General features: G+C 43.5%; 1 long non-coding RNA gene across 3 annotated transcripts; it reads left to right on the top strand.

Moving 5' to 3' along the window:
* Positions 1 to 12759: 12759 nt before the first annotated feature.
* LOC132405959 (uncharacterized) lies at positions 12760 to 40461 on the top strand. Of its 3 annotated transcripts, none has more exons than XR_009516003.1 (4): positions 12760 to 12881; positions 34321 to 34398; positions 36284 to 36363; positions 39381 to 40461. It is a non-coding gene; the product is annotated as an uncharacterized LOC132405959 (long non-coding RNA). The 3 variants fall into 3 exon arrangements; XR_009516004.1 differs by lacking the exon at positions 39381 to 40461 and adding an exon at positions 38584 to 39372; XR_009516005.1 differs by lacking the exon at positions 12760 to 12881 and adding an exon at positions 25006 to 25133.
* Positions 40462 to 65321: the final 24860 nt, after the last annotated feature.

Below are 65321 nucleotides of genomic sequence, written 5' to 3'. Positions count from 1 at the left end.
GATCCAGAATTGGCTTGCCCACAGAAGGCAAAGAGTGGTTGTAGATGGGTCATATTCTGCATGCAGGCCGGTGACCAGTGGAGTTCCTCAGGGATCTGTTTTGGGACCCTTTTTCTTTGTGATTTTTATAAATGACCTGGATGAGGATGTAGAGGGATGGGTTAGTAAATTTACTGATGACATAAAGGTTGGGGGTGTTGTGGAGAGTGTGGAGTGCTGTCAGAGGTTACAGCGGGATATTGATAGGATGCAAAAGTGGGCAGAGAAGTGACAGATGGAGTTCAACCCAGATAAGTGTAAGGTGGTAGGTCAAATATGATGGCAGAGTAGCTGTGTGGAGGATCAGAGGGATCTTGGGGTCAGAGTCCATAGGACACTCGAAGCTGCTGCGCAGGTTGACTGTGTGGTTAAGAAGACATACGGTGCATTGACCTTCATCAATCGTGGGATTGAGTTTAGGAGACAAGAGGTAATGTTACAGCTACATAGGACCCTGGCCAGACCCCACTTGCAGTATTGTGCTGGATTCTGGTCACCTCACTACAGGAAAGATGTGGAAGCCATAGAAAGGGTGCAGAGGAGATTTACAAGGTTATTGCCTGGATTGGGGAGCATGCCTTATGAGGATAGGTTGAGTGAACTTGGCCTTTTCTCCTTGGAGCGACGGAGGATGAGAGGGGACCTGATAGAGGTGTATAAGATTATGAGAGGCATTGATTGCCCATGAGGCGGCACGGTAGCAGCAGCCTTTCAGACCTGGTGTTACTTTAATTTAATTTTCTAATTTAAGTTTGATACACAATTTTCGATTAGGGCACATGATAACAGAGCGGCTATCTACCATCGCCAGATACTACTACAATACAGAGATTGCCCAAAAACAAACCTCCACAAAGATCTGCTGGCTGAATTACGCAACGTTGGCTTGCTGAGGGGGACAGGCCTACAATCCTCGGACTTGCCTGATGTTGGGAGCCGGAGGTGCAGATGGAGACATCGAAAGCGATGTGCGAGGAAGCAGAAGCGAGGCAAACGGGCAGGGGTCTGAGCCATGCTAAAAGCAAACCCTAGCCGGCTGGCTCTCCCGTTCATTCTGCTCTCCAATGTCCACTCCTTGAACAATAAAATGGAATATTCGGCGGGAGTACAGAGTTTGCTCCGCGTTTGTCTTCACAGAGACATGGCTCACTGATGGGATTTCGGACGCTGCCATCCAACTAGACGGGCTAGCTTTGTTTCATTCAGACAGAGATGCAGCTGTCTCCAGTAAGGTCCGCGGTGGCAGTGACTGTGTTTATATCGACATGGAATGGTTTAAGAACACCGTGCTGGTTTCCAGACACTGCTCTTTGTTAGTGGAGTTTGTGGCAGTTCGATGCAGACCATTTTATTTGCCACGGGAATTCACCACTGTTTATATATTCGGTGTCTACATTCCCTCCAGCGCTAATGCTAAGGAGGCGCTCTGCGAACTGCAGAACGCACACCCTGATGGTCTGTTCATTGTTGCCGGTGATTTTAACCACGCGAACCTTAAGTCAATGTTCCCCAAATTCCATCAGTATGTGGACTTTGCAACGAGGGGAGAACGCGTTGGACCTGGTTTACACAAACATTCCCGACGCGTATGGGTGGAGCCCCGTTCGCACCTCGGATACTCAGACCACATCTCTGTTATGCTAATCCCAGCAGACAAACCGCTGGCCAGGTGCTCCAGACCAGTACAGAAGCAGGTGAAAACCTGGCCAGCAGGAGCCATCTCTGCTCTTCACGACTGCTTTGTGCACACTGACTGGCACATGTTCAGGGAGGCTACAACCGATGGCAACTCTACCAACTTAGAGGAGTCCACAGTATCAGTGACCAGCTACATCAGCAAGTGCATCGATGATGTTACCCTGTCCAAGACCATCACTATACGCGCTAACCAGAAACCATGGATGACCGCAGAGGTGCGTGCGCTGCTGAGGTCCTGCGACTCCACCTTCAGAGCAGGCGACAAGGCATCCCTAACAACAGCAAGGGCCAAACTGTCCCGGGCCATCGGAGGGGCAAAATGTGCACACGCCCAGCTAATCCACAGTTACCTCCAGGACAGCAGCGGCACGCGGCGCATGTGGAAGGGCATCCAGGACATCACCAATTACAAGACAACATCACCTGACTGTGATGCCTCCCTCCCAAATGCGCTGAATAACTTCTACGCCTGGTTTGAGGTGGAAAATGATGTGGCGGCGAGGAAGTCCACCCCTCCTGCGAATGACCAGGTGCTGTGTCTCTCCGTGGCCGACGTGAGAAGAACCCTGTGCAGGGTCAACCCACGGAAGGCTGCTGGACCAGACAATGTCCCTGGTAGAGTGCTCAGAGGATGTGCAGACCAGCTAGCAGATGTCCTCACTGACATCTTCAACATCTCCCTGAGAAGCACCACTATTCCAACGTGCTTCAAGGCTGCCACCATCGTCCCTGTGCCGAAGAAGTCTTCAGTGTCCCGCCTAAATGACTACCGTCCCATTGCACTCACATCCATCATCATGAAGTGTTTCGAGAGGCTCATCATGAAGCATATCAAGACTCTGCTGCCCCCCTCACTGGACCCCCTGCAGTTTGCGTACCGTCCCAACTGCTCAACAGATGACGCCATTGCCATCACCCTCCCCCTGGTCCTAACCAACCTGGACAAAAAAGACACATACGTTCGGATGCTGTTCTTAGACTTTAGTTCAGCATTCAATACAATCATCCCTCAGAAACTGACTGGAAAACTGAGCCTATTGGGCCTGAACACCTCCCTCTGCAACTGGATCCTAGACTTCCTGACTGGGAGACCTCAGTCAGTCCGGATCGGGAGCAGCATCTCCAACACCGTCACACTGAGCACGGGGGCCCCCCAGGGCTGCGTTCTCAGTCCACTGCTGTTCACTCTGCTGACCCACGACTGTGCTGCAACTCACAGCTCAAACCACATCATCAAGTTCGCCGATGACATGACCGTGGTGGGTCTCATCAGCAAGAACGACGAGTCAGCATACAGAGAGGAGGTGCAGTGGCTAACAGACTGGCGTGGAGCCAATAACCTGTCTCTTAATGTGAACAAAACAAAAGAGATGGTTGTTGACTTCAGGAGGGCACAGAGCGACCACTCCCCGCTGAACATCGATGGCTGCCCGGTAGAGATTGTAAAGAGCACCAAATTTCTTGGTGTTCACCTGATGGAGAATCTCACCTGGTCCCTCAACACCAGCTCCATAGCAAAGAAAGCCCAGCAGCGTCTCTGCTTTTTGCGAAGGCTGAGGAAAGTCCATCTCCCACCCCACATCCTCATCACATTCTACAGGGGGTGTATTGAGAGCATCCTGAGCAACTGCATCACTGCCTGGTTCGGAAATTGCACCATCTTGGATCGCAAGACCCTGCAGCAGATAGTGAGGTCAGCTGAGAAGATCATCGGGGTCTCTCTTCCCGCCATCACGGACATTTACACTACACGCTGCATTCGCAAAACAAACAGCATTATGAAGGACCCCATGCGCCCATCATACAATCTCTTCTCCCTCCTGCCATCTGGGAAAAGGCTCCAAAGCATTCAGGCTCTCATGACCAGACTATGTAACAGTTTCTTCCCCCAAGCTATCAGACTCCTCAATACCCGAAGCCTGGACTGACACCTTGCCCTATTGTCCTGTTTATTATTTATTGTAATGCCGGTACTGTTTTTGTGCACTTTAAGCAGTCCAGTGTAGGTCTGTAGTCTAGTATAGCTTTCTCTGTGTTTTTTTATTACTTAGTTCAGTCTAGTTTTTGTTCTGTGTCACGTGAACCCTGGCCCTGAAGAACATTGTCTCATTTTTACTATGCACTGTGCCAGCAGTTATGGTCAAAATGACAATAAAAGTTGACTTGACTTGACTTGACTTGATTGTTTGGATAGTCAGAGGCTTTTTCCCAGGCTAACATGAGAGGGCACAGTTTCAAGGTGCTTGGAAGTAGGTATACAGGAGATGCTGGGGTAAGTTTTTTATGCAGAGTGGTGAGTGCGTGGAATGGGCTGCTGGCGACCCTGGTGGAGGTGGATTCGATTGGGTCTTTTAAGAGTCTCCTGGATAGCTACATGGAGCTTTCAAACATTGAGGGCTATGGGTAACCCTAAGTAATTTCTGAAGTACGTACATGTTCGGCACAGTTTTGTGGGCCGAAGGGCCCATATTGTGCTGTAGGTTTTCTATGCTTCTATGACATGTCAGAATGTGAATTGGTTAAAATTATTGGCCATTGGAAGATCCTGTTTGTTCTGGCGTAGATGTTCAACAAATCCATCTCCCAATCTCCATCAGGACTCACCAATGTTCAGGAGGCCACACCGAGAGCACTGGATGCAGTAAATGACCCAATCAGACTCACAGGTGAAGTGTTGCCTCAACTGGACTGTTTGGGACCCTGATCGGTAGTGAGGAAGGAGTTGTAGGGTTAGGTTTTGCACTGCTCTGCTTTCATGGGTAAGTACCTGGAGGGAGATCAGTGTGAGGGAAGGGAATGAATGGACAAAGGAGTCGTATAGGGAGCAATCCTTCTGGAAAGCAGATAGTGGGGGCGCGGGAAAGACTTATGTACTGTACATGGTGGGGTGGTAGGTGAGGACAAGAGGAACACTATCCCTGGAGGCATGGCAGGAAGATGGGGTGAGGGCAGACGTGTGAAATGGAGGAGATGCGGTTGAGGACAGCGTTGCTGGTCGAGGAAGGGAAGCCACCTTCTTTGAAAAAGGAAGACATCTCTTTTGTTCTGGAATGAAAAGCCTCATCCTGTGAGCAGATGTGGCAGTGATGGAGGAATTGAAAGAAGGGGGATGGTGTTTTTACAAGTAGCGTGGGGGGAAGAGGTAGAGTCTGGGTAGCTGTGAGAGTCAGTGGGTTTATAGTAGTAGATAAGCTGTCTCTCCAGAGAAAGAGACAGAGAGATTGAGAAAGGGGAGGGAGGAGTCAGAAATGGACCAGATAAATTTGATGGCAGGGTGTGTTGGACTCAAAGTTGACGAAGTCTGCAAGCTCTACGTGGCTACAAGAAGCAGCACCAATGCAGCCATCAATGTCGCATTGGAAAAGTTGGGGAGTGACACCAGTGTAGGCCTGGAACATAGACTTGTCCACGTAGCCGACATGGATTAGGAGACTGCTTCACTGAACACATAAACTCCTTCTGCCAGAAAAAGCGGGATCTCCCAGTGGCCACCCATCTTACTTTCATTTCCCATTCCCATTCCCTTTCCAACATGTCAGTCCATGGCCTCCTTTACTTTTGCAATGAGACCACACTCAGATTGAAGGAGCAACAGCTTATATCGTGTCTGGGTAACCTCCAACCTGATGGCATGAACATCAATTTATTGAACTTCTGATCATAACGCGCTGTAAGGTTTCATTGTTGATGTGATGGCCTCTCTGTAATGTTTCACTGCTAATGTAATGGCTTCTCTGTAGCAGCAGTGTTTGGGTTGTGACTAGAGATAATGGGGGAATTGGAATGTGTGCCATCAAATGAGAGATGTGTTGTTGCTTTCTTGTGGATCTGAGAGAAGGTATTTTCAGCCTTTTGTCGGCGAGAGATGAAGAGAGAAGATGCAAATGGAAAGAGTTGGTAGACCACGGGACGGAGTAGTCTTGGAGTAAGGGTCTGAGGGTCAGAGATGCTTGGAGGAGGTCTATGGGGAACGAATGGCTGGAACCGTGAGCCGCAACGTTGTACATTAGACTGCTTCATGAGAATGGGCCCTTTTCCTTTATTTTGTTTCTTTACTAATCATATAGTCAAATTAAAAGCTCAATTGTTTAATTGCACATTATGCATTGTTAGTTATTTATTGGTACTGATTTGTAACAGGAGACACATCACACAGCATCTACCCAAACAAGGTTTCTTAAGTTTGGCTGGGCTGGGGGCTATCATCTCCTAGATTAAGCCACTAGCTGAACCTAGGGTTACATGATAATGCCCTGCCCCTCCTTCACCGTTCTCCATTCCCATTTCCCTCTCTCACCTTGTTTCCTTACCTGTCCATCTCCTCCCATTGTTGCTCCTTGCCCTTTTCTCTCTTCCATGGACTTCTGTCTTCTCCTATTACACTCCCTATTCTCCAGCCCTGGACCTGTTTCACCAATCAACTTCCCAGCTCTTTACCTCACCCCCCCACCCCCAGTTTCACCTACCACCTTGTGTTTCTTCCCCCCATCCCCCCACTTTCTTACTCTTACTCCTCATATTTTTCTCCAGTCTCGATGAAGGGCCTTGGCTTGAAACATTGACTGTACTGTCTACTCTTTTCCATAGATGCTGCCTGACCTGCTGAGTTCCTCCAGCATTTGTATGTGTTGCTTGGATTTCCAGTGTCTGCAAATTTTCTCTTGTTAATTCTACTCAGAGGATAGTTTCCTTGAGAAACACTGCCAGATACAGTAAGGTATTCCCATTGTGCTCCTTGAACAATTAAAGGTTAGTTTTATTTGTCACATGTACAGAATCAGAATGAGAATCAAGTTAAATATCACTGGCATATGTGGTGATGTTTTTTGTTATACAGCAACAGTACATTGCACTAATAATAAAAACTGTAAATTACTGTATATATATATATTTTAAGTTAAATTAAACAAGTGGTGCAGTCCAAAGAAAAAGTAGTGAAGTGGTGTTCATGGGTTCAACGTCCATTCAGAAATCTGATGGCAGAAGGGAAGAAGCTGTTCCTGAATCACTGAGTGTGTGCCTTCAGGCTCCTGTTCCTCCGCTGGGATGGTAGCGAGGAGAAGTGGGCATGTCCTGGGTGATGGGGGTCCTTAATGATGGAAGCCACCTTTTTGAGGCATCGCTCCCTGAAGATGTCTTAGATGCTGCGAAGGCTAGTGCCCATGATGGAGCTGACTGACTTTTACAATTTTCTGCAGCTTATTTTGATACTGCGTAGTGCCCCCCCCACCATATTAGATGGTAATGAAAGCAGTTAGAATGCTGTCTGTGGTACATCTGTAGACATTTGAAAGTTGTCTTTGGAGATGTACCAAATCTCCTCAAACTCCTAATGAGATATAGCTACTATTGTGCCTTTTTTGCAGCTGCATTAATATGTTGGGCCAAGGATAGATCCTCAGAGATGTTGACACCCAAGAACTTGAAATTACTCACCCTTTCCACCTGTGATCTCTCGATGAGGATTGACGAGCATTCCCTTGTCTTAACCTTACTGAAGTTCACAAACAATTCTTTGGTCATATTGACATTGAGTGAAAGGTTGTTGCTGCGACACCACTCATAGAGCAGATCTATCTTGCTCCTGTATGCCTCCTTGAAGGGTCTCGGCCTGAAGCGTTGACAACGCTTCTTCTTATAGACGCTGCCTGGCCTGCTGTGTTCCATCAGCTTTTTGTGTGTGTTGTTTGAATTTCCAGCATCTGCAGATTTCCTCGTGTTTGCTGCCAACAATAGTTGTGTCCTCAGCAAATTTATGGATGGCATTTGAGCTGTGCCCAGCCTTGCAGTAATGGACATAGAGAGTGGAGCAGTGGGCTAAGCATGCATCACTGAGGTGCACCAGTGTTGATTATCAGCGAGGTGGAGATGTTATTTCTGTTACATCAAAACATGCAGTGAAATGTATTGCTTGTGTCAATGACCAGCACAGTCCACAGATTTGCTCAGCAGCCTGTAAGTGTCTCCATGCTTCCATTGCCAACATAGCCTACCCATAACTCACTAACCCCTATCCCGTACAACTTTGGAATGTGGAGGAAACCAAAACACCAGAGGAGTCCCATGCCATCAGGGAGAGAACATACCAACTCCTTATAGACAGCATCAGGAATTGAACCGTGATCTCCCAATCACTCTCACTGTAAAGTGTTACTCTAACTACTACATTATTGTGTCATGAAACTGAGACAGGTGTGAAATTTATCAGGGATCTTCATACCTCCTGGAGGAGGAGCTAAAGATGGTGCCAACGGGAACTGCTTCCAGTCCATCTTTGAACCAGGTTAAATTTTTTCTCTCTAATGTCACCTCTTTCCTTTTCAAGGTGGTGGAAGTCCTGTCAGAGTCCATGATCTACAGCTGCACTCAAACTGCATTTCTTCACAGCTCTGGCTTCCTGCAGTCAGAGCATGCCAAGTGGCCTCGTGTTTTCAAAACCTCCAGGAGCAGCCTGGAAGACGTGCACCTTAGGGTGCAGCCTTGAGGCCCTATGGACGACTTGATTCCATGCCATGTCGCCAACTAAAATGTCATGGGGAATTGGAACGTGGAGACAATAGCGTATGCTGCTCTTGAAATAGGTGTCACTGCAGACTGTAAGACCAAAGCAGCAAGCTGTGATCTCCTTTCTCACTGTGGCAGGAGTGACCCCTCTCGTTCCCTTGTTAGTGAGAGAGAGAGAGAGAGAGAGAGAGAGAGAGAGAGAGCGCCTGTGGCATGTTGAACTGCTGGCGTGAACAGTGGTTTTTGATGCACTCTAGATCATGTTGGGGGGTTTTGCAATTGCTTGCACGCTGGATGGTGGGGGGGGGGAATGCTGATGTTTTTGTTGAGGCAGGTGGGGGGAGGGGCTTTGGGGGGGTTCTAATGTTTTCTTGTCCTTCATTCTTTGGGGTTTTTCTTGTGTTTTGTGGATGTCTGTGAAGAGTAAGAATATTAGGTTGGAAACTGTACACGTTCTCTGATATGAAATGGAACCATTGAAACATTGAACCTCCAGCAGATGTCCGTTGCTATTGTGCTTCCATTCCTGTCTTCCTCCAGAGAACCCGTCAGTCCTGTTTGTGGACAGAGTGCACAAAACTGCTTTGTCCATTCAACTACTCACAACAGGTAGGTGGGAGGGAAGGGTTGGGGACAGAGGATGTAGCTTTAGAAGCATAAGTGGGGATCTCATTGTAACCTATCAGATATTGAATGGCTTACATAGAGTAGATGTGGAGAGAATGGTTCCAGTGGGGGGGGGGGGAGAGTCTAGGACCAGAGGGCACGGCCTCAGAATAGAGGAACGTCCCTTTAGAAAAGAAATGAAGAGGAATTTCTTTACACAGAGGGTGGTAAATCATTAGAATCCATTGCCACAAATGGAGGTGGAGGATTATATTTTAAGCAGAGGTAGATAGGCTCTTTATTTGTCGGGGTGTCAAAGGTTATGGGAAGAAGGCAGGAAAATATGTTGAGGGGGATAATAAATCGGCCATGATGGAATGATAGAGCAGACTCAATGGGCTGAATGGCCTTTATCTGCTCCCATGTCTTGTGATCACATGAGTGCTCCTGTACAGTGATCCTAATAGCCTCTTCCTTTGTTCTTACTCTTCCTCAAAGAGTCACAAGCCTCTTGTCAGTCAATCAGGCTGTCTCTGCAGCTACAGTTTGTGAATGGTTTGAAACCAGTTGGATTTATGTGGCAGATTTCCTCAATAATGTTTGACGTGACTGGCAGCACCGTTCAACAGTGCAGATGTGATAAATGCTTCCTATCCTTGGCTGGGTGCTGCACTCTGTCATTACTTAGAGAACGTGGTATCAATTCCTGACACCTGCAAGTATCTCTCAGTTCAGTCCCTCAACTTGTCACAAATATGGACACTGCCACAGAGTCTGGGCGCTCTCACAGGCGAGCAGATGAAAGAAGGTGGTGATCACATTTGTGAGAAGTCACACATTCCAGCCGATCAGTTTCTTTGTAATTGTACTTAATTCTCTTCCTTTTGTTTCAGTCTTGTCAAGTTTTGATGGAAGCATTGTGACTGCAACACTCACTGTTTACTTTTGTCCACATTCTCGGGAAGAAGACAGGTGATTTAGATAGTTGCTCTTACAGGATTGGTATTAATTTAGTTTTAGGTTATTGCTCCCCAGTCGCAGTGACAGGGTTGGTTTTTAATTAGTTTGAGGGTTTTTAAGTTAGTGGCACTGTTGGCCTAGCGTTTATTATTTTCCGTTGCTGTGCATATTGAGGCCTCTGTCGGTCAACCATGGATGTTGTATCCTAGCTGTCTAAGTACGCAAGCCAGGGCAGTACAATGTGAAGATCAAGCTGATGCCCACACAGCAGCCTCCCCCACTTCATCTGATGAACACAAAGGAAGGGCAGAGACCAATACAATTTGGCGCCAGTGGCATTGCAGGAGATGCCAATCAGCACTGAACTCAATGTAGGACTATCTCAGGGATGCCAGCTCCAGATATTTCCCTTGGGGTTTACTCCCGAAGCCTTCACCTTGAGTAGGTATAGCCGCAAGGCAGAAGAGATTTGAGATCAGTTTGTCTCGGTGTGTACAGTTAATTAAAACTCAGTGAACTGTTTGCTCTGAGTCTGTGTCTCTCCCTCTTCTCTTGGGCATCTCTGAACTCTTGTCACAAGCAATGCTCTGCTTGCCCTTTGTAGATGTACCTTCATTGTCAGTCTTGATAAATCCCCACTTGGTAAAGTGAGTAAATAAATCCATTTCATTAGGATCAGCTTTATTTGTCACATGTAGTGTACTTTGGAACATCAGAACCTGCAATGAAGTGAATTACTTGCACAAAATCAGCAAGGACTGCGAAGACAACCAAATATCACTACACTTCTGGAGCCAACATAGCATGCCACAACTTACTAACCCTAACCCATACATCTTTGGAAAGTGGCAGAAACCCGGAGCACCCGAAGGAAACCCGCTCAGTCACGGGGACAACGTACAAACTCTTTACAGAGAGCGGTGGGATTTGAACCTCAATCATTGATTGCTGGAACTGTAAAGGGATTATGCTAACTGCTATGGAGCCATTCCATCCCTGTTATCCCACTCCAAAAGTATTTACTATCAGCGTAGCAGCACACACACAATATGCTGGAGGAACTCAGAATCTGTAGAAATTAACTAACAGTCGACATTTCAGGCCAAGACAATTCTTCAGGACTGAGAATGAAGGGGAAAGATACCAGAATAAAAAGGTGGGGTGAGTGGAGGGAGAACAAGCTAGGAGGTGATAGGTGGAGCCAGGAGGGGGGGAAAGGTAAAGAACTGGAGAGGAAGGAATCTGATAGGAGGAGAGGATCCAGGGCCCGGGGGTGGGGGGGGGGGGGGAATAGGCAGATGAGAAGAGGTATGAGGCCAGAGTGGGGAATAGAGGAAGTGGGGGAGGGGTGCGGTCGTTTTTTACCGGAAGGAGAAATTAGAATCCCTCTTTGCTTAACAAGTCATTTATCTGTTTATTATTACTCTGTCCTTTTATGGGCAACCTTTCTTTCCTCATTTGCATGAGTAACCATTCCATATATTTCCTGCTTTCCACATTGACCTGCTCATACACTTCAAGTTCACGTTCATGTTCAGTTTTTAATCGCCTGTTCATGAATACCAATGGATACAGAATTCCTCTGGGGCCAAGATGCAAAACACAGTACCAACAGTGTGAAGGTACACTTAGCACATATAATTATGACAGCAGTAAACATACAGTCACACAAAAAAATAATATAGCCCAAGTCCCTAAGGAGCATGTTCTATAGATGAATGGTTCCCATTCCAGGTGGTGATACAGCCAGTCAGTAAGCTCTCAATGGTTCCCCGAAGGTGTTGAGGATTTGAGGGCTCATGCTAAATTTCTTCAGCCGCCTGAGGTGAAAGTGATGCTGTTATGTGTTTTTTGCCACACAGCCGGTGTGTATAGTCCAGGTGAGATCTTTGGTAATGTGTATACCAGGAACTTGAAACTATTCACCTCTGAACTGCAATCTCATTGATGTTGATCGGGGTGAACCTGTCTCCATTCCTCCTGTAATCCATGATCAGCTCTTTTGTTGTTTGGACATTGAGGGAGAAGTTGTTATCTTGGCACCACTGTGCCAGGGTGGCAGCCTCTTCTCTGTCGGCTGACTTGTCACCACTAGAAATAAGGCCAATCAATGTTATGTATCTGCAAATTTGATCAGCGGACTGGAGCTGTGTGTGGCGGTACAGTCATGGGTGTAAAAGGAGTAGAGGAGGGGACTCAGGACACAACCCTGTGTTGAGCAGAGGGGGCCCATCCTTGCCACTTGTCGGCAATCTGATAGGAAGTCTAGGATCTAGCTCCATACATAGATAATAAATTGATAGCCCCTTCCAGCCCTTTGAGCTGCAGGGCCCAGCTATCCCCTGATTTAATCATTGCCTAATCACAAGACAATTTATAATGATCAACTAACCTACCAACCAGTATGCCTGTACTGTAAAGCATTGTGCTAACCACTATGCTATTGCACTACTGTGAACATTGAACTTTGAACTTGTATTGGCACTTTCAGGGACCTTTTGTTTTTGGACCACAGCATCCCTCTGTACATCTGAAGTTTAAGATGCATCCTATAGTTAAGATGTAATGATAGATTGGTTGTTATTCTAATTTCTAGGTCATGGTTTTGACATTGCAACGTCTTTGTATTTGACTAATTTTGAAGACAATGTCTTTTTTATGTCTCAGCTGCTTGCACGGCTGTTGATACGAGCTGCAGAATGAACGATGCTGGAAAGTTATGTAAATGGAAATTAAATATTCAGCCTGCAGCACAAAATTCCACATCTCACACAGAGCAGAACACATTTTGTGCTCTGCAGGATGGCAGTTCATTACCAGTGTCAGCACACACACCAACAATCACAGAAATTACCTTCCCCACTTATTCTATGAATATTTAACACATTCATGTCACATTACTGCCTTTGTTCTTTCACTGGAGCTATCAATCTGGTTAAATAAATGATGAGAGTTACCATTGGAACGGTGAGCCGCACTCGGCGGCCTGCCGCGGGTATGGAGGATGGTTCTGCAGTGGGCGGGGTTATGTTAGTTTGCTGTGGACGGAGGGTGGAAAAAGGGCCTCCGATGAGGTAAGAGTAAAGATGAGCTTTATTTATCATGCGTACATCGAAAATGCAGAGAAATGTGTTGTTTTATGTCGAATCAAATCAGCAAGGATTGTGATGGGCAATAGCCATCTAGGAGTGGAGCCTGTCGTGGGCAGGCAGTGGTGAAGGTAGAAATGGAAGGAACGTAGATTCCAAAAATAAATAAATACTCTTCCTCAACGTTAGAATCAGAATCAGGTTTATTATCACCAGCATGTGACATGATATTTGTTAACTTAGCAGCAGCAGTTCAATGCAAAGCACAATATAGAAGGAAAAACAAATAAAGTAATAATAATAATAAATAACTACATAAATCAATTTCCAGTATTATGTATATTGAATAGATTAAAATCATGCAAGCAACAGAAACAATGTGTTTTAAAAAGTGAGGTAGTGTTCATGGGTTCAATGTCCATTTAGGATTCAGGTGACAGAGTGGAAGAAACTGTTCCTCAGTCACTGAGTGTGTGCCTTCAGGCTTCTGTACCTCCTACCTGATGGTAACAGTGAGAAAAGGGTATGCCCTGGGTGCTGGGGGTCCTTAATAATGGACACTGCCTTTCTGAGACACCACTCCTTGAAGATGTCCTGGGTACTTTGTAGGCTACTACCCAAGATGGAGCAGACTAAATTCACACCTTCTGCAGCTTCTATCAGTCCTGTGCAGTAGCCACCCCCCCCCCCCATACTAGACAGTGATGCAGCCTGTCAGAATGCTTTTCATGGTACAACTATAGAAGTTTTTGAGTGTATTTGTTGACATACTAAATCCCTTCAAACTCCTAATGAAGTATAGCCACTGTCTTGCCTTCTTTATAACTGCATCGATATGTTGGGACCAGGTTAGGACCTCAGAGATCTTGAAACTGCTCACGCTCTCCACTTCTATTACCTCTATGAGAATGGTGTGCGTTCCTTTGTCTTAGTCTTCCTGAAGTCCACAATCAGCTCCTCTGTCTTACTGATGTTGAGTGCAAGGTTGTTGCTGTGACACCACTCAGCTAGTTGGCCTATCTCACTCCTGTACGCCCTCTCTTCACCATCTGAGATTCTACCAACAATAATTGTATCGTCAGCAAATTTATAGATGGTATTTGAGCTATGCCTTGCCACACAGTCATGTGTGTATAGAGTACAGCAGTGGGCTAAGCACACACCCCTGAGGTGCACCAGTGTTGATCGTCAGCGAGGAGGAGATGTTATCACCAATCCGTACAGATTGCAGTCAAGGATCCAATTGGAGAGGGAGGTACTGAGGGCCAGGTCCTACAACTTCTCAATCAGGATTGTGGGAATGATGGTACTAAATAGTCAATGAACAGCATCCTGACGTAGGTGTTTGTGTTGTCCAGGTGGTCTAAAGCCATGTGGAGAGCCATTGAGATTTCATCTGCCGTTGACCTATTGTGGTGATAGGCAAATTGCAATGGGTTCAAGTCCTTGCTGAGGCAGGAGTTCAGTTGACTTCCCTCTCAAAGCATTTTATCACTGTAGACGTGTGCTATCAGGCGATAGTCATTAAGGCAGCTCACATTATTCTTCTTAGGCACTGGTATAATTGTTGCTTTTTGAAGCAAGTAGGAACTTCTGCCCATAGCAGTGAGAGGTTCAAAGTGTCATTGAATACTCCGGCTATTTGGTCAGCACAGGTTTTCAGAGCCTTACCAGGTACTCCATCGGGACCTACTGCCTTGCAAGGGTTCACTCTCTTTAAAGACGGCCTAACATCGGCCTCTGAGACAGAGATCACAGGGTCACCAGGTGCAGCAGGGATCTTCACAGCTGTAGTTGTGTTCTCCCTTTCAAAGCAGGCATAGAAGGTGTTGAGTTCCTCTGGTAATGAAATATCACTGCCATTCATGCTATTGGGTTTCGCTTTGTAGGAAGTAACGTCTTGTAGACCCCGCCAGAGTTGTCGTGCATCCGATGTCACCTCCAACCTCATTTGAAATTGTCTCTTCACCCTTGAAATAGCCCTCCGCAAATCATACCTGGTTTTCTAGTACAGACCTGGGTTGCTAGACTTGACTGTCACAGATCTAGCCTTCAGCGGATGACATACCACCCAGTTAAACCACAACTTTTGGTTTGGGAACGTACAGCAAGTTTTCATAGGCACACACTCATCCACACAGGTTTTAATGAAGTTGGTAACAACTATGGCATACTCATCCAGGTTTGAAGCTGAATCCCTGAGTACAGTCCAGTCCACCGATTCAAAGCAGTCCTGTAGCTGCTCCTGTGCTTCTCTTGTCCAAACCTTCTTGGTCCTCTTTACTGGTTCTGCAGTCTTCAGACTCTGCCTATACTCAGGGAGTAGAAATACAGCTGGACTTCCCGAAGTGAGGGCGTGGAATAGCACGGTAGGCATCCTTGATGGTGATGTAACAGTGGTTCAGTGGTCAATTGATTTGTTGACGCTAATTGATTAGTGATTTTTTTTACATTAATATTTTTATTTTCTGCATTGAATATTTAGAAAACAAGTTCCTATCATAATTTCAGTACTGAGAATCACAATCCTGATCTATGTATGATAAGGAGCCAATGTCCATTTGCATTTGTGACCAGGATGACAGAAAGAGTTGAGGGGGGTCTGTGGCTGGTAGAAATTGAATCAATTTTGATTGGTCTCCCAAAGCTTCGATTTTACATCTCACAATCATGGTCTAATGTAAAACTACAGTCTCAGAATGGAGCTGAAACAATGGGGGCAATCAGCAGGTGTAAATGAGAAAAGGACTTGTAATGAACGTAAGAATGTGTTTTACATATTAAAAAATCTATACACACAAGATGAAAAACAAGTAAATATTTGGCAATTTCCCCACCAGAGTTCCAAGAGCAAATACAGAGAGCACGGCCAAAGGTGTAGCAGCTGATGTAATTAGTCCAAAGTAATTAGTTCAGAGATGTAACAAAACACATCGAAGGTGAGCTACCAAATCAAATTAATGTAATGGAAATATTAACAGAGTAATAAAGAAAAGAGATGAATGATGTGCAATTTAAAATAGATGACCTTCAGATAATAACAGAGGTCTAATAGAAGGAAGTGGTTCTTGATTAAGTTAATTAGAGACAGTAACACAATTGCAGCGAATGGGAGGATACCGCAATGTAATAGCTTCCTTCAGCCAGGGCACACCGGGAGATGTGTGGGTATTAACAACAAATGCATGCATTTGAGATGCTGGAGCAATTACCATGAAATGACTGATGTAATGATTCTGATTCATTCTGATGTGCCTTATTGAAAGATGGTAAGCCAATACCGGCTTTCAATAATGTAAGTTAAAATCAAAATCAGAATCAGGTTTGATATGTTGTGCAATTCTTTGTTTTGTGGCAGCAGTACATTGCAATGCATAATAATAAAAACTGTAAATTACAGTAGGTATATATTTGAAAAGTTAAATAAGTGGCACAAACAGAGAAAACAAGGAGTAAGGTACTGTTCATTGTTCAAAAGCCAACAGATTTTTGAATGGACATTGAACCCATGAACACTACCTCACTTTTTTGCAATACTTATTTAATTTACTTTGTTGTATATACTTATTATAACTAACAGTTTTTATTGAAATGTACTGCTGCTGCATAACAGCAAATTTCACAATTTATGCCAGTGATATTAAACCTGATTCTGATTCTAATGTACATTATTGAAAGGTCATGTTGGCTTACTTCAGTGTATATGAAGGGCCTGAAGCTCTGTTGAGGATCTCTACCATCCATCTCTGTGACTCACTACTGTCAGGAAGGAGGTACAGGAGCATCAGGACTAGGACTGCCAGACTGGGTAACAGCTTCTTCCCTCGGGCTGTGAGACTAATGAATACCCTGCCACCACCGAGGTCTCGTCACTAGGACAACGAGCTATTTACTGTTTACTATTTACCTGTGCTGTGCACTACATGCATTTCAAATTATATTTTAATAACTTATTTATGGTAATATCGTGTTTAATATGCTGTGTGTGATATATACCTTGTGAAATTTTTTGCTGATGGATACAACTTTTGCACATTGAATTTAGCTATTGGACACGTGTAAATTTGGAGACTGGCATTCAGTCAAATGCTTTGCTACGTGAGTATGTTTGGAGTGGGTTTTTATGACAAGCATTCAGCTGGAGGGGAAATTATGGAAGGGATGCAGTCATTTCTCTGAGAAGGTTTACATTAGTGCTTTCAAAGTACTTGAAAACAATGAATACCAGAACGATGAACTAGCCTGCATATAACTGCTGTTCTGTAAATTAACATAGCCATTGTACAATGAACGGGAAGCTCTAGTTATTGAGAATAAATGTCATTACAGAGATAGGTGTGGAGCTGCTACAAGCAGGAATGTAAATAATTCCACTACAGAACTGGCTGCATATTTCAACATAATGTTACTGCTCAATATGTAATCCTCTGTCATAGGGACACATATACTCTCAAACCCATTGAGTTGACACCAATCATCCTTTTTGCTGAGATTCATCTTTATTTTATAATTCTCTTCCTTTATCCTACACTAGGGGCAACCCTATTAGTGACAGATTAATCCAGTAACTTGTCTATTTTTCCAGTGTGGGAGGAAACATCCAGCCACTGGGATAACAGGTGAACTCCACACAGACAGCACCGGAGGTCAGAATTGAACTTCGACCACCGGAGATGTGAGACAGCAGATGCCAATAATCATCGGCTGTTACAACATGCACCCAGTTTCCAGGGTTTCGGCACTCTTAACTCCTCAGACTGTGGATAGCTGTCGCAGCTCCTTTACAGATTTAGTTTAGTCCCACCAATTAGCAATCATGTTTTGGGTGCCAAGAATTGAGTATTTAAGGAGCACTTGAACTGAGGTTCATGCTCAATTGTAAGCCCTACTTGTGATTCTGTCTAGTGTTTGTTCTGTGCCCAGTTCTCAGTCCGGCTTGATACCGTGTCTCAGTCCCAGCCTCAGACACTCCAGCATTTGGGTCCAAGCCATTCTCGTGAAGGACTCTCATCATGGTACAATTGACCAGCAGGGCTTTCAGAACCTTTCATCAGCTGCGGCCAGCCAGGGCGAGTCGGGAGATGCATGACCTCCAAGTCACTGTGTGCCAACTATTGCAGGAGGGAAGCCAAGGTCACTTGCGTGAGTCTGTCAGGTGCTCTGGAGCGTGAGTCCATCTTCCGACCCCGGAGATGTCTGATCGTGACCCGGGCACTTGCTGCGGCTCCCTCATCCAGTGCTCATTATTGATTGAACTTCAGCCGTCCCAGCTCCCCTTTGGAATGTGGAATGGTGGCCATCATTATTGCTCTTCTGACTGGAAGAGCCCTGGCCTGGGCCACCACGGGTTGGGAACAGATTTGCTCAGATTCAGAGGAGTTCATGGCCGCCACTAGAAAGGTGTTCCGTTATTCCACCGGAATTGGACCACCTGATGAAGAGTCGACAGGTGAAAGGTCAGCAGCTGACTATGCGATTGAATTTCGGACCTTGGCCCAGGGGAGTGGCTGGAACCTTGACCAGGCTATACATCCACACATTCCAAGATGAAATGCCTTGCCTTGGGAGATCCAGCCAAACACTTAGAGGTTCTGATTGACCAATCCTTTTGTCTCGATAATCATTTGACAATGCATAAGTGCAACTACATCTAAAAGTTGAAGAGGGCTAGTCCGAGCCTGGACTCAACATCCTATTGTGCCATTTCTTGATCTTGGACCATGACCAGCCCATCTCCTGCTTAGGATACTGTCCAGCCCATACATATCAGCTGTGAGAATAATTCTGGATCCACAAATCATTCGGGGTGTTCAGCAGTTCTTGGTGGACTGGGAGGATTTCGGACCTGAGGATCAGTGTTGGGTTACTGAACGGGATGTCTCGGAACCGACTCTCATCCATGACTAGAATCATTGTCTCTCCGAGTGGTCAGGGCTGCCAGGAGTCAGCCACAGAGGAGGGGTCCTGTTACAACATGCACCCATCCACACCAGCTTACTGGAACTAGACACTCCAACTGTCTGGAGTGTGGGTAGATGGCCTGGTTTCTTTAAAGATTCAGGAGCATCTGGCTAATCTACAAATATGTTTTTGGCACCAAGAATTGAGGTTCATTGCTCAATCATAAGGCTTACAAGTGATTTTGTCTAGTGTTTGTTTTGTGCTCCGTTCTCGATCCAGCTTGATAGCCTGCCTCGATTCTTGCTTCGAACACTCCAGCATTGGGGTCCGATGCATCCTTGTCCAGGAGTTGTGATATCAGAAGATCAGAGGTGGAGAGGGTCAGTAACTTTAAATTCCTGGACGCTGCTCATTCAGAGGACCTGTCCTGGACCCATCATATAAATGTTATTCTGAAGAAAGCAACACAGAACTTCTACTTCCTCAGGAGTCTGTGGAGGTTTAGCATGTTGTCAAAAACGTTGGCAAACTTCGATAGATGTGTGGTGGAAAATGTGTTGATTGGCAGCATCACGGCCTGGTATGGAAACACCAATGCCTTTAAGTGAGAAATCCTGCAGAAGGTAGTGGATTGGCCCAGTACATCACAGGTAAAACCCTCCCAACCACTGAGCACATCTACGTGAAATGTTGCTGTAGGAAACCAGCATCCATCATCAAAGATCCTCACCACCCAGGCCATACTCTTCTCAGTACTTCCATCAGCAGAAGGTACAGGTGCCTCAGGACTCACACCACCAGGTTTAAGAACAGTTACTACCCCTCAACCAAAAGGCTCTTGAACAAAAGGGGATAACTACACTCACTTAAAGACTCTGTTATATTGTTATTTCATGCTCATTATTTATTGATATGTATTTATATCTGCATTTTGCACAGTTTATTTACAGCTAACAGTTCCTGATGCTTACAGTTTGCAGTTACTGGTCTGTAGATTTGTCAAGTATGCCCACAGAAAAATAACCTCAAGGCTGTGTGTGGTGATATGTATGTACTCTGATAATAAATTTTACCTTGAACTTGCTGCACCATTGTGCCTTTCTTCTTCGTAAGCCCATTACCCCTTCTGGGGCAGAGGCCACGGTCAGCAGCTTGCCAGAGTCCTCAGTCCTGGGCCAAACGTTCATCAGCCTTCACCGCACCACTTCATACGTCCTCTCCCAGGCACGAAGTCTTTGGGGCTTCTGTTGGTGTTCCTGCAGCTGTGGAATTTTACAGACTGGGGTTGCTAACCCCATGCCCAACCCTCCTCCTTTCACAGCCGTGTTTGAGATTGTCCATGGCGGGGTCCGTTGTGCCTTTCATACATCTAATTTATCATGGGTGATGTGATCTCTTGTCCGGACATTGAGATGTAAGGCTGACAACACGTGTTGGTTGTGCACTATGAACGGTTGGCAACATTCTGACAGGGTGCAGTACTGTTTGGTGTGGAGGCTCCAATGCACAGGATTGAAGGAAGTTGCACAGGGTCGTAGACTCAACCAGCCGCACCACAGGAGCAGGGCATCCTCAAGAGGCACTTGCTCAAGAAGGCAGTGACCCTTAACATCCGGGATATGCCCTCTTCTCATAACTACCATCAGGGAGGAGGTGGAAGGAGCCCAAGCACCCACACTCAACGTTTTAGGAACAGCTTCTTCCCCTTAAGGTGGCTGGTGGTGCAGTGACATCAGCGCCGGACTCTGGAACGGAGGTTCCCCGGTTCGAATCCAGTCAGGCCGTTCTTGAGTACGCTTTCCATCCGTTCCCGGTTGAGTGCTGAGCTCGCAACTCGACCTCATAAAATAAAGAAAATACTGTGTGAGGAGTGGCGCGCCACACAGTCTTTCATTCTGTGCCTTGTAAAGAATGAAAATGCCCAACGCTGGCCTCTCAGGCCTGAGCTGACGTTCCCTCATCACCCCTCCCTGCTTCCCCTCTGCCATCAGATTTACGATTGGTCCATGAACAGTACCTCATTACTTCCCTTTTGCGATATCTATCTATCTATACAATATATATTTCCTCGCAGCTTATAATATACTTTATGTTTCTCACTGTTCTGAGGCCCTCTGTTGGTCGGGATGTTGCGTCCTAGCTACTGTATGTTGGTGCAATCTAGCTAGTGCACTAGTCAGGGCAGTACGAAAGGGAGAGCATTCTATTGCCAGGGCAGCAGGCTCCCCTCTCCACGCAGCTGACAAATCCAGAGGAACATCAGAGACTGACACAGTTGTGAATTTTTCTCGGAGGTTTATTCTGAAGCCTTTCTGCATGAGTGGGCATAGCTGCACGACAGAAGAGGTTTGAGATCAGAGTTAAGATGATAAGCTGCTAACCATTGCAAATGAGCCTCATCTCACAGTGTACTGCTGCCACAAAACACAAATTTCACAATAGATGTCAGGGATATTAAACTTCATTCTGATTCTGGGTCTCATCAGCTCCAGGACATGCTGCATGATTGTGATGAATCATTGTGGCTGAGAAGCCCACAAACGTCATTCTCTGACCTTGCAGTTTGCCCAAGCCCCGAAGAACTCATCAGCAATGTTCAGAAATCCCTCAGAGACAAACTGAATGTTCTTGGCTTATGTGTGATTATAGATTCCACAGTAGATACTTCCAAAGTTGTTGAAAAATTTTTTTGGTGGAATGTCATTATGAGAAATCAAACTATATGAACGCAGCTGAAAATTCCAATTGCATTTGGTACACTATTCTATTTTCCTCTCCTCAGGCCATATTTGAGTATAAAATTTACACTTCTGCATCATAATGCAGAATAAGTATTCTAAAAGAAAGATGACACAACCATGGCTAATAAGAGAAGTCAAAACCAACACAAAAGCCAAAGAGAGGGCTTATAATAGAGCAAAAGATTAGTGGGAAGTTTGAGAGAACTGGGAACCGCACAGACTGGTCTCCCAGTGAGGGAGTCAAGGATACAGTTGCAGAGTGAGTTACACAGGCCCAGTTTTGGAGCTTGTTGATTAGCACAGGGGTATGATTGTGTTGAACACTGAGCTGCAGCCAATAAACAACAGCCTGAAGTAGGTATTGCTATTGTCCAGGTGATCCAAGGCCAAGTGCAGAGCCAGTGAGAATAGATCCAGTGTAGACCTACTGCAGCGATACACTAATTGCAGTGAGTCCAGCTCCTTGCTTAGGCAGGAGTCGATTTGAGCCGTGACCAACCTTTCAAAGCGCCTCATCTTAGTAGATGTGAGTGCAACTGGGTAACAGTCGTTGAGGCCATTCACCCTGCTCAGGGGTGATCATAACTTCCTCTGTGCCTCGTCATGCCCTTCACTCTCCACGCGGCATTACAGAACTGCCTTTCTGACATTGGATCTCACTGTAGATCTCATCTGCCCAGTCTGCCAGAGCTGACTGTGCATGCTCAGACAGGTACGTCCCTATGTCACCAGGTTTAGCCCACCTGTTAAAGTGGTGTGGCTGCTGTCATATGCTACTGGAGCCATAGGTAAGAGCTGAGTGTCCAGTGGGGACCAAAGGGAATGGACGTGATAAGCCCCTTCTCCAGAGGTGCCACCCCTCTCTGGACTCCCATGACACAACAGTAGCAATTTGCTAGTCTTTGTATCAGTCTAGTCTCAGAAATGCCTTGGTTCTGATATCAAAGTTCAAAGTAAATTTTATATGGTGCGTGGAATGGGCTACTAGTGGTGGAAACGATAGGGACTTTTAAGAGATTCCTGGATGGCTACATGGACCTTAGAAGAATAGAGGGCTATGGGTAAAGCCTAGGGAGTTCTAAGGTAGGTTCAGCACAGCTTTGTGGGTCGAAGGGCCTGTGTTGTGCTGTATGTTTTCAATGTTTCTATATATTCACCATATACAATTCAGATTCATTTTCTCATTGACATACTCAACAAATCTATGGAATAGTAACTATAACGGGATTACTGAAAAAGTTCGAAGCATGTTATCATTTGTTAACAAAGCATGTGTCTATATGCAACTCTGGAATTCGTCTTCTCCAGATAGCCACGAAGCAAAGAAGGAGCATGAAGGACAGTCGGAGAGAAGCATCAAACCCAAACCCCTACACAAAAAGGAACAGCCACCAGATCAAGACACCCCTCCCCCGTACACGAGGAACATCGACCCCACAAAAAAAACCCTCCCCCCACACAAAAATAAACTAACAGAACATCCACCCACAAACACTCTCCTGCTAAAAGACACAGAATATAAAAACCATTAAGTCTGGAAAAAGTCCATGGTCTATAAACACAATAGTTAAATTTATAAATGCAGAACCACGATACCATCCACTGATAACATCAAAGAGTGGGATCCACACAACAAGGAGAGGCTTACTCACCTACCACAGCAACAGGCCGCTCACAGACTCTTCCAGCTGCCATCAAAAGGAAAGAGCAACAGACAACAAATTCTACAAAGGCAAATATAAATAAATAGCAATAAATAATGAGGACATGAAATGAAGAAATAACGTCCTTAAATTGAGATCGCTGGTTGTAGGAATATTTCAATGATTGGGCAATTGAGTGCAGTTATTCTCTTTTGTTCAGGAGCCTGATGATTGAGGGGTAGTAACTATTCTTGAACCTGGTGGTGCAAGTCCTGAGGCTCCTGTACCTTCTACCTGATAGCAGCAGCGAGAGGAGAGGATGACCTGGGCAGTGAAGATTTCTGATGATGGATTCTGCATTCCTACAACAGTGTTTCATATAGATGTATTCAATAATTGGGAGGGCTTTACTCATAATGTACTGGACCATGCAAAGTGTTGGAGAAACTCAGCAAGCTATTCCCATTCCACTATATCTATTCATGGCCTCCTGCACTGCCGGGGACAAGTGGGATCTCCCAGTGGCCATTCATTTCAATTCCACTTCCCATTTCCATTCTGATATGTCCATCCATGGCCTCTTCCACTGTTGGGATAAGGCCACATTCAGGTTGGAGGAACAACATCTTATATTCTGTTTGGGTAGCCTCCAACCTGATGGCATGAACACCGATTTTTCAGACTTCCAGTAATGCCTTCCCCCCACCCCTTCACCATTTCCCCTCTTTCATGTAATCTCCTTGCCTGCCCATCCTCTCCCTTTGGTGCCCCCTTTTTTTACTTACTTCCATGGCTTTCTGTCTCTTTCACCAATCAACTTCCCAGCTCTTTACTTCATCCCTCCTCCTCCAAGTTTCACCTGTCACCTGGTGTTTCTCTCTCCTCTTCCCCCACCTTTCAAATCTACTCCTCAGCTTTTTTTCTCCAGTCCTGCAGAAAGATTTTGGCCCGAAACGTCGACTGTACTTTTTTTCCATAGATACAGCTTAGCCTGCTGAGTTCCTCCAGCATTTTGTGTGTGTTGCACAAATCCCAGTGATACAATGCTTTGGAATACCACTCAAAAACATCAATTTGAAATTCAGCTCATATAACAATATAAGTCTTTATTCCCTGCCTGATAATGATCAGGGATCAGAAGTGAGGGCTGATATTCATATTTCAATTCCCCGCACTCAAGTCAACATCCTTAAAAAAAATGAATTGGCAGCTTAAGACAGAAATCCACAATTAAGATGCCTGATAATGTGGTGTCATTTGAAAGCCAAAGTGAAAAAGTTTACTTTCATCATCTGTTCATGCAACAAAAATAACATTAAAGTAACGAATCAATTACAGGGAGGTTAGAGAAAGCCACCCTCTATGCAGTGACTACAGTCATTAACAACAATCATGCTGTTTACACAGAAGAGTTTTATCACAGACAATTCAGAGTGCACAATTGTGAGGTGTTGGTTCCTTATAAAATACTTTTAACCTGTGATTTTCTGCCTCTCCCTTTGTTGAAGCACTTATCTCATTAAAGAGGTGAGCTGGTGATATGAGTGATTATCTGATTGATGAACTGCAGAGAACAAACCAAGGTTACAGGCCAGTTCTTCTAATTGAGCAAATTTGACGTCAAAAGCTCACATACGAACTATGAGTCACAGTATGATATTGCCTGCTGGCAGTGTCTCAGTGCAGCACTCTCCAATGGGTGGCATCGTAAACGTTCACCAGCACACTCAAAAACATAAACACAACACTTACAGGTTAGTGTTACGAGTTGTGGACGTACTGGAATGTGGAATGTATTGGCCCCCCACATATCCTCAGACTGATGAAAAAGACACATTTCCTGTTTCAATTTTGAAAAAGAGCTTTGAGCAGTGGCAAGTCCAGACATCGGAAGATTTGGGAGGAAGGGATCTCAATCAGGTCCACTGCCTGACAATAAAAGGCAGCAGCAGGTCAGTACAGTGAAAAAGAGCTTTGACCAGCAACTGATCAGCATTTGGGATTGATTAGCAAAAGCAAATTAAAGAAGGCAGGGAAGCTCAACAGCCATCGTCAGAGCAGACATTGTCAGATTGGTGATCTAGATGGTCGGCTCTCTGGAGCTTTATAGAAGACAGGCTTCAGTCTGAGAAAACAAAGGAAAGAAAAGCTTTCATTCTCTTCTTTATACCTGCTCAGCTGGGACAGCAGGGATGAAAGGCAGGATAGTGGAATGCCCCCCTGCGAGATGTGGAAAGACAGTGTCCCTGACCACTACAACTACGAGAGGTGCATCCAGTTGCAGCTTCTAACAAACAGCATTAAGGAGTTGGAGCTGGAACTGGTTTAATTCTGGATCATTCGGGAGGCTGAAGGGATGATAGCTAGGACATATAGAGAGGTAGTTATACCTAAGGTACAGGACACAGGAGACTGGGTGAGAGTCAGGAAGGGCAAAGGGGTAAGGAACCAGTGCAGAGTACCCCGTGACCATCCCCCACAAAAAGCAGGTTTACCATTTTGGATACTGAAGGGGGTCGGGGGAATAACCTAACAGAAGAAAGTTGCAGTGGCCAAGTTTCTGGCACTGAGTTTTCCTCTGTGACTCAGAAAGGAAGTTGGGGGAGAAGAGGATTTAATAGTTAGTCAAGTCAAGTCACATTTTATTATCATTTCGACCATAACTGCTGGTACAGTACACAGTAAAAATGAGACAAAGTTTTTCAGGACCATGGTGCTACATGAAACAGTACAAAAACTAGACTGAACTACGTAAACCAACACAAAAACTACACTAGACTACAGACCTACCCAGGACTGCATAAAGTACACAGAACAGTGCAGGCATTACAATAAATAATAAACAAGACAATAGGCATAACAGAGGGCAGTAGGTTGGTAGTCCGATGGCTTGGGGGAAACTCTGTTACATAAATAAAGAGCTGAATGGTGGCATCCGGGATTCTGTCCGTTTCTGTACTCCCGCCGAGTATTTCGTTGCCACAGATGTAGTCAATTTAATGTCCATTGGAGAGCAGAATGGATGGGAGAGCCGGTCGGCTAGACATGGACTCCAGGGGAGTAGATAGGAGATTCTGTGGGTGAGAATGAGATTCCTGGATGGTATGTTGTCTCCTGGGTGCCAAGGTCCAGGGTATCTCGGATTGAGTTGTTAGCATTCTTATGTGGGAGGGTGAAGAGCCAGAGGTCATGGCCCATGTAGGTATCAATGATATGGATAGGACAAATGATGAGGTTCTGTGTAGGGAGTTAGGTGCTAAGTTAAAAGGCAGGAGCTCAGGGTTGTGATCTGGGGATTGCTGTCCATGCCACAAGCTAGTGAGGCCAGAACTAGGAAATATATACATTTTAATATGTGGCTGAGGAGTTGATGTAGGAAGGAGGGCATAAGATTTTTGGATCAGTGAACTCTCTTGCAGGGAAGATCAAACTTGTACAGTAGGGACAGCTTGCATATGATCTGGAGAAGGACTGATATCTTAATGTGAAAGTTTGTTAATGCTGCATGGTGGGGTTTAAACTAGAGTTGCAGGGAAATGGGAACCAGAGTGCCAGAAATTGTGGAAGCAGATGTTGGGAAGACCTCAGAGAAAGTTAGGAATCAAAAGGTTGACCATGGTGCGACTAGAGTCCTGTATGGCCTAAATTTCAATGCAAGAAGTATCACAGGAAAGGCAGATAATAGTGCTGAAGATAAGGTAGTGGTTTACAAACAGAGGCAATGTGTAGTGAGGAAAGGCTGTTGATGGGGTAAAATTGCAGTCAACAGGGTGAGTTTCAATGGTAAAGGTGGGCAAAAATCGAAAAGGATGAATATGGGACTGAAGGTGCTGTATTTGAAAGCATGTAGTATATGGAATAAAGTAGATGAACTTGCAGCACAGTTGCAGATTGCAGGCATGATGTTGTAGGCATCACTGAATCATGGCTGGAAGAAGATTATAGCTGGGAACTTAATGTCCAAGAACACACATTGTATCGAAAGGATAGGCAGAAAAGCGAAGGGGGTGGCGTACTCTGTTATCAAAAAATGAAATAAAATCACTAGAAAGAGGTGACATGGGGTTGGAAGATGTTGAAACATTGTGGATAGAGCTAAGGAACTGCAAGGATAAAAAGACCTTGAAAGGGAATTGTATACAGACCCCCAAATAGTTGTAAGGATGTGAGCTACAAATTATAACTTACAACTGGAGATCGAAAAATGCATGTCAAAGGGGCAATGTTACAATAGTCATGGAGGACGTCAATATGCAGGTAGATTGGGATAAACAGGTTGGTGCTGCATTACACAAGGGGACTTTCTTCAGTGTCCATGAGATGGCTGAGGTTGAGTATACCAGGGGATCAGCTATTTGGGATTGAGTGTCATGCAGTGAACCAGAATTGATTAGAGAGCTTAAGGTAAAAGAACCCTTAAGGGAAAGTGATCATAATATGATCAAATTCACCCTGAAATTTGAGAAGGAGAAGCTAAAGTCAGATGTATCAGTATTACAGTGGAGTAAAGGGAATTACAGAGGCATGAGAGAGGAGTTGGCCAGAATTGATTGGAAAAGAACACTGGCAGGGATGATGGCAGAACAGCAATGGCTGGAATTTCTGGAAGCAATTCAGAAGGCACAGGATATATACATCCCAAAGAGGAAGCAGTATTCTAAAGGCAAGATGATGCAACCATGGCTAACAAAAGAAGTCAAAGCCAAAGATAGGGCATATAATAGAGCAAAAATTAGAGGGAAGTTAAAGGATTGGGAAGCTTTTAAAAACCAATAGAAGGCAACTAAAAAAAAATAATTATGAAGGTGAAGATGGAATATGAAAGTGAGCTAGCCAATAATATTAAAGAGAATACCAATAGTTTCTTCAGATACATGAAGTGTAAAAGAGAGGTGAGAGTGGATATCAGACTGATGGAAAATGATGGTGGAGAGGTAGTAATGGGGGACAAGGAAATGGCAGACAAATTGAATAAGTTTTTTGCACCAGTCTTCACTGTGGAAGACACTAGCAGTACGGTGGAAGTTCCAGGGGTCGGGGTCATGAAGTGTGCGATGTTACCATACCTAGACAGAAAGTTCTTGGGAAACTGGAAGTTCTGAAGGTAGATAAGTCACCTGGACTAGTTGACATTCACCCCAGACTTCTGATAGAGGTGGTTGAAGGGATCATGGAGGCATTAGTAATTATTTTTCAAGAATCACTAGATTCTGGAATGGTTTTGGAACACTCTTCAAGAAGGGAGAGAGGCAGAAGAAAGAAAACTATAGGCCAGTCAGTCTGACCTCAATGGTTGGAAAGATGTTGGAATGAATTATTAAGGATGAGGTCTTAGGGTATTTCGAGGTATGTGATAAAATAAGTTGCAGTCAGCATGGTTTCCTCAAGGGAATATCTTACCTGACAAGGCCTTTGAGAAGGTGCCATACATGACAATGCTTAGCAAGCTGAGCTGATGGTATTAAAGGAAAGATTTGAACAGAAAATAAAGCAGTAGCAGTAGGAAACGAAACATGGGAATAAAGGGAGCCTTTTCTGGTTGGCTGGTGTTTTCTGGTGTTGGGACTAAGTCTTTTTTTACATTTTATGTCAAAGATTTGGAAGGTTTTGATGGTTTTGTTGCAAAGTTTGCAGATGATATGAAGATAGGTGGAGGGGCAGGTAAGTTTGAGGAAATTGAATGGCTACGAAGGACTTAGACAGGTTAGAAGAATGGGCAAAGACATGGCAGATGGAGTACACTGTTGGGAAGTGTACAGTCATGCACTTTGGTAGAAGAAATGAAAAGGTTGACTATTTTCTAAATGGAGAGAAAATACAAAAAATACTGAGGTGCAAAGGGATTGAGAGTCCTTGTGCAGGATTCCCAAAAGGTTAATTTGCAGGTTGAGTCTGTGGTGAGGAAGGTAAATGCAATGTTAGTATTCATTTCAAGAGGACTCGAATATAAAAGCAAGGATGGAATGTTGAGACTTTATAAAGCACTGGTGAGACCTCACTTACAGTATAGTGAGCAGTTTTGGGCTGCTTATCTTAGAAAGGATGTGATGAAACTGGAGAGGGTTCAAAGGAGCTTCACAAAAATCATTCCAGGATTGAAAGGCTTGTCGTATAAAGTGTGTTTGTTGGCTCTGAGCTTGTATTCACTAGAATTCAGAAAACTGAGGGGTGATCTAATTGAAACCTACAGGTATCAAATGGTGAAAGGCCTTGATAGAATGGCTATGGAGAGGATATTTTTTATGGTGGGAGAGTCTAAGACTAGAAGACAAAGCCTCAGAATAGAGGGGCGTCCTTTTAGAGTGGAGATGAGGAGCAATTTCTTTAGCCAGGGAGTGGTGTATCTTGGAATTCTCAGTCACAAGGCAACTATGGAGGCTAAGTCTTTGTTGTATTTTTAAAGCAGATTCTTGATTGGACATGAAGGGATACAGAGATAGAGGTTGAGAGGAAAATTGCAGAAATAGCAGAGCAGACACGATGGGTCAAAGAAGGGTCTTTTATGACAAAGCTAATCTTTCAAATAAACCTAATCTTTTCGACACATATACACTGACTTGTAGCACACAATTCCACTTGGACACACACACAGACACAAACACACTCACAGACAAACAGACACACACTTCTGCATACACAGACCCTCCCATGTGTGCATACAGATATGTACACACATGAGACCATAAGAAACAGGAGTAGAATTAGCCCATTTGGCTTTTCCATCATGGCTGATTTATTATCCCTCTCAACCCACTGAAAGCTCAGCCACCAGTACTTTTGTGTCCACTCTAGCCACAGCTGAGGTCCCTGATGATTGGCGAGTGGTTAATGTCCCTCTATTTAAGACGGGAACAAGGGAAAATGCATGGACTGATGAGTCTCTTGTCAGTTTTAGGGAAATACAACACTTTTAATTATAGCTAATTTTAGTTAAAGTCTTATTGAATGCCTGTCGTGTCCGTACAACAACCTCTGTCATTGCTCCTTTGTCTCCTACTCACTTCGGCTCATTAAACATGAAACCAGAAAGCACTCAGGCTTGTCACCAGTCTACAAAGGAGCTAACCAAAATATCAAAGTGTGACTACATAGCCATTTTCTTTTTCACAATTAACAACTCCCCTAATTGTAAAAACAGAATGTATGAAGAAAAAGATATTGAAATAAAGACTGTATAAATACATTAGAATGTTTAGTGATCAAGGAGGAGGAAGTATTAGGTCTCCTAAAGAGAACTAAGGTGGATGAATCCCGAGGGCCTCATGAGATTTGCCACAGGTTATTGAAGGAGGCAAGAGATGAGATTGCTGTGGTCATGTTCTGGAGGACTGGAGGACTTATGTTTAAAGAAGGAAACAAGGAAAAATCCTGGGAATTACAGACCAGTGAGTCTCACATCAGTTGTAGGGAAATTATTGGAGAAAATTCTTAGGAATAATGTATATCAGTATTTGAAAACCCAAGGCCTAATTAGGGAGAGCCAGAATGGCTTTCTGTGTGGCAGGTCGCGCCTTACCATCTCAATTGTGTTTTTTGGATAAGGGGACAAGAGAGATTGATCAGGATAGGGCAGTGGATGTTATCTACATGGGTGCTTGACACAATCCCTAATGGGAGGCTAATCCAGAAGATTAACATGTGATGAATTGGCTGTCTGGATTCAGAACTGGTTTGTGCATAGGAGACAAAGGGTAGTGGTTGAAGGGAGTTATTTGAGCTGGAGGTCTGTAATTAGTGGAGCTCCGCAGGAATACGTGCTGGGACCTTTGCTGTGAAGTGGTGTGATTTCCCAATCTCCGTGGGGTCTCACCGATATACAAGAGACCACACCAAGAGCACCGGATGCAGTCGGGGACCCCAACAGACTCACAGGTGAAGTGTTGCCTCACCTGGAAGGACTACTTGGGGCCCTGAATGGTAGTGAAGGAGGAGATGTAGGGGCTGGTGGAGCACCTGTTCTGCTTGCAAGGATAAGTGCCAGGAAGGATGAATGGACAAAGGAATCGTGTCGGGAGCGATTCCCGTGGAAAGCAGAAAGTTGGGGGGGGAGGGAAAGATGTGCTTGGTGGTGAGATTCCATTAGGAGACCGCTTCACTGAGCACCTACCCTCTGTCCACCAGAAAAAGTGGGATCTCCCAGTGGCTACCCATTTTAATTCCACTTCTTGTTCCCATTCTGAGATGTCTGTCTATGGCCTCAACAGTCACAATGAGGCTACACTCAGGATGGAGGAGCAACACCTTATATTTCATTTGGGTAGCCTCCTATCTGATGGCATGAACATCAATTTCTTGAACTTCTGGTAATTACCCCCATACTTCACCTTTCCCCATTCCATTCTCCCTAGCTCATCTTATGTCCTTACCTGCCCATCACCTCTCTGTGGCGCTTCTCCCCCTTTTCTTCCTTCTATGGCCTTCTGTCCTCTCCTATCAGGTTCCCTCTTCTCCAGCCCTGTATTTTTTTCACCAATCAACTGCCCAGCTCTTTACTTCATCCCTCCCCCCTTGCTATTTCACCTCTCACCTTGTGTTTCTTCCCCCCCTTCTTACTATGACTGCTCATCTTTTTTTCTCTAGTCTTGATGAAGGGTCTTAACCTGAAACACCAACTATACTCTTTTCCCTAGATGCTGATGAGTTCCTCCGGCATTTTGTGTGTGGTGCTTGGATTTCCAGCATCTGCAGATTTTCTCTTGTTTGTGAGTAGACAGAAAGTATCTGTTTCCTGGGTCTAATACCAGAGTGCATGCATTGAAGGTGAGAAGGAGTAGCTTCCAAGGGGATGTGAGGGGAAATTCTTTTACTAGGAGAGTCACTAATGCCTGGAATGCACTGCCTGGTATGGTGGTGGAGGCAAATACATTGGAGGCTTTTAATAGACATTTGGATAGGCACATGGATGTAGTAAGGAAGGAGGAGGGATAGAGACATGGTGAAGGTAGGAGGGATCAGTGTTTGGGTGTTTTTGATTTGCTTTTTAGCTGGTACAGCACAACATTGTGGGCAGAATGGCCTGCTCAAGGGCTGTATTGTTCTATGTGCTATGTTCTCACTCCCATTCTCCTGCCTTGTCCCTGTAACCTTTGCATTAATTAAGACCCAATCATTTTCCACTTTAAATATACCCATTGACTTGGCCTCCACTGCTGAATGTGACAATGAATTCCACAGATTCACCACTCTCTTTCTGAAGAAATTCTTATTCATCTCTGTTTTAAAGGGATGTCTTTCTACTCTGAAGCTGTTCCCTCTGGCCCTAGGCTCCGACACTTTTTGAAACATCCTCTTCACATCTACTCTTTCCAGGACTTTCATTATCTGATGGGTTTCAAGGAGATCCAACTCTCATTCTTCTAAACTCAAGTAAGCACAGGCCCAAAGTCATCAAATGCTCTGACGTGTTATCCCTTTCATTCCAGGAATCATCCTCATGAACCTCCTCCCGGACCTCCTCCAATGCCAGCACATCCATTCTAAGATAAGGGGCCCAAAACTCCGAGTACGGGTTGACCAATGCTTTATAAAGCCTCAGCATCACATCCTTGCTTTTATGTTCTAGTCCTCTTGAAATGATGCTAACATCGTATTTGCCTCCCTTTCCACCGACTCAATCTGCAAGCTTATCTTTAGGGAATCCTGCAAGATGACTCCCAAATCCCTCTGTACCTCTGATTTCTGAATTTTCTCCCCACTTAGAAAATAGTCTATATGTTTATTTCTTCTATCAAAGTGCATGACCATACGCTTACCTATGTTATATTCCATCTGTTACTTCATTGCCCATTCTCCTAATATGTCTAAGTCCTTATGCAGACTCTCTACTTCCTCAACACTGCTTGCCCCACCAGCTATCTTTGTATCATCCACAAATTTGGCCATGAAGCCATCAATTTTGTCACTCAAATCATTGATATGTAACTGATGCACCATCAATAACTCACTCTGAGACGTAAGGTGAGATATCGGCTTTTATTGACTGGAAGAAGGAACCAGGAGTGAGTGACCATCGTACTACATCCTGGAGACTGAGAGGCCGAGCATAGGCCTCAGATCGCCTTTATACAGGGGTCTGTGGGAGGAGCCACAGGAGCAGTCAGCAGGGGGCGTGTCCAGACAGGCACACGTAGTTCACCACAGTAACATAAAAAGAAGTTGTACCAACTCTGACCCCTGTGAAATACCACTAGTCAATAGCAGCTAATCAGAAAAGGCCCCTTTATTCCCACTCTTTGCCTCCTGTCAGTCAGCCAATCTTCTATCCACGTTAGTATCTTTCCTGTAATACCATGGACCCTTATCTTGTTAAGCAGCCAAATGTGTGGTACCTTGTCAAAGGCCTTCCAAAAATCCATGGATATAACATCCTCTGACTCTCCTTCGTCTACTATCCTGCTAGTTATTTCCTCAAAGAATTCCAACAGATTTGTCAGACAAGTTTTCCCCTTAAGACCATGGCAGAGTTTGTAGGAAGTACGTTACACTAAATTTTCAATAGCTCAAGGTTCAAAGTAAATTTATTATCAAAGTACATACAGTATATGTCACCATATACCACCCTGAGATTCGTTTTTGTGCAGACATTCTCAGCAAATCCAATAAGCAGAATAAAATCAATGGAAGACTGCACCCACCAGGCTGGATAACTGGTGTGCAAAAGACAATAAATAAGCAATAAATATTGAAAATGATATGAGGAGTCCTTGACAGTTGGTCAATAGTGTGTGGGAATGGTTCAATGATACAGCAAGAGAAGTTGAGTGAAGTTATCACCATTAGTTCAAGAACCTGATGGTTGAGGGGTAACAACTGTTGCTGAACCTGGTGGTGTGGAACCTGAGGCTCCTGTACCTCCAGCAAGGAGAGAGCATGTCCTGGGTGGTGGGGGTCCCTGATGATGGATGCCGGTTTCTTGCAACAATGCATCATGTAGATGTGCTCAGTAGTGGAGACTGCCTTAGAGACTCTAGCTCTGGATTTTTCCTCGGGATTTAAATCTGAAGCCTTCCCCATGAGTGGGTGCAACCACAAGACAGCACAGGTTTGAGATAACCAACCATGGCTGACAAGCCCCATCTACACAAAGAGAGTGGTTTTAAGTCACTGGTAACCCATCTTTGCCTCTTCTCCTCTCAACAGAAACATTTCCACTGGGCTTAGTATCTAAGTCACATGTGAAGGCCAGGAGCTGTCCTTGAATGTCAGAAGCTATTTGAGGTACATGTCATCAGGAGCATTTAATAGTTAGTGGGAGTTTATCCCCAATATCTCGCACAGATGTAACAACTTTAAGAAAACTAAACATGTATGATGTAATGAAGTCTTAGTTGTTGAAATCATACTTTCATTTCAAGTGTGTTTTATGGAATCTAAACCATAGATATATGATCATATATAATTTGTGCAGAGGAAACCCATGTGGTCACAGGGAGAACATACAAACTCCTTACAGACAGCATTGGAATTAATCCTGGGTCACCGCCATTCTAATAATGTTACATTGCCACCATGGTTAAAGTAGCAGTGTAGAAATAATGGTTAAGTCTTTCCAGGCAAATGCTCAATGTGTCCAAATGATATTCCTCCCCAGAATGTCAGAAAAATAAGCAACTTAAAACAAACAAGAAAATAACATTCTGTTTATTTGCTAAAATCAATAGAATTGTGTCTAGGCTACTGTCTAATTTAGTCTCAGAAAGACAGACTAAAACTGGTTGTCCTACGCGATCAAATGTATACTTTCAATGTGAACTCTGTCACTCCTGCGGTAAAGCAGATTTAAATAGACCCCCCCGCCCCTTCTCCCCTTACACAACCTCTGCGTCATGAAATCCTGAAAGAGAAAGGTGTGTAGAAGATTGATTGCTATTTCCGTTCCATAAAAAATTATTTTGGTATTACAGCTCCCAACAGAGTCACAGATTAGATTATTAGAAATGAGATCTACTTTTGCCTCTTGAAAGGAGGTCACTGGAATTGGGTTAAAGCTTGAAATTCAGTGTTTCTTAAATATAGTAATGAACAATGCAGATGAGAGATTTGTCCATTTTACCACTTTCTCAGAACTGGATTAAAATGACATTCACCACTGTGCTTTGCGTTTTAGTCCCAAAATCAAGATTACAGTGAGGATGGAAGAGTTCCTTTTATAGAAAAGATTCTGCAGATGCTGGAAATCCAGAGCAACACACACAAAATGCTGGAGGAACTCAGCAGGTTGGGCGGTGTCTGTGGAGATGAATAAAGAATTGATATTTTGGGCCGAGATCACCAGGACTGGAAAGAAAGGGGGAAAATACCGGAATAAAAAGGGGGTGAGGGGAAGGAATAAATGCTGACAGGCTTGTGCAGGAGGGGCGATGAATAAGAAGCTGGAAGGTGGAAAAGATAAAGGGCTGAAGAGGAAGGGATCTGACAGGAGAGGAGAGGAGAATGGATCATTCTTTTTAGAATTTGTTTTCTAGGAATATATATGAACCATGGTGAACACTTAGCACTTAATGCACAAACCTTGTCTAATCACTTGGGGAGTGAGATGTGAAAAATACCCATTCCATTGTGGTGGATTGTGGAAGTGGCACAGTGATAGGGAAGTGCAGAGACTCTAGTTTTATCCTGATCTCTGCAGCTACCTGTACGGAGTTTTGACAGTGATCTTCTCTGTAACTAGATGGGTTCTGCTGGCTTCCACCCTCATCTGAAAGAAATGCTGGTAAGTTAACAGCCTATCGTAAATTATCTTTTACAGTAGATGGGTTACTGTGGATGGTATGGTAGTGTAAGGACGAACATAACACGTTACAGCACCAGCGAGCTGGGTTCAATTCCCAGCGCCGTCTATCAGGAGTTTGTACATTCTCCCTGTGACCGTGTGGGTTTTAGGGTATTTCAGTTTTCTCACACGTCCTGAAGATGTATGGTTAAGGTTAAGGTTAGTAAGTTGTGGGCATGCTATGTTGATGTAAGAAGTGTGGCTGTTCCCTGTACATCCTCAGACTGTTGACGTGAATGATGCATTTTGCCGTGTGCGCATTGATTTACATTTCACTGTATGTTTTGATGTAATGTGACAAATAAAGCTGATCTTTTTGTTACTCTATAGGTGTGTGGCAAAATAACCTTGGAAGAGATGCTGGGCATGTGGAAGAGGATAAATTGCATGGCAAAAAGATAACAAAAGTTGTGAGTTTGATCTGTTGGAAACTGTGTGTAAAATGGCAAAGGGAACACAAATTTAGATTTTAGCAGCTGATATCAGTGAATAAGTACCTAATGAATTTATATGATATACTTTGAACCTTGTGGTCACCCATTAAAATGTTTGTGTCCAATACGCTTAGGAATGATAAATTGTGATACTTTTGTTTTTGGAATAATACCAGCTCACTTCTTTTATTATTTGGGAAGATTAATTATTTGGGGATGTACTGGACTGCGAGGCAGGCTGTCAGAGCTTGCAGTGTACCAGCTAAAAATTGCAGATGGAATTTAATGCAGACAGGTATGAAGTGTTGCACTTCAGCAGGACAAGGGTAAGAGTTGCATAGTGAATGGTAGGCTATGGGCACTAAGGAGGGATCTGGGAGTACAGATCCATAATTCCTTGAAAGTGGTGCCACAGCTAGATAGGGTCATAAAATTAACTACTGGATTTCCTAAATCAGAGCATTGTGTACAGGAGCTATGATGCTGCTTAAGTTGTGAGATCAAACTTGGAGTATTGTGTTCTGTTTTGTCACAGGAAAGATATCAATAAGATTGAGGGAGTACCGAGAATATTTATAAGGGTCTGAGGATCTTGAGGCTCTAAGCTATAGGGGAAGGCTGAATAGGTTACAGCTTTATTCCCTGGAGCGTAGGAGAATGAGGGAGATCTTATCAAGGTATAGAGCACTACGAGGGGTTTAGATCAGGTGAATGCTTGCAGGCTTTTTTCCCCACAGGTGGGCTGAGACTAGAATTGGGGGTCATTGACTTAGGGTGAAAGCTGAAATATTTAAGGGGAATCGGGAAGAGGAACTTCCCTCAGAGGGTGGTGAGAGTGTGAGATGAGGTTGCAGATTCAATAACTATTGAATAGGCCCATGGCTGGGAGGGGATAGTGTCATAAGGTGGGCATTGGGAACGGACCCAAATGCAAGACACAGACACTGAAGTACTAGGGAAAGTGGGACCTGGTGTGTCAGAAAGCTAGGGAAGTGGGGGAGAAACGACGCTGGACAAGACTAGGATACAGGGCCTGGGCTAGGACCAGACTAGGAAAGTGGGACCTGGACAAGAACTCCGAGCCAGAGACTGGACAGGGACCTGGAATCTGGGTCTTGACTTGGGCTCGGACTCCAGATCCAGGCGAGGACCAGATGTATGGACTGAATGTGGGGGCAGGACACGAGACTCCAGGGCTGGATGAAGACATGAAGCTCAGACTAGGTCTTGGTCAAGGGAGAGCAAAGCAGAAGTGGGGAGAGGTGTAGCTGGACACAGACACTGGCCCTGGACAAGACCAGGACTCAGGGCCTGGACTACGACTTGGACACAGACTGAAAATCTCCTCGGAGCCTTGGACACAGACTGGACTTGGACATGGAACGACAAACAACGACAGTCCATTCGAGTAGCAGCAAATGGCCTGCCTACTGAGCCTTGGACTTGAGCACGGGAACACTGAACACAGAGCCGGGACCCCTCCTTGGGAACAGGACAGAGGACCGGGGCTTACACAGAGTCAGGACCCCCCCCTTGGGGACAGGACATAGGGCCGGGACTCATACACGGACACTAAACACAGGGACACAAAGAGACAGTTCCAAGCTCAACGATAGATAGTTCCTTCTGTTGGCGTGGCAAAGCTCTAGTCTCAATACAGCAATTAAACCTGACGGTGATACAGGCGAGGACGCAGGCAATGCTTCAGGCACGGGTTGCTGAAAGAAGGGGAAGGGAAGGCAACAGTCTTGCCTCAGGGTAACAGCAAAGACAGCCTGACTTACCCCCCCAGAGGCAAGGACAGGATACTGACAAGACAAACCAGCACCTACATTCAAAGCCAGGGCCACTTCTATTCCCGGCGTCAAGACAAGAATCAGGTGCTTATGATTAAGCCCAAATGAAACAGGGGACAGCCTGAAGACCCAGAGTCTGGAGTCCACGAACTGGACCGTGAACCAGAACGTGGACTTCACGGACCAGACCATGACAGATAGAAGGGTGGGTCAATGGGATGGGATTAGGGAGAAAAACAGATCAGCACAGATTGGATAGACTGTAGTGCTATAGTATTCTATGACTCTAAGATTCAATTTCAAATACTTATCCAACAAAACAAGCTCAAAACAACAAATTATTTACAAAGTATATAATAAGTGAAACAATTTAATTCTATACTTTTTTTGTACATCTCAGAATCTTCCCCGATTGCAGAAGAACTAACATACAGAAATGCAACTTTACTCAAATTCTCTTCAAAACGCTTAGAGAACTTTTCAAGATAGTTGGTTACAGAAAAGTAATCATATTTAGGAGTTATGAAACTGGCATAGCAGGTAGCTAATTCAAAAGACAACAGATCTTCCAAAAAAAATGTCTATTGTAGCCTCCCCTCAGTAATTAAACAGCCACCACTGATTCAAAACGGGAGGCCACTTAAGAGACTTGACTTGGAACCTGATAAGGTAATTTCTTGTATTGACATCTGTAAAATAAATTAACAAATATTGTAATATCCATTGATACTTTAAGACCATGAAGAATATAATTGTTGGATTTGAAACGTTCTTATTCTGTTCTGTTGTAACTACAGTAACCATAGAGCAATATATTAGGGTTTACACTGCTCGGCTGCTGTAAGACAAACAAATATCATGTCAGTGATAATAAACTTGATTCTGATTCTAACAGTGGAAGAAGATGAACAAATTTTGATACTAATTGATCGTCATGGAAATTATTGGTTTATGGATCAACCTGAGGATTGGACCCTTTACCTAAGCTGTGGACAGCTTGTCTTTGTAGAAATATTTTCTTTGGAAAGGAAGAAATAAAATAATTTTTAAAAACTTTATTAGATATAATAACTGCAGGAAACTTCAGATCAGGATTATTGTAGAGACAGTTTAATCTTCCATCCCAAAGGTTTCAAAGTATATTTATTATCGAAGTATGTATGCAGTATACAACTCTGCAATTTGTCTTCCCCACAGACAATGACGAAACAAAGAAGAACCATGGAATATAGAAAAACTACAGCACAATACAGGCCCTTCGGCCCACAATGCTATGTCAAACATGTACTTACTGTGACGAACATGTTTAATGAAACAAAAACTTTATCCCTCTTCCCCTGTGCAAAAAAAAGCAAATCATGCAAATGGCAACAGAAGATAACAAACAAAAACACAGGACATAAAATAATATTAATAAATACTTTATTGATCTTGAGTGGGAAATTTTTTTGTTCCAGCAGCAGCATTTAAAAATACACTTAGTAACGTGCAGACTTAACTAATAATAAAGTACAGAATAATAATATTCACAATAATAATTCACCAATGTGCAATAAAAATATACAAAATAATAAAGTACTGTACTATGATGTGTGTTTTTCTGTCACAGAGATGAAATGTTGCATTTGCTTATTGCAGTTAGTAGGAACTATTTTCTGTAATGATCCTGGTGACAGATGAATGAGTCTGTTCAAAAAGATGCTCCACTGCTTATTCAGTCGGTCATGGAGAGGATGTGTCTATTTGTCCATAATAGATAACGGTTTGTTTAGTGACCTCCTCTCCACCACTAACACAAGAGTCCGGGTTGCAGCCAAGGATGGATCCAGCCCTTTTGATGAGTCTATTTATAGTCTTTTTGCATCACCAGCACCGACCCTGCTCCCCCAACATAAAGCCACAAAGGAGACTACACTCGCTACACCAGACTGGTAAAAGATCTCCAACGTCCTGCTGCACACATTGAAGGATCTCAGCTTCCTTAGAAAACTCAAAATCAAAAGTCATATTTCAGTTCAGCTCAGTGTTCATTATCTGCAGGAGCCCCGATTCAAAATTGCTCAAACTAGCAACAAAAAAAGGAGCAGCAGAAACTAAAACACATCATAAACATAAATTACAGTCCACAATCCACAAACTGCACTGAGTAAATCTTGTTCCAACACCATCCTCCAACAGCATTGAGGGAGAGGGAGAGATCATTTAAATTCAAAGGCCGTTCTCCAGCAGCAGTAAGCAAGAGGCCGGCAGATGGCGCTGAACACTCGCTTACCCTCTGTAACCCCTCTTAATGACTTCAGTCTTCCTTTGCATTTTAAGCAGCAAGATCAGCAAACAGTGGAGTCGATGATGAGGCATGCCTCACCTCCAGGCTTCCTGGTCTCCAAGCCACCCTCTCGGAGACAGCAAAGCGCCAGATCACCCAAATGTGAATAACAGGCTCCAACCGTAGCAGAAGCAAATCTGAAATAAAAAGAAGATGTAAAAGAAGTGACCAAACTTGAGGATGTCGCCCTCACCTGCAACAACTTCAACAGTACAATTAAAGTTGATTCTTACTGCACAGATACTGATTGGACTGCTGCGAATATCCAACGTCCACCAAAATTTATCCTGATTTCAGTGACTGCTTCATTGCATTAAGTTTGATAAGTCACTGGGACTGGTGGAGATGTACCTCAGGCTACTGTGAGAGGCTCCGGAGGATTGGAGGGTTGCAGATGTCCTTCCCTTATTCAAGAAAGGGAGTAGAGATAGCCCAGGGAATTATAGACCAGCGAGTCTTACTTCAGTGGTTGGAAAGTTGATGGAGAAGATCCTGAGAGCAGGATTTATGAACATTTAGAGGCATAATATGATTAGGAATAGTCAGCATGGCTTTGTCAAAGGCAGGTCGTGCCTTATGAGCCTGATGGAATTTTTTGAGAATGTGGCTAAAATCATTGATGAAGGTAGAGCAGTAGATGTAGTGTATATGGATTTCAGCAAGGCATTTGATAAGTTACCTTATGCAAGGCTGACTGAGAAAGTAAGGAGGCATGGGATCCAAGGATCCAGAACTGGCTTGCCCACAGAAGGCAAAGAGTGGTTGTAGATGGGTCATGTTCTGTATGGAGGTCAGTGACCAGTGGTGTGTCTCAGGGATCTGTTCTGGGACCCCTTCTCTTCGTGATTTTTATAAATGACCTGGATGAGGATGTAGAGGGATGGGTTAGTAAATTTGCTGATGACACAAAGGTTGGGGGTGCTGTGGATAGTGTGGATGGCTGTCAGAGGTTACAGAGGGACATCGATAGGATGCAAAACTGGGCTGAGAAGTGGCAAATGGAGTTCAATGCAGATAAGTGTGAGGTGGTTAATTTTGGTAGCTCAAATATTATGGCAGCATATAGTATTAATGGTAAGACTCTTGGCAGTGTGGAGGATCAGTGGGATCTTGGGTTCTGAGTCCATAGGACAATCAAAGCTGCTGCGGAGGTTGTCTGTGTGGTTAAGAAGGTATATGGTGTATTGGCCTTCATCAACCGTGGAATTGAGTTCAAGACCCAAGATGTAATTGTACAGCTATATAGGACCCTGGTCAGACCCCACTTGGAGTACTGTGCTCAGTTCTGGTCACCTCACTACAGGAAGGATGTGGAAACTATAGAAAGGGTGCAGGGGAGATTTACAAGGATGTTTCCTGGATTTGCAAGCATGCCTTATGAGACTAGGTTGAGTGAACTTGGCTTCTTCTCCTTGGAGCAATGGAGGATGAGAGGCGTATACAATAGGTATACGGAGCTTAGAAAAATAGAAAACTGTGGGTAACCCCAGGTAATTTCTAAAGTAAGTACCTGTTCGGCAAAGCTTTGTGAACCAAAGGGCCTGTATTATGTTGTAAGTTTTCTGTGCTTCTATGTTTTACCTGAACTCACCTGTCTCCTCCCATCTTGTGCTCCTCCCTCTCCTGCACACTCTTATTCCAACTTCTTCTCATGTCATTTCCAATCTTGGAGGGTCTTGGCTCATAGTCTGAACTGTTCATTTCCCTCCATGGATGCTGCCTGACCTGCTGGGCTCTTCCAGCATTTTGTGTGGGTTGTGTCTCCACTATTTTTCCTTATTTGGGTTTTCCTCATTTTTCTATGCTACGTTTTGTTCAAATAAATTAATAAGTGATATTGATGATCGTGGATGATTCCCATCAGGAGAAATCAGCAAGATAAACTATCGTTTTACTTTACAGTGTCTATACACTCCATGGTCATTTTATTGTGCTCCTCCTGTACGTAATCAAGTGACCTCTGAGTGGATGTTGACAAACAAGAGAAAATCTGCAGATGCTGGAAACTCATGCAGCTCACACAAAAAGCTGGAGCAACTCAGCAGGTCAAGCAGCATCTATGGAGAAGTGTACAGTTGACGTTCCAGGTTGTGAAATGCTAACTGTATGCTTTTCCATAGATACTGCCTGATCGGCTGAGTTCCTCCAGCATTTTGTGTGTGTTGACTGAGTGCATGTTCAAGGCTTTCTGCTGCTGCAGACAATCCAGGTCACGATTTGATGTGTTGTGCATTCAGATGTACTCTTCTGCACATCACTGTAGTAATGTGGAGTTATTTGTGTTACTGTCACCTTGGACCAGTCTGGCCATTCTCCTCCGGCCTCTCCCATTAACAAGGCATTTTCACCCACCCAACTGCCGTTTGCTGGATGTTTTTTTTGTGTTTCGCACCATTCTCTATAAACTCTGGTGATTGACATACATGAAAATCCCAGGACATTAGCAGTTTCTGAAATACTCAGACCACCTCTTCTGGCACCAACAATCATTTCAGGGTCAAAATCAACTAGATCTTCCCCTTTTTGATATTTGGTATGAACAGGACCTGAAATTCTTGACCAAGTCTGCATGCTTTTATGCATTGAGCTGCTGCCACATGATTGGCTGCATTAATGAGCAGTTTACAGGTGTACCGAATAAAGTGGCCACCAAGTGTAGATTTTGACCGATATCCACATTGCCCTTAATTTGAGGCTCCCAAGTATTTAACAGAGCCTGCTGTTAGTTAGATTTGACCTTAGACATTGAGGTTTCTGCATTCCTCGTGTGCCTTGTGTAAGTTAATAACATTGCTTCGAGGGAAACAAGACATCTGGGACTTCATCGTACAGAAAAACTAACTGTATCTACCAAATGAACCGAAAAGTTGTGAAATTAGCAGTCCCAGATCTGAGAGAGAAGAATGAATTGTGTTGAGCAAATTCAGAATCAAAACCAGGTTTATTATCACTGATATGTGTCATGAAAATTGTTGATTCTGTAGCAGTACACTGCGTAACATAAGTTACATGCTATAAGTTACAAATACAAATAAATAGTACCAAAGATGAAAAATAATGTCCTGATGAAGGGTCTCGGCTGGAAACGTTAACTGTTTATTCCCCTTCATAGATGCTGCCTGACTAGCTGGGATCCTGCAGCATTTTATGTGTGTTGCTCTGGATTTCCAGCATCTGAAGAATCTCTTGTGTTAATGAAGTGATGTTCATGGGTTCTTGGACCAATCGGAAATCTGATGATGGAGGGAAAAAGTTGTTCATAAGGCTTTGAGTGTGAGTCTTCAGGCTCTTGTACCTTCTTCCTGATGGTACAATTGGAAGAAAGCAGGTCCTGGCTGGTGAGAGTCCTTAATGATGGATGGAACCAGACCAACAAATTATACAGAGAGAAAGAGTAACACTTTGAAAAAGTAAGTATCAAACTTTCCATAAGCTTGCTGCAGATGCTGGAAAACCAGAGCAACACACATAAAATGCTGGAGAAACTCAGCAGATCAGGCAACATCTGTGGGGATGAATAAATAGATGACATTTTGGGCCAAGCAGTCCTGATGATGGGTCTCGCCCCGAAACATTGACTGGTTATTCCTCTCCATAGGTGCTGCCTGTGGGTGGTGGGGTGGAGGTATGTTTGTTCCAAATGGGGTGTAAGGTGCTCCATCCCTCCGCTAGCCTGCAGGCCACCCTTGGAAAAGTGTAGCCCCAATCAGGGTCATGTGAAATCATGAGAGCAGGTGGTGATTGGTCATATGAGCAGCTGGTGCATATCACAAATCCTGGATTTGTGACCACTGACGCCAGGCAGACAACCTTTGAAGAGTATTGATAACGGCTGGGGTCACCTGTCTTGTAAAGGCACAGGACAGAACAAGGGAATGGCAAACCACTTCTGCAGAAAAATTTGCCAAGAACGATCATGGTCACGGACAGATGGAAGACAACATAGCACATAATGATGATGAAGATGAGATGCTGCCTGACCTGCCCAGTCCCTCCAGCATTTTGTGTGTGTTGATTCTACTCGTCATAGTCAACTTTCAAAGGGTACTTGCTGGAAACTTGCAGTCTCCCTGTGTTGAATTCAGCAACTGAGAGGCAGTTCAGTTGTGGAGAAGGATAACGAGGTATTGCTTCTGTAAACCTGACGGTAGAGCAGAGAATCTTGGCGAGCAACCCCTGGTTTTCAGCATAACTGCACCAGTCACCTCCTGTGTGAAGTTTGCACATTCTCATAACGATTAGCTGGATTTCTCTTGCATATTCTGGCCTCCCCCACATCCCAGGAATGTAGATTAATTCATAAAGTCAAGCGATCCTGCAGGTGCTGGAACTCCAGAGCAACACACACAAAATGGTGGATGAACTCAGCAGGTCGGGCAGCATCTATGGAGGAGAAAAAACAGTCAACGTTTCAGGCCGAGACTCCTCATCAGGTCTGGGCCTATCCTGATGAACTGTCCTGTTCTGAAGATTGGACTGAATCCTGATGAAGGGTCTTGGGGTATCCCCCTCCATAAGAGCTGCCTCACCTGCTGAGTTCTGCCAGCATTTTGTGTGTGTGTTTTCTAGTAGATTAATTGGCCACTGTAAATAGGTATCGGGATAGGTGGGTGACAGAAGCATTAAGACTAAATTGATGGGCATGTGAGTGAGAGTAGGTTACCAGAACTAGGTGAGAGATCAACAGTTACAGGAACATAATGGAGGATTCAACTGAGGGGATTGTTGTGGATGAATGACAATTTTGAATGAATGGACTAAGTGGCCATTCTTTATTGTAAGGAAATACGACAGAGGTTTATTATGTAAGTTCTTCAATAAAAAGCAAGGCTCATTCGGGTTTCAAGCAACTTTGAATCTTGAATGTAATGCAGTATAGCAGATCATGAGGGGTATAGATAAGGTAAGTGCAAACAATGGGGTGGGCTGAGACTAAAACTAGAGGTCATGTGTTCAGGGTGAAAGGTGAAATATTTAAGGGGAAAATGAGGGGGAGTTTCTTCACTCAAGGTGTGAGTATGGTACGAGCAGCCAGTGGAAGAGGTGTGCGCGGGTTTGTTTGCAACATTTAAGAGAAATTTGGACAAGTACATGGATGTGAGGGGTGTAAAGGGTTATGGTTCAGCTGCAGTTTGATGATACGAGGCAGATTAATTATTTAGCATGGATTAGGTGAGTTGAAGAGTCTGATTCTGTGCTGTAAAAGTCTGAGAATAAGATGACAATCCAGTTTAAGATTTAGATTTCATATTGATAAGAGCTAAAGGTTGCGTTTGAGAATGTTTTAATTGGCATCATCCAGGCGTGGGCAGACACAATGCTCATTATGAATCATCAGATGACTCCATCTACAGATTGATAATCTCAGTCCCCTGGGGCCCGTTCCCTCATTTACTGCCAGAAAAGAACTTGGACCAGATTGGTGGCCGTGCACAACACAATCAGCAAAAATCATCATACATACCTAATCAGTTCAAGGTCACTCCTCCAGTTACACTGGCTGAATTCAAGTGAGAGCAGCTAGAAAGCTTGGAGCAAATAATGCCTGACAAGCACTCCTTTTACAAAGGCTGCTCCAAGCTAATCACAAACGTAAATCTGCCCAGAGCAAGAATCATCTGGCTGCATAAGTCAACAATCAATCTTGCTTTGGAAAATGGGGATGAAGGGTCTTGGCCTGAAACATTGACTGTTTATTCCTCTCCACAGATGCTGCCTGATCTACAGCATTTTGTGTGTGATGTTCTGGATTTCCAGCAACTGCAAAATCTCTTCTGTTTATATTTAATTCTGTTATTTGTGTATGATTGGGACAGCTGAACATGCCCATCATAAAAAAAACGCACACTTTACCAAGGGTAACACACATAAAATGCTAGAGGAGCTCAGCAGCATCAATGGAGCTGAAACTCTTCGTCAGGACTGGACAGGAACAGGGAAGAAGCCAGAAGAAGGTGGGGGGAGGGAGGTGAAACAGTATGGTTGTGTAATGGTTAGCTGAAGACTTACCAGTGACCAGAGTTCAATTTCTGCCGCTGCCTGTGAGAGTGCTTATATGTTCTTCCAGTGTGTGCATGGTTTTCCTCCAGGTGCTCTAGTTTCACCCCATAGTCAGAAGACGTACCATGTTGGTCTGTTAATTAGTTATTGTAAATTGTTCCGTGATTAGGTTAGAGTTAAATCGGGCCATTTCTGGGCAGCACTGCTCAAAGGGCAGTACAGGCCTATTTCCCCACTGTATCTCAGTAAGATAAATAAACAATCTAGAAGTCGATGGATGAAAGCACACAAGGGTCAAGGTAGCTGGGTGGTGGAGGGGAGATGAAGTGAAAAGCTGGGAGGTAATTTGTGGAAAAGGTAAAGGCAGAGGAAGAAGAAGGAATGTGATAGGACCAAGTTCACCATCTATGAAGTAGCTGAATTTAAGTATCACTGCAAATATCTTTGAAAAGTATTACCTAATGTTCTCTATTGTTCTGTGGAAATTTAACTTCTTTGTCCTCCAATACATATGAGACAAAATAGTGTAAAGAATCAGTAGCGCACATAAAAGCTGGAGGAACTCAGCAGATCAGGCAGCATCTATGAAGGAGAATGAGCAGCTAATGTTTGTGTTCAAAACCCTTCATCAGAACTGGAAAGGAAAACACCTGCCATCATAACAGGGCCAGGGTTCTCCTTGTCCTTACCTACCACCCTCGAGCCTTCATATTCAGCGCATCATTCTCTGTAACCTCTGTCATTTGGAACAAATCCTTTGCAGCCAATTGTGAACTCGGGCAGGAGCCCCCCCTTACCAGACTGTGACGTAACCAGTCAGATTATTCTTCATATTACATCCGTAGAAATTTCCTTCATTCTGTGGTGGTGTACCACATCTCCTTAAACTCCTAAGATGAAGAAGAGCCTTCTTCGTGATTGCTCCAATATGTTGGACCCAGGATAGATTCTCAATGATATTGACACCTAGGAACTTGAAACTGCTTACTCCTTCCACCACTGCACCCCCCCCCCCACGATGAGAAATAGACAGTAGACAATAGACTAGTACTAGTGTATACTCCCTCAACTTCCCTTCCTGAAGTTCACAACCAATTGTTTAGTCTTGCTGATGCTGACTGTAATGCTGTTGTTGCAACACCATTCAACCATCCGATCTGTCTTACTCCAGCACACCCCCTTGTCACCATGTATAAATCTGTCAGGTCATCTCTCAGCACCATCAGTACAGAAATCAAGTCTAGTATGTCCAGGCTTTATCTGCAACCACAGTCCTCCCATACCGTAGTGAATCTCCTCTGCACTCTCTCCACTACAACCACATCTTTCCCACATTGTACCAGAAGTGTGCATAATATTGAAAGTGAGGACTAGCTGGTGTCTTATAAAGACCATAAGGCACAGGAGCAGAATTAGGCCATTCAGCCCACTGAGTCTGCTCTGCCATTCTATCATGGCTTATTTATTATCGGTCTGAACCCCATTCTCCTGCCTTTTCTCCATAACTTTTGATGCCCTGTCTAACCAACAACCCACCAATCTCCACTTTAAATACACTCACTGACCTGGTCTCCACAGCCATCTGTGTCAATGAACTCCACAGATTCACTACCCTCTGGCTAAAGAAATTCTGCATCACCTCAGTTCTAAATGGATGTCCCTCTATTCTGAGGCTTGTAGACTCACCCACTATTGGAAACAGGCTTACCACATCCACTCTGTCCAGGCCTTTCAATGTTCAATATGTTTCAATGAGCTACCCCCTCATTTTACTAAATTCCAGTGAGTTCAGACCCAGAGCTAACAAATGCTCCTCATACATTAACCCTTTCGTTCCTGGAATCATTCTTGAACCTCCTCTGTACCTACTCCAATGCCTGCAGATCTTTCCTTAGATAAGGGGCCAAAACTGCTCACCACACTCCAAGTGCAGTCTAACTAGTGCCTTATAGATAGATACCTTATTGATCCCAAAGGAAATTACAATGTCAGAGTAGCATTACAAGTGCAGAGATATACAAATGTACAGATATTAGAAGAGATATAAGAAAGAATAATAAATAAGTTACCTCAAAGAGTCTAACAGGAGTTCTCACAAAATGAATGTCAGCATTGCATTTTCCTTCCTTACCACACAGTCAACCCGCAAGTTAACCTTTAGGAAGCCCTGCACAAGGACCCAAATCCCTTTATGCCTCTGATTTTTGAATTTCCTTTCCTTTTAGAAAATAGTCTAAGCCAGGAATGGCCAACCTGTGGCGCATCAGATGATTAGAAGTGGCACATTGCACCCCAGTGATAATAATAAAGTAAGAGTACTCATGCAGAAAGTATTCAGCAAAAAACGATTTGTGGAAGAAAAATCTATAACAGGAATTCAAGTAGCTTAGAGCTAGAAATGGGTTTTACTGAGAATAAATCTAACTTAGCAATTCTTTTTAGTGATTTTATTATTTCGTGCACATCTTTTGGCAAATGTTATCTTCTTTCACATTAATCTGTTTTCAATTAAAAAATGTTCAATGAGTCAAACTAGGAAAGGAGGACTTTTGTTCTGCAGTTGTTCCATAACTGTTCAATACTCGGATTCTTGTTTGATCCTGAGGTGCCAGGCGTCTGCACAGGCACTGCGTTGCAGGATTTTGCCAGTTTACAATTGACACTCGTGCGCTACGGAGTTGTGCTTTCTTCATCCTTTGTGAACATTTGCAGTTTTGCACTTTTTTGAAAATTAAGCCTTGTTTTTACATTCAGTTACCCATCACAGTGCAAAAGAAAAGCAGAAAGTGATAGTAAGCATGAATTTAATAAACAGTGGGAAAATAAGTTCTTATTTATAGCGGGTCCGTCAGGAAGACTATTGTACATTGCTTGTGAAAACACTTTCTGTCATAATAGAAGACATGATCTTAATAGACACTATAAAATACAACATCAGACTGAAATAGAAGGAAAACTGAAGCTAGTGCTTGGGTCTGAGTTATGGAAAGAACATGTGATTAAGAAAAAGGAAGAAATTAAAAGACAAAATATATTTGTTAAAAGTCTCATTATGCTCAGTAATGTTTATCTTGTTTTTATATTAAATCAATACATCAATGCTAAATATGTCTATATTAACATATTTTTACAAGAATTGAATGGGGGTACAAGAGTTGTATGGCGCATCTGAACTCGTGCGTGAAAAAATTGACGCATGGAATCTAAAAGGTTGGCCACCCCTGGTTTAAGCGTTCCAACTTTTATATTCTAGGTCCTGACCTATGAAGGCCAGCATGACATATTCACAGAAACACAGAAATCTACAGCACAGTACAGGCCCTTCGGCCCACAATGTTGTGCCGACCATGTAACCTACTCTAGAGACTGTCTAGAATTTCCCTAGCGCATAGCCCTCTATTTTTCTAAGCTCCAAGTACCCCTGAGGGTCTCTTAAAAGACCCTATTGTATCCACCTCTACCACCTTCGCCAGCAGTGCATCCCGTGCACCCACCACTCTGTGTGAAAATTTACCTCTGACATCCCCTCTTCAAATTTCTTCCAAGTACCTTAAAACTATGCCCCTTTGTGTTAGTCATTTCCGCCCTGGGAAAAAGCCTCTGGTTATCCACACGATCAATGCCTCTCATCATCTCATATTCCTTCTTCATCGCCCCATCTATGTGTGTTTCCACTGTTAAGAACTATGCCATTTTGGGGTTATGTTCCAGACTTCAAATGCTCTAATACTGCAGGATTCTAATTAGGACATAACAATCTTGTCTTATAACAGTTGCAATTACTTTAAAAAAAAATTATTCTCTAGCATGCTGATATGTCCTAAATTCTTTTCACCATCTAGATGGTGTGAGCTTGTTTAAAAACCCGACATTCAGTTCATGGAGAGATTTATTCTTTACCCAGAAGGCATCTGATAAAGGGCTATGACTGGATTCAAACTGGTGAAGATGCTGCAAGATCTGATGAAAGGTTATTGACTTGAAAGGTAACTTGGCTACTGTCCTCAGGGGTACTCCTGGACTGGTATAACCTATGGCAGGAATCACTCCTGGTTCTGTGACTGTACTCTATCCGCTACATCAGACTGACCACAGACAGCAGAAATATTCCATTCCACAGATCACCAACAGGCAACCTTTTCTCAGTCTATGTGATTGGACCAGGACAGGATATTCATGATAACTATGGTCATAGGGTGAAATTAATTACCACAGATAACAGTGGAGGCTAAGTCATTGGATATATTTTAAGCAGAAGTGGATAGTTTCTTGATTAACCATCAAATGGCAAGTTTTTCTACAGAAATGGTTTGCCATTGCCACCTTCTGGCCAGTGTCTTTACAAGACGGGTGACCCCAGCCATTATCAATACTCGTCAGAGTTTGTTTGCCTGGCGTCAGTGGTCACATAACCAGGTCTTGTGATTTTCTCTCCTCTCCTCTCCCATCGGGTAGAAGATACAAAGCAAAAAAACATGCTCAAGGACACCTTCTATCCCACTGCTACCAGGCTGTTGAATAGTTTCCCAGTACAATAAGATGCTCATATGACCATCTATCACCTGCTACCATGGTATCATGTGGTTCTGATCAGGGAGAGGGGGATGCTAAGCAGGTGCTACACCTTGCCCAAGGGTGACCTGCAGGCTAGTGGAGGGAAGGAGCACCATACACTTCGTTTGCTAGATTCCTATCTCCACCCCACCAGCCGTTCTTGATTTGTAAGGGCGTCAAAAGTCATAGGGAGAAGGAAGGAGAATGGGGTCAAGAGGGTGATTAATTCAGCCATGATTGAATGGCCTAATCCTGCTTCTAGAGTTTTATGTTCCCATTGATCCATTCCAATTTTTATCAATACACCATAGACTGCCTCCCATCTGAATGCATCAGGCTTGGCAGAGCTCCTGCTCTGCACAAAACTGCAAGAAACTGCAGAGAGCTGTAGACGCATCTCGGCACATCACTGGAGACAGACCCCCCCCCCCTTGTCTATACTTCTTGCTGCCTCAGCAAAGCAGTCAATATTTTCAAAGACCCCACCCATCCCGGATTTTCTCTCCTCTCCTCTCCCATCGGGTAGAAGATACAAAGCAAGAAAACATGCTCAAGGACACCTTCGATCCCACTGCTACCAGGCTGTTCATCAGTTTCTCAGTACAATAAGATGACTCTCTCTGGACCTCAGGCTACCTCGTTATGTTCTTGTGCCTTATTGTCTGCCTGCACTGCACTTTCTATTCTGCATTTTTATTGTTCTACCTTGTCCCACTTCAATAAGCTGTGTGATGATCCGATCTGATCTGCAAGGCAAACTCCACTGAATCGCAGGACACAGAACACTGAATGGTACAAGCCCTTCGGCCCACAATGTTGTGCAACCTTTTAAGCTACTCTACAATCAATCTAACCCTTCCTACCCACACAACTCTCCATTTTTCTTTCATCTATGTGACTGTCTAAGAGTTTCTCTGCCACACCCCTGGCAGCACATTCCACATACCTAAAACTTACCTCTGACTTCCCCTGTATCTTCCTCTCAAAACCTTAAAATTATGGCCCTTTTTATTAATCATTTCCACCTTGGGAAGAAAGTCCCTGTCTGTCCATTCAGTCAATGCCTCTTACTATCTATCACACCTCTGTGAAATATGAATCAAAAACCAGACCCAGGTTTAACATCTCTGGCATGTGTCATGAAATTTGTTGTTTTGAGGCAGCAGTACAGTGCAATACATAATGATAAAAAACTATGAATTACGATAAGAAGTACACTGTATATAGAATAAACTAAATGAGTAGTGCAAAAAGAGAGCCAAAAAGAGAAATGAAAATAGTGAGGTGGTGCTCATTGTCCATTCAGAAATCTGATGGCGGAGGGGAAGAAGCTGACCCTGAGACACTGAGTGTGTGTCTTCAGGCTCCCGTACCTCCTCCCTCATTGTAACAAGGAGAAGAGGGCATGTCCTGTGTGATGGGAGTCCTTAATGATAGGTGCTACCTTTTTGAGGCATTGCTTTTTGAAGGTGTCCTCAATGCTGGGGAGGCTAGTACCCATCATGGGGCTGGCTGAGTTTCCAACTTTCTGCAGCTTTCTCCAATCCTGTGTAGAGGCCCCTCCACGCCAGACTGTGATACAACCAGTTAGAATGCTCTCCATGATATATCTACGGAAATAACCAAAAATCTTTGGTGACATCCCAAATCTCCTCAAACTCCAAATGAAATATACCCGCTGCCATGCCTTCTTTATGATTGTATCAATATGTCAGATCCTCAGAGTCAGCTCTCATCCTCCTTCATTCCAGAGAGAAAAAAACCTCAGAACGGTTGACTTCAGTGTGCCCTAGCTAGCATTGGGTTTGAACAATAAATAGCAGATCTGTCTGCAATCTTCACAACTTATTAATAAAATAAAGTTAAAATCTTGTGATGATGGATACTAAATTCTGCCCAATAATGCTGTGTTAACTTTGAGTGCGGTTAATGTTCCCACAAAAGGAAGCTTGAGAGAGAGATTCCAGCTTCAAGGAAGCAAGTAACTTGTAACAATTTTGTAAAATTCCAGTACAGTGTATTTCTGATTAATTGGGCCATTGTTTAATCAGGGCAGCTGCTTATTTGGGGCAAAAAAGAACAGAAACTAACTGAGAGAATAGCTGGGATTCCCTTTGTTCATTTTGGACACTTTGCTACTTAATTAGGGAAGAAGACTGTTGCCGAACAGTTTCTAACTACTGACAGTCATGTGTACTTGCATGGCTATTAGTCACAACACCGTGTTTTGACTGAACAGTTTTTAAATGGTGTCAGTTGTGTGTGTTTGTGCCCAAAAAGCAGAATATTTTGTCATTAAATAAGCAGTAAGACAATTCGGAACTGTTTTATTCACTGCTGGTTCAAGGCTTGCAGATGCCAGAAATGGCCGGGAGTGGAAAAGAAATGATTTCATTACTTTAGCAAGGTAGGAACGACAAAGAATTTGAAGGTATCGACAATCATCTTGAATATTACAATGAAAATGAAGTTTTTGAGTGTACAATCATCAAAAGCATTGTTTGAAAGTAGTCCATTAGCTACACTAGGTATCTGTGGAAATTTTGTTCATTTACAGTCAAAAGAATGTGACATGGATGAATTCCTCCATCGATAAATATGAGGAACTAATGCAGTTTGACATGGTATTGTCAGTGTTCTAATTTGTTCTGTATTTCATTAAATACACTATTTGTTACTCAGTTTGTCTTTTTTATACCTTTTTAACTAGTTCCATGAAACTGGCTAATTGGAGCAGCCGCTCAATTGGGCCAAAATGTACCAGTCCCAATGTGTCCCAATTAACCAGAACTCACTGTATTTGGAATAAATCACAGGAAAGTTTCGTCCTGCATTGTTTCCCTTTAAAATGGTTATACACTCATTAGCAGCTCCAATATAATGTACATCTGTTTTTTTTAGAGTTAGAGTGCATAATAAATGCATGCCAATTGTCTGATTGAACTGGACAGTTTCTCATTGGGGATTCTATCACCACATAACCACTTTGCATTTAGCTTTAGTTTCACTTCATTCAGTCTCATCTTACTTGTGGAAGTGAACTTGTACCGATTTACTGCCCAACAACTTTCAGGCAATGTACGTTGTCATGAGAGGAGCAGGAATTAGTGGATGCAAATGTTCCAACTTCTTTCATTCCAATAATGAGCGTTTGTGAGTGTGGTGCTTTTAATATTGCAGTAATATTTGAGTAACCTTGTTAATATATTGTATGATTAAGTGATCTTTATTTCAATAATCCATTACAGGTTATATGTTTAAACACATGAATTGCATACATTATCACGCTACTATGTGTTACGTGCACACCTCACTCAAAGTTAGACCTGCATTCCCGGCCCCCTTGTCTTCCTTTGAATTACTTTGATGTTTTTAAGTTACCAGCGTTACAGTGATCAGGTAACTGCTACAAAGGAGACCTCAGTATAGGCTGAATATTAGAATGGTTCCAGAAGACGTGAACATTGCAAATGTCACTCCACTCAATTCTTTCAGAGCAATGACCCCCACCCCCAATCCGTTGTCTGTGCGCGCGCTGTTCTTTATGCTGGGCTTTGTTTTATCGCTCCCTCTCTTTGCAACGTGAATACCCCAGCTAAAGCCCTACTCCATATCTGTGCTTTTAGTTAGTCGTGCGCACACACACACAACAAATTAGCGGCAAGTTTGAATCTGACTTTATAAAGCTCTGATGAGGCCTCATGGAGTATTGAGCAGTGAGCAGTTTCAAGCCCCTTATCATGGAAAGGATGTGCTGAAACTGGAGAGGGTTCAAAGGGGGTTCACAACAATAATTCCAGGATTGTATGTCATATGAAGACCGTTTGATAGCTCTGGGCCTGTATTCACTGGAATTCAGAAGAATGAGGGGAGACCTCATTGAAACCTATCGAATGGTGAAAGGCCTCGATCAAGTGGACATGGAGTGGATGTTTTCTATGGTGGGAGTCTAGGACCAGAGGACACAGCCTCAGAATAGATGGCTGTCCTTTTAGAATGGAGATGAGGAGGAATTTCTTTAGCCAGATATTGGTGAATCTTTGCAACCCTTCACCACAAGCAGCTCTGGAGGCCAAGTCTTTATGTATATTTAAGGCAGAGGTTGATAGGTTATTGACGGGTCAGGCCAAGGAGGGATAAGAGGAGAAGACAGGACATTGGGACTAGGAGGAAAATTGGATCAGCCATGATGAAATGGTGGAGCAGAATCGATGGGCCAAATGGCCTAATTCTGCTCCTATACCTTATAGCCTTTTGGTCTTGAAAAGGATTGTGCCTTCACTTGCAGACATTGATTTTCAAACACTTTTTTCTGAAGCAATTGGTAAATCAGGCAAGTAAAATTATTTTGACCAGACCATAGAAGCACTTTTCAAATTGTTTGTATTTTATGAATTATTTAGTAGAATGTCACATATACTCAATGATATTAGTTATTGACAGGCATCATGTTAAACAATTAAACTCTAATAATAGGAGAAGAAACTGATAGGTCTCTTAGTTACAAACTATTGTCCCACACATTGGACTCTCTGTCCCGATGATACGACAATCCAACTGTGTCGTTTTACACATCACTGAGCTCCAGATCTCCGCCCCATTTCCTCCAATACCCATAAGCCATAGGAGCAGATTGACCACTGGGCCCATTGGGACGACTCTGCCCTTCCATCATGGCTGATTTATTCTCTAGAACACTGTAACCTGTGTGAATCGATTCCAGTGAAAGATATAAATCTAGGGTTGATCCATGAAGATCAGTTGAAGATCTTTTTCAAAAGTCGCAGCAAGGCTCCTGAGAATGTTCTGATGTCAGATAATGCCTAGAACAGGGGTCGGTAACCTTTACCACTGAAAGAGCCAATATGGACCCATTTCCCACAGAAAAGAAAACACTGGGAGCCACAAAACCCGTTTGACATTTAAAATGAAATAACACTGCATACAACGGGTTTTTTTGCCTTTATGCTATGTATAAACAAACTATAATGTGTTGCATTTATGAAATTGATGAACTCCTGCAGAGAAAACGAAATTACATTTCTGCATGCAACAAAAACATTTTGAACTCCGAAAAAAAGACGTTGGGTTGAAGGTTACTCTATAGTTAGCCTACCTTGGATCGAAGAATTAAAAGAAAGCGCGCACTGGCGGGTGTCAGGCATTGACAGTGGTGATGTATATTAATAGCGATTAAAAACACGTTGTAGCGGTGTAGCGCTACACGCAGCGCTAAAATAAAGACACTGCAGTCAAAGGTAACTTTATTCGAACTAAACAGCCTTGATTTAAAGCCTCCCTCAACCCGTCCCCGTGGGCGCGGATGCTCCAAAAGACACGTACTCACAAACCCCCGTAGGTTATCTCCCTTAGCCGGAACGATGGCTAATTGTGAGCCGGTTCGGATGTGCCAGGAAATGGCACAACGTTTTTAGATTGTACAAGATCACCATAATCTTCAAATTTCGAATTGCACTTCAAAAACTAACAAACTACGGGGAGCTGCAGCACAGAGATCAAAGAGTCGCATGCGGCTCCGGAGCCGCGGGTTGCCGACCCTTGACCTAGAGCTTGCAACAGCACATCTAATGGCCCGTTGAGTTTCGAGAGCAGGCACTGAGCTACACCAACCAGCATTCCCTCAGACTCAAGCCAGCTTGTTTAAATTCTGTAGCCTCAGTACGGAAACAATATGTATCATAGTGAGGCGATTATCACAAACACAAGCCATCTATAAAGGTACGGCACCAGGTATCTGTCCTCACAACAGATAAAAAACTGAGCACAAGGTAGAAATAATATCTTCTACGGTATGGTAGCATAGTGGTTAGTGTAATGCTAAGATTGGGGTTCAATTCCCACTGGCGTCTGTAAGGTGTTTGTACTCCCTCCCTGTAACTGCATGGGTTTTCTCTGAGTGTTCCAAGAATATAAAGGTTAGGGTTAGTGAGTTGTGAGGATCAATGCTGCTGTCAGAAACGTGGCCACACTCGCAGGCTGCACCCAGCAACATCATCGGACTGTGTTGGGCCTTGATGCAAGCAACACATCTCACGGTAGATTTCGATGTCCATCTGACAAATGAAGGTAATGGTTTAAATGTCAGAAGTCATTCACACAGGCACATGCCCACTTTCAGCTCACAAAGGTATTCCTGAATGAAGTTGTAATGAGGTTGCTAGGCGACATTGCTAGGCGACAGTAGGTGTTTCAATAAAACTTGTGGGGCAATAGAAAGCTAGATCGGAAAAGGAAATCATTGGGAGACTTTACCGTGAGATTCGCAGGGCATGTGTGGTTCTGCACCTGTTCCTGGGGTGGGCACTGCTGGGCAACCTGATGGTGAATTACTAAATATGGAACAGTTTGGGGAATCTCCTGGGACAGCCTAACCAGTTGGACTGAACTGAAGGATTTGTGGCTATTGGTAAACTGAAAAGTACTTTAACCCGTTATGTTTTGGAATTTATTGAAATAAATGATCCATAATTTAGGGTAGGTGAAAATTTAGAATTTAAAGAGTCAGCTTCTCTTCAGCAGGTTGGAACTGGAGTGGTACAGTAGCATCATGGTCAGCGTAGCACCTTTACAGGCCAGTGGTTCAATTCCTGCAGCTGTCCGCATGTTCCCACCCGTGACTGTGTGGGTTTCATCCAGATGTTCCAGATTCCTCCCACAGTTAGGGTTAGTGAGTTTTGGACATGCCAGGAGCATGGTGACACTTGTGGGCTGCCCCCAGCACAGTCCTCACTGATTTGATTTGATGTAAGTGATGCATTACACTGTATGTTTCAATGTACATGTGACAAATAAAGCTCATCTTTATCTTACCTTTTCTGATTGTGCATTGTTGCATCCAGTGTAACGGCCAAAAACAGTAGACAACTTTGGTCACTCTTTCATTGTGTGAGACCTAACTTTTCACATGGTGGCCTGTTCTCTCTGTACCACAACACTGATCACCCTATAAACATTTTTCATTGGCTATGAACAGCTTTGAAATACTTTGAGACAGTGGAGGACATAAGAAACTTTGTTTTTCAAACTCTTCCAGTGTTAAGACGATTGGAACCATGATAGCTTAGGGAATCTTATCAGTATTTCTGAATTTGAGGTCGATTGCAGTTCAAAGTAAATTTATTATCAAAGTGCAGATTGGTCACCAAATACAACCTTGAGATTCATAGTAAATACAAAGAATCAATGAAAGACTGCACATGACAAAGATGGACTAACAACCAGTGTGCAAATACAAAAATATAATATTGAGCAATGAATGTCGTGAACATAAGTTGTAGATTGTGGGAACAGTTCATTGTTGGGGTGAATGAAGTTGAGTGAAGTTATTCCCTTTGGTTCAGGAGCCTGATGGCTGAGTGATTCCACTAATATGCTCTGACATTTCCTCCTGCTATTTAATAAAATACATACCTTTCATTAAACATTTCATTGCTCAATAACGATGTTGGTAACTAACTGGATTTCATAAATATTTAATTTTTTTTGTGATGAAGTCACTGATTTCGATGTCATTTCGACTGTCTTTTATTTGAAACAGTCGAGATAACCATTGCTTTTGCTTTATGGAATGTGCCAGAAAAACCCATGTCCTGCTTTTAGCTCTCATAACTCACCTACCCAATTCATACACTAAAGCTCTCTTCTCACTCTAGGCTCACCAAGCAACTACGTCTTGCCAAAGAATTAGCATCTTGTCAAAATCTAGACAGATGGACTATTGGAGTTTAACTCTGTGTGTTGACCAGCTGATAAAGTCTTTGGGGAATTTTCTGATGCCTTTACTTGGTCTGTTTATTATCAATATTACTTTGATTACTCTTCTTTCTGTGATAAAATAAGTAATTACTGGATGACACAATAGGTTTCAATCGCATTTTCGGAATGTTTTTTATACATCAGTAATCCTGGAGTTTGAACAGTGCAGTAATCCTGAAGTACAGACACAGTGCAGTAATCCTGGAGTACGGACACAGTGCAGTAATCCTGGAGTATGGACACAGTGCAGTAATCCTGGGGTACAGACACAGTGCAGTAATCCTGGGGTACGGACACAGTGCAGTAATCCTGGAATATGGACACAGTGCAGTAATCCTGGAGTACGGACACAGTGCAGTAATCCTGGAGTACGGACACAGTGCAGTAATCCTGGGGTACGGACACAGTGCAGTAATCCTGGAATATGGACACAGTGCAGTAATCCTGGAGTACGGACACAGTGCAGTAATCCTGGGGTACGGACACAGTGCAGTAATCCTGGAGTACGGACACAGTGCAGTAATCCTGGAGTATGGACAGAATGCAGTAATCCTGGAGTACGGACACAGTGCAGTAATCCTGAAGTACAGACACAGTGCAGTAATCCTGGAGTATGGACACAGTGCAGTAATCCTGGAGTACGGACACAGTGCAGTAATCCTGGAGTATGGACAGAATGCAGTAATCCTGGAGTACGGACACAGTGCAGTAATCCTGGGGTACGGACACAGTGCAGTAATCCTGGAGTACGGACACAGTGCAGTAATCCTGGAGTATGGACACAATGCAGAATTCCATTCCTGTGCTTCAAACTCCAAACAAGCTTCAATGAAAGAGCAGAAGTATTTAAATTTGACCAATAATATGCATACAATCTTACCTTGTAAGAACCTTAGATAGGCACTCACACACTCTCCCATGAACACACACTCACATGTACACTCCCACACACTCACATTCACTTGCACACTCTCCCATGAACACTCACTTACATTCACACGCACACGCACAGGCACACGCACACACTGTCAGTGAGGATTTCCTGACAATCTATTGATGCAGAAATCTGTTTGTTTGCTACCCTCAGATTACCTCAAATATTACCTGGCTAAAATAAAAAAATCGCACCTTTCTGTCTGTCACAAAACTCGGCTGTGTTTGAATATTTGCTATATGCTACGTTCCTTTGTAACTTCCTTCCAGTTTAACTGGATAACAAGGGAGCACAGTTATTGTGGTTATCAGTTCTGCATTTCTCAACGTGCACCCAGCTTCAGAGCAGATGCCTGTGTAAAGTACTCAACGTGAAATATTATCATTTTGTTTTCTTTCAGTCTGAAACAAATGTCATCAACAGTTCAGTCTCTGCGTGGTTTCAAGAAATAAAGGCATCAATCTGTGTCTGGCAGAAGGTTTGCATTAATGGACGGCAGTTGGAAAAATTGTTCCACTGGTCCCTTCAGCGTTTCACTGCAGGGGGCGAGGTACTTTGCCAAGCTGGGCAAACCATTTATGTGTCATAAACTAATAATACACAGTGCAGACATGTCTGCATCAATGACACTAACAGCTACTCTAATCATATCAGATTCTGATTCATTTATTTATCACACGTGCATCGAAACTCACAGTGAAGCTGTTTGCCGTAAGTAACCCACTGATGTGCTGGGGGCGGCCCACAAGGGTCGCCACACATTCTGATGCAAACACAGCATGTCCACAACGTTCAGCAGAACAACACAAACAACAACAGTGCGGGTATGTGTTCCAATAGAAAATATGCCGAGAATATTAGTAATGGCATGAAATCTAATCCCTCGCTAATCAAACATTCACATTATCAGACTTCCCAGTAATATACACAGTATTGTGCAAAAGTCTTTGGCACATACACTGCCTATAAAAAGTATTCACCCCCCTTGGAAGTTTTCATGTTATATTGTTTTACAACATTGAATTTTGTTTATTTGGTTTATTTGACACTGATCAACAGAAAAAGACTTTTTCATGTCAAAGTGAAAACATGTTTCTACAAAGTGATCTAAATTAATTACCAATATAAAACACAAAATAATTGATTGGATAAGTATTCTCCCCCTTTAATATGACACACCAAATCATCACTGGTGCAGCCAATTGGTTTTAAAAGTCACATCATTAGTTAAATGGAGATCACTGTGTGCAGTCAAGGTGTTTCAATTGATTTAGTATGAATACTCCCGTATCTGTAAGTTTCAACTGCTGGTGAGTCAGTATCCTGGCAAAAACTACACCACGAAGACAAAAGAACACTCCAAGCAACACCGAGAAAAACGTTATTGAAAATCACAAGTCAGCAGATGGATACAAAATTTTCCAAGAACTTGAATATCCTTTGGAGTATAGTTAATGCAATCATCAAGAAATAGAAAGAATATGGCATAGCTGCAAGAAATATAGAAACATAGAAAACCTACAGCACAATACAGGCCCTTCGGCCCACTAAGCTGTGCCAAGCATTTCCCTACCTTAGAAATTACCTTAGGTTACCCATAACCCTCTATTTCTCTGAGCTCCATATACCTGTCCAGGAGTCTCTTAAAAGGCCCTATCATATCCACCTCCTATCGTATTTTCCTGCTGGAGGAAACCCTGATGCAGTCTGCAAGAGAACTGTGGCTTGGGAGAAGATTTGCTTTCCAGCAAGACAATGACCCCAAGCATAAAGCCAAAGTTTAAAAACAACAAAGTTAATGTCCTGGAGTGGCCAAGTCAGAGTCCAGACCTCAATCAAATTGAAAATTTGTGGCTAGACTTGAAAAGGGCTGTTCACTCATGATCTCCATGCAGTCTGACAGAGTTTGAGCAGTTTTGTAAAGAAGAATGGGGGAAAATTGCAGAGTCCAGATGTGCAAAGCTGATAGAGGCCTATCTACACCCACTCAAGGCTGTAATTGCTGCCAAAGGTGCATCTACAAATACTGACTTGAAGGGGGTGAATACTTATGCAATTATTTTGTGCTTTATACTTGTAATTAAGTTAGGTCACTTTGTAGAGATCTTCTTTCACTTTGACACAGAGTCTTTTTTTGTCGTTCAGTGCCAAAGAAAGTTAAATTAAATCCATTGTGTTTCAATGTTGTAGAACAATAAAACATGGAAACATTCAAGGGTGGGTGTGCTGTGAATACTTTCTATAGGCACTGTATATATAGCTAGTGTACCTAGGACCTTTGCACAGAAATTTTATGTATTACACTTGTACAGCTGCCACAAAATAAAACAAATTTCAAGATATATGTGAGTGATGATAAACCTGATTCTGATTTGAGTCTCTATTGTGGACTGAGAGTGGGAAGGGGGCCGGGAGAGGGGAATCATGATTGGGAAAAAGGAGAAAGGAGAGGGGAGGGAGTGAGAAGCAGCAGAGAGACATTCTGTAATGATCAATAAACCAATTGTTTGGAATCAAGTGGCCTTGCCTGGTGTCTCAGGGATGGGTAGGTCTGCACCCTCATCATGCCCCACCCCTGGCACTCCTTCTCTGCCACCTGTCCCACACACCTCCCACGGTGCTCCACCCTCACCATTTCCAACATCCTTTCCTTCCACCAGATTTACAAGCTCACTCTCCGCTCCAATTGACAAACACAGTACTGTGCACCCTAGCTATATCTCTCTCTCTCTGCACGTGTGTGTGTGTGTGTGTGTGTGTGTGTGTGTGTGTGTGTGTGTGTGTGTGTGTGTGTGGGGTGTGTGCGCGCGCCAAAGACTTTGCACAGTACTGTATACTGGGGATACAAATGGACAATGAACTGGACTGGTCAAAGAACACTGAGGCTGTCTACAAGAAGAGTCAGAGACATCTCTATTTCCTGAGGAGACTGAGGTCCTTTAACATCTGCCGGACGATGCTGAGGATGTTTTACGAGTCTGTGGTGGCCAGTGCTATCATGTTTGCTGTTGTGTGCTGGGGCAGCAGACTAAGGGTAGCAGACACCAACAGAATCAACAAACTCATTCATAAGGCCAGTGATGTTGTGGGGGTGGAACTGGACTCTCTGACGGTGGTGTCTGAAAAGAGGATGCTGTCCAAGTTGCATGCCATCTTGGACAATGACTCCCATCCACTCCATAATGTACTGGTTAGGCACAGGAGTACATTCAGCCAGAGACTCATTCCACCGAGATGTAACACTGAGCGTCATAGGAAGTCATTCCTACCTGTGGCCATCAAACTTTACAACTCCTCTCTCAGAGTGTCAGATACCCTGAGCCAATAGGCTGGTCCTGGACTTATTTCCACTTGGCATGATTAACTTATTATTACTTAATTATTTATGGTTTTATATTGCTATATTTCTTCACTATTCTTGGTTGGCACGGCTGTAACAAAACCCAATTTCCCTTGGGATCAATAAAGTATGTCTGTCTGTCTGTATAACTGTAAATAGAAGCAACAACCATATTACTGTAATCTATATTCACAAACCATCTTAACACCATAACAGTAAGAAGTTTTCCTCAAACCCTTTGCTGACGGAGATGAAATTAAATCTTGCCATGTCTGTTTAGGAGATTCCTGAACTGGATTCCTCACGCAGATCAAGTTCCGTCTATTTATTTATTTATTGGGATACAACATGGAACAGTCCCTTCCCCCACGCTGTCCAGCAATCCCCTGATTCAATCTTAGTCTAATTATAATCACCCACTAACCTACTACTCCGTACATCTTTGAACTGTGGGAAGAAACCAGAGTGCCCGGAGGAATGCCAGGCGGTCACTGGGAGAACGTATAAAGCGCTTACAGGCAGCGTTGGGAATTGAACCAGTGTCTCCTGTGCTGTAGATTGTTGTGCTAACCACTAATCTACTGTGCTGCCCTAAAAGCCCTCTCACCAAGGCCTATCACAGGCTAAACAAACTCTTTTGAATGTTTAGATGCTGAAGACCATGTTTATACAGAGACATTGCCCAGAATTTGAGTGGGTCCAAATAATCAACATCTGTCTCACTCAGGAGCAGAGGCTGACCTTTGGCCTACAGCATGTGACCTGTCAAAGCGCAAGTCCTGGGTCTTCTCTGAGGAATCTCTACTTTCTTGTCCTGTTATGTCAGTGAAACACAGTCCCAAACAAAGCTACTGACAATAGGAGTCTGTTAGACCAGTGCCCGGGCTTCAGGGTGTCTCACATTGAGGTGCATTGTTAATCAGTATTTCATTGGTGGGGAGGGACAACCAATTGGGGCTCTTTCTGAGCTGCAGTGGTCTGTGATGCTATGACTCTATTTCCATGATAAACACAAGAGATTCTGAAGACACTGGAAATCCAGAGCAACACACACAAATGGTGGAGGAACTCAGCAGGTCATGCAGCATCTATGGAGATGAATAAACAGTCAGCGCTTCAGTAAAGACTATATCTTGGGATAGTTACATGGATGGGAGGGGTATGGAGGGCTAATGTCCTGGGACTAGGCAGATTAACAGTTGAGTAGGGACTAGATGAGATGAAAGTCTTGTTTCTGTGCTCTATGACTCTATGACTTTTTGGCATTAATGTTGGAGAGGACCGGAAGGAAATTCATGAGAACAATTCTGGGAGTGAAAGGGTTAATGTGTGAGTTAGCATTTGATGGCTCTGGGCTTGTACTCACTGGGGTTTAGAAGAATGAGGGGGATCTCACTAAAACCAATCGAATATTGAAATGCCTAGATAGAGCAGACATGGAGAAGATGTTTCCAGTAGTGGGAACAGCCTCAGAATAGAGGGATATCCCTTTAGAACACAGATGAGGAGTTACTTATTTAACCATTGTCTTGTGATTTGTAGAATTCATTGCCACAGACGGCTGTGGAGGCCAAATCATTGGATATTTTTAAAGTGGAGGTTGATAGGTTCTTGATTAGTCAGGGTGTCAAATATTTCGGGGAGAAGCCAGGAGAATGGGGTTGAAAGGGATAATATTATGTTACGTATTCAGGCAACAATAAATATATGAGTTCGGCAAGGGCTTATATAACAAATAACACGTTTATTAAACACTGAAAACAAACCCCCCCAAAAGTAAACAAACACTAACGTAACCAGAAATCAGCTGCTGTGCGGCAGCTCAAACAGTTCTTAAAGCGATGCAGCTCAAACAGTTCTTAAATTGATGTTGCAAAAACAGTTCTTTAAAGTAGTATTGCCAAAAGTTCGAAATGCTCACAGTCCATATAAGGGAGAGACTTTATAAGACGATTTAAATTCTCTTTCACGTCGTTTTGCTTCGATCCCCGATGTGAAACTTTTCCCACGAAGAATTTACAAAACGAAACGGATTAAAGGCACTGACCTTTCCTTTATCACACTGTCCTCAATCTTCTGCTATCCCACAGAGATTAACACGAGAACAGTCAACGAATTCCTTTCGAATAAGGATTAAACAAGGTCGAACCCGTTTCACCGTCGAAATAGATTCTCCTCGATCTTTAACTCCTGAACTCCGATCTTCAC

The sequence above is a fragment of the Hypanus sabinus genome, chromosome 16 (assembly GCF_030144855.1).
Source record: "Hypanus sabinus isolate sHypSab1 chromosome 16, sHypSab1.hap1, whole genome shotgun sequence".
NCBI classification, from domain to species: domain Eukaryota; kingdom Metazoa; phylum Chordata; class Chondrichthyes; order Myliobatiformes; family Dasyatidae; genus Hypanus; species Hypanus sabinus.
Note: the sequence above shows the minus strand (reverse complement) of the source record. Positions and strands in the feature narration are given on the sequence as shown.